Here is a 72,089-nt window from a genome sequence, read left to right on the forward strand (position 1 = left end):
TGAGAATGATGTTTGCTGTGGGTTTGTCGTATATGGCCTTTATTATGTTGAAGTAGGTTCCCTCTGTGCCCACTGTCTGGAGAGTTTTTATCATAAAGAGATGTTGAATTTTGTCAAAAGTTTTTTCTGCATCTATTGAGGTGATCATATGTCTTTTATTCTTCAATTTGTTAATATGGTGTATCACATTGATTTGCATATATTGAAGAATCCTTGCATCCCTGGGATAAATCCCACTTGATCATGGTGTATGATGCTTTTAATGTGCTGTTGGATTCTGTTCGCTAATATTTTGTGGAGGATTTTTGCATGTATATTCATCAGTGATATTGGTGTGTAATTTTCAGTTTTTGTAGTATCTTTGTCTGGTTTTGGTATCAGGGTGATGGTGGCCTCATAGAATGAGTTTGGGCGTTTTCCTTCCTCTGCAGTTTTTTGGAAGAGTTTGAGAAGGGTTGGTTTTAGCTCTTCTCTAAACGTTTGATAGAATTTGCCTGTGAAGCCATCTGGTCCTGGGCTTTTGTTTGTTGGAAGATTTTTAATCACAGTTTCAATTTCATTACTTGTGATTGATCCGTTCATATTTTCTATTTCTTCCTGGTTCAGTCTTGGAAGGTTATACCTTTCTAAGAATTTGCCGTTTCTTTCAGGTTGTCCATTTTATTGGCATAGAGTTGCTTGTAGTAGTTTCTTAGGATGCTTTGTATTTCTGTGGTGTCGTAACTTCTCCTGTTTTCTTTCTAATTTTATTGACTTGAGTCCTCTCTCTCGTTTTCTTGATCGTTCTGGCTAAGCTTTATCAATTTTGTTTATCTTCTCAGAGAACCAGCTTTTAGTTTTATTGACCTTTGCTATTGTTTTCTTTGTTTCTATTTCATTTATTTCTTCTCTGACATTGATGATTCCTTTCCTTCTGCTAACTTTGGGTTTTGTTTGTTCTTCTTTCTCTAGTTCCTTTAGCTGTAACGTTAGATTGTTTATTTGAGGTTTTCTTGTTTCTTGAGGTAGGCTTGTATAGCTGTAACCTTTCCTCTTAGAACTGCTTTTGCTGCATCCCATAGGTTTTGGATCGTCGTGTTTTCATTGTCATTTGTCTCTAGGTATTTTTTGATTTCCTCTTTGATTTCTTCAGTGATCTCTTGGTTATTTAGTAACGTATTGTTTAGCCTCCATGTATTTGTGTTTTTTACATTTTTTCCCCTGTAATTCATTTCTAATCTCATAGTGTTGTGGTCAGAAAAGATACTTGATAATGATTTCAATTTTCTTAAATTTACTGAGGTTTATTTTGTGACCCATGATATGATCTATCCTGGATAATGTTCTGTGTACACTTGAGAAGAAAGTATAATCTGCTGTTTTTGGATGGAATATCCTATAAATATCAATTAAAGCTATCTGGTCTATAGTGTCATTTAAAGCTTGTGTTTCCTTATCAATTTTCTGTTTGGATGATCTGTCCATTGGTGTAAGTGAGGTGTTAAAGTCCCCCACTATTACTGTGTTACTGTTGATTTCCTCTTTTATAGCTGTTAGCAGTTGCTTTATGTATTGAGGTGCTCCTATGTTGGGTGTGTATATATTTATAATTATTATATCTTCTTCTTAGATTGATCCCTTGACCATTATGTAGTCTCTTCCTTGTCTCTTGTAACATTCTTTATTTTAAAGTCTATTGTATCTGATATGAGTTTTGCTACTCCAGCTTTCTTCTGATTTCCATTTGCACGGAATATCTTTTTCCATCTCCTCACTTTCAGTCTTTTTGTGTGCCTAGGTATGAAGTGGGTCTCTTGTAGACAGCATACAGATGGGTCTTATTTTTGTATCCATTCAGCAAGCCTGTGTCTTTTGGTTGGAACATTTAATCCATTCACGTTTTAGGTAATTATCAATATGTATGTTCCTATGACCATTTTCTTAATTGTCTTGGGTTTGTTTTTGTAGGTCCTTTTCGTCTCTTGTGTTTCCCACTTCGAGAAGTTCCTTTAGCATTTTTTGTAGGGCTGGTTTGGTGGTGCTGAATTCAGAATTCTCTGAATTCTCTTAGCTTTTAGTTGTCCGTAAAGCTTTTGATTTCTCCATTGAATCTGAATGAGATCCTTGCCGGGTAGAGTAATCTTGGTTGTAGGTTCTTCCCTTTCATCACTTTAAGCGTATCATGCCACTCCCTTCTGGCTTGTAGAGTTTCTGCTGAGAAATCAGCTGTTAACCTTATGGGAGTTCCCTTGTATGTTATTTGTTGTTTTTCCCTTGCTGCTTTCAATAATTTTCTTTGTCTTTAATTTTTGCCATTTTGATTGCTATGTGTCTCATCGTGTTTCTCCTTGGGTTTATCCTGTATGGGACTCTCTGTGCTTCCTGGACTTGGGTGGCTATTTCCTTTCCCATCTTAGGGAATTTTTCGACTATAATCTGTTCGAATATTTTCTTGGGTCATTTATCTGTCTCTTCTCCTTCTGGGACCCCTATAACACGAATGTCGTTGCGTTTCATGTTGTCCCAGAGGTCTCTTAGGCTGTCTTCGTTTCTTTTCATTCTTTTTTCTTTATTCTGTTCCGCAGCAGTGAATTCCACCATTCTGTCTTCCAGGTCACTTATCCGTTCTTCTGCCTCAGTTATTCTGCTATTGATTCCTTCTAGTGTAGTTTTCATTTCAGTTATTGTATTGTTCATCTCTGTTTGTTCTTTAATTCTTCTAGTTCTTTGTTAAACATTTCTTGCATCTCCTTGATCTTTGCCTCTATTGTTTTCCCAAAGTCCTGGATCATCTTCACTATCATTTTTCTCAATTCTCTTTCTGGAAGATTGCCTATCTCCATTTCATTTAGTCGTTTTTCTGGGGTTTTATCTTTTTCCTTCATCTGGCACATAGCCCTCTGCCTTTTCATCTTGTCTGTCTTTCTGTGAATGTCTTTTTTGTTCCACAGGCTGCAGGATTGTAGTTCTTCTTGCTTCTGCCGTCTGCCCTCTCGCCGATATCTCTTAATTCTCTCCTCCCCTCCCTTATTTAACCAGGTATAACTATATTAGTTATCTCCACCATGTGGCTGGGGAAAACAGTTTTGTGTAAAAGATGCATTTCCTAAAGGGTGGGAATGGGCAGATTGGAGGCAAAGGCAGAGATGAATGCTGACAGATGGGGGCTGGGAAGGAGGGGGTCTGAGGTTCTCCTGGGACTTTCTCTTCCAGTTGCTGCTGCTGGGCCTGGCTGTGTTACTGCCCCTGCCATCTCTCTACCTTCTGTCCGTGCCCTCCCTAGGGGGCTTCCTAAACCTAGCACCACCGTGATGCCATCATGCAGGCATTTAACCTCAGCATACATCAGGATCTCGACCTATAAAATGTCCAGCTTATAAGCTCTTCCTGCTGGCCTCATCCAAACCTTTGATAAACGAGGAGCGTTAACTCAACTCTCTTGCGTGTTCTCGTGACATCCTGTGCATACTCTCTTATGGCACCAGAGGGTGGTCTCTGTTGATTTCCCTTTTCTGCTCTCCTAGATTATAATTTACTGAGGACAGGAAACTTATAAAATGTGTATCGAGTGGTATGTTTATTCAACAAGTATTTATTGAACCCCTGCTGTATGCTAAGGACTGAGGATAGCAATTACCTAGACAGACACAATTCTCTGCCATGAATGAATGAATGAATAAGTGGATGAATGAATGAATGAATGGAAGCAAGAGGAAATGGTGCTGCTGTTGCTTAGTGGGAACAGAGGAGAATTCAGACTGGAATGGAAGGTCTGTGAAGGCAGCAATGAAATGCATCTTTTTCTCCAATCTATCCACAAAACCTCACATTGTGCCTGGACCATTTTAGACAGTCAATAAATATTTATGGTAAGGTACATTGTTGAATGATGGGAATCATGATTGTATTTGCTTTCAGGACTAGCCATGGGACTTTGCAGATTTCTAAGCACATTGCTAGGTATGACCTTATTTTCTCTCAGTTCTACATTAGATGTGATGTAAGTAGGACAGATCGTGACACCCCACCACCACCGGCCACACACACTTTACAAAGAAAGAAAGAAAATCATAGAAGCTTTGTGATTTGTCCTCAGGTAAACTGTCCAGTTGGCACAGAGGTATCACACAAACCTACGCTTCCAACTCCAAATTTAGTGTTTCTTTCAGTAACCCAGGCTGTGTGATTATTGATGAAATCAGAAACATAGGAATATATCCATCCATCCGTCCATCCATCCGTCCATCCATCCATCCATCCATCCACCCATCCATCCATCCGTCCATCCAACCATCCACCCATCCATATATCTAGGCATACATCCATCTGTCCATCTTTGTCTATCCATTCATCTATCCATCCGTCAGTCCATCCATCCATCCATCCACCCACCCATCCACCCATCCACCCACCCATCCACCCACCCATCCACCCACCCACCCATCCACCCACCCATCCACCCATCCATCCACCCATCCACCCATCCATCCACCCATCCACCCATCCACCCATCCATCCACCCACCCATCCACCCATCCATCCACCCATCCACCCATCCATCCACCCACCCATCCACCCATCCATCCACCCATCCACCCATCCATCCACCCATCCACCCACCCATCCACCCATCCACCCACCCACCCACCCATCCACCCACCCATCCACCCATCCACCCACCCATCCACCCATCCATCCACCCATCCACCCATCCATCCACCCATCCGTATATCCAACAATACATCCATCTGTCCATTCATCTATCCATCTTTGTCTGTCCATTTGTCTATCCGTCCATCCATCCATCCATCCATCCATCCATCCTTTCCTTTTCATTTATAGCATTTGAAGAGATTCATTAGCCTCTGAAGTAGGACTTGGTCTGATTGCATGAGGGAGTCCCAAGTTGGACTTAACACTTTTTATTCTGCTGGCAGATTGTCCATAGGTATAGCATGGTAACCCCCATTTTACTTTCCTCTCTACAGAATGCTGTATCAGTCTCTCTGTGTTTCCTCTGCAATGATGAGCTTCCATATTTTCTACTGGCTTCCTCCCACTTCACTCCTCTGCTCACGTGCAACCTTCCTGCCTTCTTGTCCTTGTGCCACTCCTCCATCTGAAATATCCTTTACTATGTGGGTACCTGTTGAAATTTTGTCCATCCTTTAAGACTCCTCTCTGAATACTTTCTAGATTCAGCCAGATGTTCTCTCCTCTGCTCTAAGCTTCCTGTTTTGATTTATAGCTACTTATAGCCTTATTTTTTTCCATTCCTTGGACTGAGCTCCTGAGGATAGAGTTTCTTTATGCCAGACCTCAGAAAAGGTTGGTCGACTAAGTGAATTTTAAGGTGAGCACATATTTGCATCTGCTACAGAGGTAATATATATTCAGTGTAGAAAATGTAGAGAAAAATGAATCATAACATGATTAAAATCACCTCTGATCCCCCCAATCTTGATGTTCCAGTGTTTTTCTTCCCAGCTGTATATGCATATACTTATCTCTAAACAGAATCATAGGACCGTGTATTTTCTATATAAACTTCCTCTGCTGCTCCATAAGAATGCAACCTCCTTGAAAGTTAAAGTTCTGTCTTTCTCTTCATTTGCATTCTTCAGGGTGCTTAAACTTGAGCCAGTTGTTGAATACATTTCTGTAGAGTGGTTATATGGGCATCAAGCCGTCATTAGCTTCCTGAGTTGCCATCTCCTTTCTCTGTCGTCTGGGGATGCGCATCTGAATTCAGATATGAGGACAGCTCAGTTCAACTCACTAAAGATTTATGGAACCTTCTTCTCTGTATTCGACTACCGTGTCAGGCATGAGGGCACATGAATGGCTCTGATGTATCCCTGCACTAGAGCCCAGTGAGAGAAGTCAGCTGTATAAACAGACCATTTTAACATAGATAAATACCATGTTACAATAAGATGCTATCACCTGTGTATATGAAGTAATATGTAACAAATGGAACTGTGGAATGCTCACTGAGGATCAAGATTAATGTTAAAAGCTAATTTGTTTGTATTATCTCATTTAATTCTCACGACAGCCCTACTAAGCAGGTGCTGTTAATATTATTCTCATTTGATAGATGGGGAAACTGAAGCATGAAGAAGCCAAAAAGCTTGTCCAAAGACATACAACTTGAACACAGGGGAACTGGGGTTCAAAATCCAGCAGTTGGTCTCCAGTCTATAATGTTATGCAGCAGGCAGTATTTCCTCCTAATGGAAGCATAAAGAGGGGGTCATACGGGGGTCAAGGAAGTCTTCCAGAATGAGGGGTGGGGTTTGGTAGGAAAGGTTATACCAAGCTCTGAGAAAATGTCTTCAAAGATGTTGAAGTAAGAAACAGGATAGTGTGTATGGAAGATTATGTAAGTATTTGATCAGATTTAACATATAAGTGCAAAGAAAGGAGTGAAATAAGGTAAGGCAGGGGAGAAATGCAGGTGCCAGGTTGGCGAAATTAGGTTTTATCCTAAGGGAAATCAAGAGCCATTGAAAGGTTTTCAGCAAAGGAGTGACATGAGCATATTTATAAGTTAGACATGTAATCGTGGTAGCCCTTTAAAGGATGGCTGGAAGGAAAGAAGCCTGGGAGCAAGGATAATAGTTGGGGCTACTCGGTAGTCTCCATTTGCCCCTTGAGATCCACTCTCCATGCTTTTCCCCCCTGCTGTGTGCCTTGGAAGGCTGACCCGTATGATTTGCTTCACTGGAGCACCCTTGGATGTTTGGTTGGGGTTTGTCCACGTTAGGCACCTGCAAGAGATTAGCAGGTACAAAGAGGGTGAGGTTGAAGCATTTATTACCCTGTCACCTCCATGCTTGGCCATGCCTTGTCAGAGTTAGGTTATTCTGCTGGATTATACTGAGGTAGGAGAGAGGTGGGCCCCAGGCTGAGCAGCTGCAACCAGTCTCCTGCTGACACTTTGAGATAAGATACTAGCAGGTGCATTGGGCCCTGATTGGGTGGGTGCAAAGAGACCAATTTCCTCATTCTTGTGGTCAAGGGGATTTCCCAGCCCGACACATGTGCAGAGAGTCTGGGGGGAGCCCAAGGAGCGAGGCGACACCAGCCCTTAATATGTCCTCCCATATGTCCAACCTCCCAGAAACCTTCACGTTGGAATCCATCTTGGCTGGGAGATGTGCACACCCACCAGGAAGGACCCTGAGTCAGGCCAAATATGGGCACAAGCAAGATGATTGGCCAGAGACCACCTGGAAGACTGCCTCCCCCATAAGCGACCTTCGTTGCTCCTCTTGGGGGCAACTCCCTCTGAGTTCACCTGTGTGCTCTTCCACATGCGCACTGCTTCTCATAAATGCTTTATCTGTTTCACAGTCTTGATCTCTTTGCTAAATTCTTTCTTCAAAGAAGACAAGGACTGAGGTCCTTCTTCCAGCCGCCTCACCCCTGAATTCAATACTACCTGAAAGCCACAGCAGCTGACTAGCAGCCCTTTCCTACAGCTATGGCTCTTTCAGGGTGATAGAACCCTCCCTTCCTTTGCCCCTTCAGGCCTAGGATGGTGACAGCTCCTTGCTGTTACCGGCTTTGAGATGCTTCATCATTGGTTGGCCTTAACCCTGCCTGTGATGATTAATTTCATATGTCAACTTGACTGGGCTAAGGGATTTCCAGAGAGCTGGCAAAACATTACTTCTGAGCTCGTCTGTGAGGGTGTTTCTGGAAGAGATTAGCATCTGAATGGGTAGACTAAGTAAAGGATAAAGGCCTTTGTCAGTGCAGGTGGGCATCATCTAGTCCCTCTAGGGCCTGAATAGAACGGAAAGGTGGAGGACGGGGAGATTTGCTCTCTGCCTGAGCCAGGACACATCTGTTCTTGCCCCCTGAAATTAGTCCTCGATTCTCAGGCCTTTGGCTCAGACTGGGACTTACACCATTGGCTCCCCTGGTTCTCAGTCCTTTGGGTTTGGACTGGAACCACACCACTGGCTCTCCTGGGCCTCCAGCTTGAAGATGGCAGACGGTGGGACTTCTTAGCCTCCGTAATCATGTGGGCGAGCCCCTCATAATAAGTCTCTTTCTATATATCTATATATGTTCTATCGCTTCTGCGTCTCTGAGAACCCTAAGACACTTCCAAAGCCTTTGTAAATGGTCCCATTATTAAACACTTCTCAGTCACCTTACTGAGTGTGTCTTCTCTTTTCTGATGAGACACTGACTGGCACAGAGCCATTTGAAGCAGTCCACAAGAGAGATGATAAAGGTTTGCAGTAAGGCAACCACTTAGAGATAACAATGTAGAGATTGATATTGTAGAGATGATAAGGAAGGGTGTGTATTTGAGATGTATTTCCCAAGCCCACTCCTCATGACTTACTGTGTAGAGGCTGGAACAGCTAATGTCAGGGGTGCGTGAAGTCAATGTCACTACCTTTCCCAGCTCTCCTTCTACCTAGGCTGTGAGTTCATCTCACAGAACGTCTGCTTTCCCCCTCATGGCGAGGCAAAGACCATTTGCAAACTCATCAGAAGCGCTCTCTGGCCTTAACGTGAATAATCTGCAGGAGGGTCAGCTGGTGCTGTGGAATCTGAAGACGGGTTAGTTAGCCACTTGGGAGACGTTACCAAGATGGCTGGTGAACAGAAGAGCTGCTTATTTTCATAATGACCTTCAGGAATTAAATAAAAATACAATGAGTGCCATAGATTAGGGAGAACAAGCCAATTAAAACCACAACACGCCTTTGGGATTTTTTATTTCTTTTCCAGGAGGCTGAAAGGCATCCGTGGCTGCTGAGGCAGGGTGGAGGTCTTTCCAGAATCACTGATGAAGGCTGATCCCCTTGCTTGGCTTGAGCGGGCGGTGGAGGGGATTTGAGCCTATTGAATATTTCACGAGTTGCAGCCCATGTGGGGAGAACAGTGAAAGGTGAAGAGGCAATGCCTGGGTTTCTTTACAATTCCAATATAAAACTAAGCTCTTCGGGGTGGGAGGGAGGCAGGCATTGGAATCAGTCTACCGCCGGAAGGCATGGTGCACCAATTCTCCCACTTTAATATCTGCTGTTTCATTTTATATTCATCATGTCAGCATAATCTGCCTTTATGGGAATCATCTTTGTTGCCAACCAAATGCATTTAGTCCCCCTTTTGCTTTAAGTTTGATTGTAATATGACTTGAAGTCTTCAATGAAATGTTTATATGCAGGGGCTAGGGGAAGAGGAGAGGGAAAATGCAATTGGAAAATCAATCATCAGGGAATTTCAAGAACCTAGCCTTGGTTATGCTACTATTTCTTTGACCTGTTTTTAATGGACCCAGGACCGGCTCTCGGAGCAAATCTACCCGCTGATTCCCTACTGCATGCTGAAAAAAGTATACTCTGTTGCTGGACACCCAAAGCTCTTAACTCTGTGTCTGAACCATATTCCCGACCTGACATTCTACTGCCCTCCTTCTGGTGCGTGTGGCTTCACTGCCCTGAGATACCCAGCCACCCAGCCCATCTCTCTGCCTCCTTCTCTGCTCCGAGGGCTAACAAGATGCCCATCCTCTGCAACACTCATGTTACCACGTTTTGGGAGTGGTTCTTGGTCTCAAAGCTAGGAAAGTCCTGTCCCGCCCTCGAGTTCCCAGTGGACCTTTACTTCTTCTTTATTTCCCTAATGAAACTCAACACTGCTTTCATTATCTTATTACGGATATGTATAAACACATGTGTGCATGAGTGTATGTGTGTGTGTATTCATCATTCAGCAATTCAGTTTTTGTTTTTTTGTTTGTTTGTTTTTTAATTTATATGTGCCGAAGTACTTGAAATGTGGCAGGAATAAGACACACGGGGTTCCTGCCATCCTGGAGAGACAGGTATTAAATGCATGTTCTAGAAAATACATGAAGTAAAATTCTAAGAGTGATAAGTTCCATAGAAAGTGTTTGTAAAGGTGGTACAGTAGAGAGTGCATGTATATGGAGAGAAGTACTTTATTCTTTTTAATCTTTTTTTATTGAAGTATAGTTGATTTACAATGTCATGTTAGTGTCACGTCTACAGCACAGTGATTCAGTTTTGTATATATTTTTCAGATTCTTTTCCCTTATAGGTTATTACAAAACATTGAGTATATTTCCCTGTGCTATACAGTAAGTCCTTGTTGTGTATCTGTTTTATATATAGTAGTGTGTATATGTTAATCCTAAACTCCTAATTTATCCCTCCCCCTCTTCCCCTTTGGTAACCACAGTTTGTTTTCTATATCTATGGATCTATTTCTGTTTTGTAAGTAAGTTAATTTGTATCTTTTTTTAATTTTAGATTCCATATATAAGCAGTGCTGTAGGATATTTGTCTTTGGCTTACTTCAGTTAGTATGATAATCGCTATGTCCATCCATGTTGCTGCAAATGGTATTATTTCCTTCTTTTAATGGCTGAGTAATATTCCTTTGTGGATATGTACCACATCTTCTTTATCCATTCATCTATCAATGGGCACTTAGATTTCTTCCACGTCTTGGCTATTGTAAAGAATGCTGCTATGAACATAGGGGTGCATGGATCTTTTCGAATTATAGTTTTGGAGAGGAGTACTTTACGTAAGAGTGGCATGGCCTCTCTGAGTAGGTGTTAGTTGGACTGAGAGACAAAGGCTGAGAAGAAGCCAGCTTGCGGGCTTTGGGTGGAGAGTTCCAGAGACACTGGACAGAAAGTCTGTATGTGCTGAGACAAGAGGAAGCCTGGCCTGTGTGAGGAGTAGTTGTAATTCCTGTAGAGCTGGGGTATGCTATGAGCAGATGATGTGAGAGGTGGATCAGGATGCCGCATGGTGTCCTGGGTCACATTAAATGGAAAGTGTGCACATGTGTGGACAGTGACATGGGGCAGGGGTAGAATTTCTGCCATTAAAGGACTGTGGGCTTCCCGAAGGCAAAGCTATGTTTCATTTCACTCCAGATTCCAAGCTACTAAGCCACCTGCTATTGAGTAAGTCCTCGGTACGGTGTGTTGAGTGTCTAAACAAAGAAACACATGAATAAATGAATGAATGAGAGAACAAATGACCAAGACCTCCTGCTTCCGCTGAGGCAGTTTTCCCTCTGAGGTTTCATGCCCCATCTCCCCTCCCAGCAATAGTTTGTTTTTTTTCCCTCTTTGTAATAGAGTAAGGCCAGAGCTGTTCTTGTGATTCAATATTTACTGTGTTTCACACACTGCTATTATCATTTAGCGTTTACTGTCTGCTGACTGTGCACTCATCGCCGTAGCAAACAAAGAGCTCCATTGGTTTATGGGCTAATTTAGTCAAGGAAAAGGAGATGTTATAAGAGCAACTGGCATAGTAGAAATTATATAGACTGGAAATCCACTGGGTCCAGCTGGGTACCAGTTCACCAGTGACCTTAAGCAAGTGACTAACCCTGCGTGACCCTCTGTTTTCTAATCTGATCACGGGGATGGCGGCAAGCTCCTTTAATGGTGGGGTTGCAGGCACAGGTGGGGAGAGCTCCAGAAGTAAGGGGTGCAGATTTCAGGAAGGATTCCTCCGCTTCCTCTACCTGCTTCTGTACCAGGCTGTGTCAACCAGATGTGGCCTGCCTTGGGGCTCTCTGCCGGTGCCATTTCAGGGACTCTTAGCACAGTAAGTGCCTGCCCAGCTGACAGCACACAGATCCTCCTTCTTGAGCTGCTTAATGAGAGACAGCAATTTCCAGAGGCAAATCCCAGCGCTGGGTTCCCTGGACGTCTGGTTCTGGCTTTGATGCACAGAGAGAAAAACGAGCAAAGGCACTGAGCAAGGCCATTCACCATAATGTCTTCACGTTGCCTTGGCCCAGCTGGCTGGCTGCCGGAGAAGCTTCTGCCACGTCCTCCGATGCTGAGGCTGGGAGGCTGGGGAGAGGAGGTGCTGGGGAGAGATGTGCTTCATAGACTAGGCTCCCAGCCAGTCTCCTCCCCGGGGCCACACAGTGTGCTCTGGGGGCCCTTTGGGGCCTAAGTTCTAGGAGCCGATGTACTCCTGAGATGATCTCAGCCCTCCTCCACTCTTACTGCAGCAAGGGAAGCCCAAGCAGGTTTTCACTTGGACTCATAACTTACTATATTCCAGCCACTTTGTCTTTGCCTTGGGATGAGGTGGGAGGCTGTTGGTTTAGAGCAGAGTGGTGACGTGAGCTGACTTATGCTGTGGCAGGATTCTTCTGGCTTCTGGTTGAGCATAGACAGAAGAGGCAAGGGTGGAAGAAAAGAGTCAAGTTGAAGAGCCCTTGCAGGAAGGCAGGCAAGAGAGGAGGGTGGGTGTCTTGGCCCAGGTGGCTTGCGGTAGAGGAGCTGAGAAGGGTTGCATTGCGGATGCCTTTTGAAGGATTTCCTGATGGACTGGATGAAGAGTGGGAGAGAAAGCAGGCAATCAAGAATGTCTCAAGAGCGCCTGAAGGGTGCATTAGATCCTGTCCCTATTAATAATAGTAATAATGATCATAAATGTTAATAGCTAACTTTTTATAGCACTTATTAAGGGCCAGATGCTCTTCCCCTAAGGACTTTTTTTTTCCGAAGAACATGAGTAACTTTTTTTTTTTTTAAATTAATTATTTTTGGCTGTGTTGGGTCCTCATTTCTGTGCGAGGGCTTCCTCTAGTTGCGGTGAGCGGGGGCCACTCTTCATCGCGGTGCGCGGGCCTCTCACTGTCGCGGCCTCTCTTGTTGTGGAGCACAGGCTCCAGACGCACAGGCTCAGTAGTTGGGGCTCACGGGCCCAGTTGCTCTGCGGCGTGTGGGATCCTCCCAGACCAGGGCTCAAACCCGTGTCCCCTGCATCGGCAGGCGGATTCTCAACCACTGCGCCACCAGGGAAGCCACCCTAAGGACTTTTGATTGTGAAATTGAAGGAGTTAGAGTCTACTGGGAATGGACCATATAAGAATAATTCAGTAGAATTTGGTGAGCAAATATCATCATCTCATCTCAAGGTGACTCTTTCATTCAGTGTCACCAGGTGTGATGGGGGCTGCCGTGGGCATGGGTTGAGCTGACTAGATAAGAAGTTCTAACTCGTCTTCCTCATCAATCCTCCCCAAGCTCATGTCTGTGTGCATGTACTTGAGGTCTGTGGGGACTGTAGAAATACTGTCTCTAGGTCAGCTCTATAGCTCCGTCCAGAGGTCCAAGCGTTAGACGCTATTAAGGCCACTTGTCTATTGATGGATTGATTGCCTCTGTTTCCTATAGTAACTCTCACTTGAGGAAAGATCTGATAATTCACCAACCCCATCACCCTTCCCCTTCATTCACAGGACAGACTGATAGGCCTTGCCCTTCAAAATATTTTCAGGGACACATCCCTTTAGCAGACAGCACTAGGAAAAGGTTGTATGATCCCACTGCAAGGATGCTTTTGGTACTGTATGCTCTCACCCTTCTTAATAAGAAGCTATATTGGTACAATTACATTGACTGGAAGTACTATTAAAGTGATACTTATTATTTTTAAAGCATTTTCAGAGGGAAAAACAGCATAGAGGCAAGAGTTAGGAAGTTCAAGTCAGGTGACCTTACAATTGACTAGAAAGTCCTAACTTCCCATTGGGTATATGAGAACATTGTAGTAGGAAAGAGGGTTTTGAAGTATTTTTAAGCCATGGAAACCTTTGTGCCAGTACTTCCTGGCTTGAGAGTACAGTATATACAATATGAGGGAAAAAATGGAGTGGCTCTGACTGAAGCAGGAGAAATGGCTCAGAACAGCCCACTTACCAGGCTCCTTTCCCTTAAAGGCTGATCCTGAGGCACCTCAGCTGGGCCAGATGCTCTTTTGGGCCTTCCCGGCTCTGAGGTTCTGCGTTTCTGCCATGAGCATTTCCAACTCAGCTTCTGAAGAGTTCGCACTCTGAACTCCCACTCTTCAGAGATGTCCTTCCTTCACCTTATAGTTCCGTGGCCTCAGAAGAACGTAAGCACGTTCACCTCTTGCTTAGTTCGCCTCCACTGTTGGAGTAGAATGAATACCTTATCATGCATGCTGGTATCAAAAGGGCACCAGGCAGACCTGGGTTCAAATCCTGCCTCTGCCACTCTGTTGTTTGGGGATAACCTTGGCTACAGTTGACTCATCTGTAAATGGAAGTGATGATCTCTGGCTCAGAGATTCCATGTGGGGAGAGGCATCCTGGTACAGGTAGGTGCCTTCAGAGCTCCTGAATACATGTGGCCCCTCTCCTCCCTGGAGCGCTGAGGCCAGACCTGCCGCTCACCCAGCACCTTGGGTCTTGTCTTGCAGAGATGTCAGGCACGGCAGCGGACATCTCACTGGTGCACTGGAGACAGCAGTGGCTGGAAAACGGCACCTTGTACTTCCACGTCTCCATGAGCAGCTCCGGGCAGCTGGCCCGGGCCACTGCCCCCACCCTCCAGGAGCCCTCAGAGATTGTAGAGGAGCAGATGCACATCCTCCACATTTCTGTGATGGTGAGTGAGTGGGAATGCAGTGGGGGCTTTGGGGGGTGGGTAAAGGGAAGGGCGCGTGGAGAGACTGTGGCAGGAGTCAGGGGATGCCCAGCAGGTGGAGGGAAGGAGCTGGCCAAGTGCGAGAGGTTAGAATGATAAACAGAAGGTCGGATGGATCCCACGGTGTCACTTGGATTGATGCATACTCGTCCATCATCTGTCAGCTGTGACAAACTAATTGTGCTTCAGAGGAGAAAATAAAGGGTCTCCAACTCCTTGGCCTTTTGGCTGACATCTCTGGGAACAGCTGTTTAACATCTGTCACGTGCTTGACCTGCTTTGCCGAGGGCTGAGATTCAGCGCTCCACAACCGGCCATTCCAAGAATGACAGAACAAACAAAATTGGAACGGGGCTGCCCTTCCCCAAGTGCCCTTGATGTGCCAGGTGCTTTAACTCTCACAACACCCCCTGCAGTGTAGACCGTGCATGGTGGTCCCTGGAGCTGGACTGGGCATAGCCGGGGCTGTCACACAACAAAGCCCCCCCCATTACCCTCACTTTATAGCTGTGAATACTGAGTCAGAGGGGTAGAGAAACTTACCCAAGGTCACATAGCTAGGAAGAGATGGAGCTGCTCTTGGGTATTTGAACCCATGTGTATCTGGCTACAAAAACTGAACTATGTCCTCTACACTCTCTCTCTCTCAATGCAAGAATTTTTTGACTATCCACCATGTGTGAAGCACTGCACCAGGCACATTCATGGACATGATTTCATTGCATTCTCACCAAGAAGTCAGACATGTCACTTCCATGTTAGACATGAAGTTATGGACACATAGAGATCTGTTGCCTGTTGGCCCCAGGGTCTGGAACACTCTGAGGCTGCTGCCTCCCCAGAAAAGCACGCTAGGACAGAAATCACCTGAACGGTAAAGTGTATGTAGATTCACATCAATGATGTATTAGAAAAGCTGTAATTAATGGCTTTGCACAGTAGATAGAAAAAGTGCAATGTGAGCATGTACGGGGTCTAACTGGCTCAAGAAGAGATCAGATAATAGCTACAGCTGACATCCCTCTAGTGCTTTCACTCCTGAAGCTGTTCTTACGTTATTTCCCCCTTTTTACCTTTAGCACAGCTCTACCAGATGCAAGAGGGTAGGAAAAGTTATTCCCAACCTATGTGTGAGAAAGGTAGGGCTCAGAGAGGCAGAGTGATTGACCTAAGGCCACTCAGCAAAATAGGGCTCTAACCCAGCCCTTCATTTCTTCCTTCCATTCAATAGTCAGCAGTACTTACCAAGAGCCTACAATGGAGCAGATCTTGCCTTTTGGTCTCTGTTCTCCTGGTCCCTCTTCAACCTGCACTGTGCATTAGACATTCTCATTAGGGCTGAGTAAGTGCCTGGAAATGTTCTCTTTTTGGAAAAACACACACATACCCCAGCCAGACAGCGACGTTAAATTTGGACCTAACGCATGCTCGTCACGTGGAGGAACGAATCAAGGCCTTTGTGTTATTCATGGAATGAGTGTGATAGACTTTCCCCATTTTTATATTTAGCGAGTGATGCAGCCACACGCCAAGCCAAGTGGGTGCCTGCATGCTAAGTCTGGGCTGCAAGTTTGTAAGCACCCTCTCAGGGTACTTGCTGAGTTCCTCAGAGGGCCCGGGACACCAGCTGATGGGCATGACGGCTCTTCTTTTAGTCTGAGTGAGACTCGGTTTGAACTAATATTTATTAAGCATTTTCTGTTCGGCATGGCGTTTACTCACCTACGTCCTTCCCATAACCCAGTGACCTAGACAGTATTATCTCAATGATCAGTGAGTCCTGCATGGCCTTTCTCTGCTTCCATGCCCAGTGTTAGTGTTAGTGAAATCAGACCTCTCCCCAAAGACTGAAGGTGTTTCTTACTTTTTTCTGCTCAGTGAGTTTAGCTTGGAAAGAAGAACTCACTGAGACCCAGATGTCGCTCCAGTTCCCTGTAATTCAGGATGTGGCTGGTGGAGTAGGTGGTGTGGAGGTTGCCAGTCTCTAGACCCTCCCTGCCCGCAAGCTGGAGTGGCCCAAGGCTACCACCTTGTGGTCCCACCCATTCTTTCCCCCTTCAGTGCTCCCAAATCTTGATCTTTCCTGTCCTCACCTTACCCTCAGCAGACAGTCCTGTCCAGGAAACTTTGGTCCCCTTTGCATCCGTTGATGGCAGCCCAGCCTCTCAGAGGCGGGACATGCCTCAGAGAACCCTGCCCTCTACATAGAGGTAGGATGACATGGCTATAAGCATAGATACCTGAGCCCGAGTGCCTGGGTGTAAAGTTTCACTCTGCCACTTAGCACTCTGGGTGATGTTGGGTAAAGTATTTAACCCATGTATGCCATGTTTTGTCATCTATAAAAATGAGGATTATACTAATACTTACTGTGTATCGGAGCACTTGTATCAGAGGAGCTTGGCATACAAGGGCATTAGCTTTTATTATTAGGCACACTTTTATTATGGAGACGTGCTGATGTATTATACCCATTCATTTCACAGATGGATAAACTGAGGTCCAAATACAGACTAGGACTTGTCCAGGACCCCCAGCCAGACAGTGGGGCTTGGCCAGGAGGACAGACCTCTCCATGGCTCAGACTCTGTCCTTGCCGTTCTGGCCGCAGATAATTCAGCAAGAACAAAAAGAGTGTTTGGTTCTCCCCACTCCCGCCTTACCAATCTTTTTAATTTTTAAGACAAATCTTGAATCTTTTAGATTTTTAAATCCTAAACATTTAAAATGGCATTCATGGTGGCTGGGACCTGCCTTTCCATTTCAGAGATGAAAAATCTGAGATTCAGTGAGTTTAACTGACTTGCCTAAGGCTGCGTGGCTAACAAGAAAGCACTTCTGGGCCCAGGCTTTTCCAAGATTCCAAACTCATTTCACGGGGCTACTCAGGATACCGTGACTCTCCCTCTGTCAGACTTTGCATTGTTATCATCTTCGGTGAAGATCTGAGATGGTGTTGTGAGAAGACCAAATCATCCAGTCAAATCTCAGAGAAACCTGGAGGTCAGAGTCAATGTTTTCCATCCACTTTCCTCAGCATAAATATCCTGCCCACCCATGCAGGGCAACCAGTTCCAGCTCAGTCACTGGCACCTGCTACAATCCACGCCTACTGGAGTGGAACCAGCATGCCCTTTTGGGCTTGTTAAGCCCTGAGTTGAGCATCTACTTTATCCCAGAAGGTTACATCATCTGGCTATTAATATCCCAAGAGTCAGGCAACAAAGAGGTACTCGGTGAAACCCTGGGCAGAGGAAGAAAGTAGAGGGTCATTCATCTAGTCTGCAGCCCCGACTTCAGCTACTCAGAGCAGTCCCGTGCCTGCCTCAGCCATGCAGGGGGCACGGTGGATGCAGAGAACAGAGCAGAGGTTCGGAAGGCATGGTCTTTCTTGCTTCCTGCTTCCTGATGGTTTTACTCTTGGGAGTTCCATCACCTCTTTGAGTCTCAGTTTACCTATGAAACAACTGATCATACCAGTCTCACAGGGTTATTGAGAAGAGTGGAAGAAATATATAAATTGTACCTAGTATCTAGTCTGGCACATTGTGGGTATACAGTAAAGGTGGCTATTACTACTACCGGTGCAGCAATTTTCAAGGACTCTAATGTAGGAGTAAGGAGACATTGGATTGAGTCTTCTTTTTGCTGCTATCTTGCTATCTGATCTAGAGAAATATTCACAATACCTGACATTTACTGAGTATTCACTACATCCCAGCTAGTGTTCCAAATTTTGTTTTACATGCATTATTAAATTTAATCCTTACAACAGATTTTAAGGTGGATACTCTTGTTATGTTTACTTCACAGATGTGGAACCTGAGATGTTAATGATATCAATAGCTATTGGCGTGAGTTGGTTAAGGTTAAATGGTAAAACCAATATTTAGTTCTATAGCGGCAGACTCCAGATCCTCTGCTCTTTTTTTTTGTTTTTAACATCTTTATTGGGGTATAATTGCTTTACAATGGTGTGTTAGTTTCTGCTTTATAACAAAGTGAATCAGTTATACATATACATATGTTCCCATATGTCTTGCGTCTCCCTCCCTCCAGATCCTCTGCTCTTAATCTGTAAAGCAGACCATCATTTCTCTTCTCCCTGAATTAGTTGCTGACTTAAATTATAAAATGTTATGGACAAATTAATACAAAGACTCCCACCTTATGTGGAATCTGTGGGTGTGTTAAGGGGGGTTATGACTTGGGAGTCAACTCCAAGGTTAAACAGTATCTCTGTTGCTGGCTTTATGACCTTGGCCAAATCAACCTCATCATTCGTAAAACAGGAATAATATTTCCTAATTCTCAGATTTGTTTCTAAGTACTGAATGAGGTCACACACGCATAATAAAAACAATGGCTACCCTCACTGAGGACTTTCTGAATGCCAGGCACAGTCTAGGTGTGGTACCTGCAGCATTCCATTTAATTGTTCTGGTTCCTCTATAAGATGGATACTGTTCCTGTCCCTCATTTACAGATGAAGAACCTGGGAGCTAGTGAGATTTTATAACCTGCTGAAGTTCACATCACCAATGAGTACCAGAGCTGAGATTCCAACTCCAGTCTGCACAAATTAATAAGAATCTTTGCTCTTGGGCATGATTCTGCATGGTGCAGTGCCTGAAATTCAGTAAGTGCTCACGAAGTGGTAGCTGTCATTACCATGTTAGCTGTAGTGACAACAGTGGTGAATATTGTTGCCACAATGTTTTGAGCAAAGGGATGAAAGGAAATGTTTGATTTGATGAGTGAGAAGAGAAGACCTTGAGGACATGTTTCTTTCAAAGGGACCATTCCACAGAAAATGCCACAGATTTGTACTGGTGGGCCCCAGTGAGGAGGGCTTAGAAAGGACCAAGCTTCCAAAGTGTCTGAGCTCTCCAGAAATGGAGGGGACTGAGTCAGAGGGTAGTGAGGTCCTTGTCTTTGGGGGTATGCAAGCAAAGGCTAGAAGCCGTATTTGTCAGGACTTTGAGAGGAATAATAGTTAAATTAGATGACTACTGTATTCCTTCAAACTTGAAGATCTATGATTCTATGGCATAATATATAGAAAAACACTTTGAGGATTATAAACTGCCCCATAAATCTAAGAAATTATTATTACCATTCTCAATCAGTAGCTTTGTCTAAAGGATCTGTGTGATATGGGGATAGTACATTTTAAAGCTTTCTGTGAAAAATGGCTTTAGATCATTTCCCCAGTCATTGCATTTATTCATTCACAGCATATCATGCATTCCTTAGTTTATTGATTTAATCACTCCATCATGCAATGCTTTACTTGCCCACTAAACCCAACAATGAAAATCCTATCTGGTAGAAAAAAATAAAAAAGTAAAAGGCTCTAAAAAGTCAACCACAGGCTCAGAACAAGCCAACTCTGTGGGATTTGATCATTAAAAGCGGTCCTACGTTTTAAGTTGTATTCATGAAAAATGAGTTTTCCGAGCAACTAGTTTTAGAAGGTTCTAGGTGAGACTTGAAATATTGTGTTTACTTTTGGGGATCATATGTTAAGATAAACAATAACTGACTAGAAAATGTATGAGAAAATAGTCAAGACAGCGAAGAGTCTTAAAATAATGCTCACAAGCACTGTTATTATAATGCTTAGTTAGTGTTATAGTCATTGACAGATTGTTAACTCATTTAATCCTTACGATAATCCTAAATCAATAGATGTCATTATTACTCCTGTTCTACTTTTGAGAACATGTAGGCATAGAGAATGTAACTACCACGCAAGCCCTGTGGACCTGGTATCCCAAGGTTCGTCACTGACTTACCGGCCATGTGACTTGGGCATGGCCCTTCCCTCTGCTTCTTCCATTTCCTCATCTACAATGGAGTGAGGGTGGAAATACCTGCCAAAGAATGCTGTTGTCAGGATCACCTAAGATGATACACATAAAGCACATATGCTAGAGCCTGACACAGAGTCAGGTCGTCATAAGTGTTCAGACTCTGCTTTTTACAAGTGTATGTTTCCTAGGGCTGCCATCACAATGCACCATAAACTGAGTGACTTAAACAACAGAACTTTACTGCCTCACCGTCCTGTAGGCTAGAAATCTGAGATCAAGCTGTGGGCAGGCCAAGATGTGGATCTGTTCCAGACCCCTCCCCTAGCTTCTTACGGCACCTGGGCTTGTGGCAAGATAACCCTGTTCTTCCTGGCATTCTCCCTGTGTGGGTGTCTATCTCTGTGTCCAAATTTTCTCCTTTTTATAGAACACTGGTTACATTGGATTGAGGCCCACCGTAACGACACCATCATAACTTGATTACTACCTCTATATGTAGAGATCCAGTCTCCATGTAAGGTCACATTCTGAGGTACTGGGGATTTGGAGTCCAACATATCTTTTTTGGGGAGACACAATTCAAGAAATAACAATAAGTGCTATTGCTGTGTTATTTATAAGTGATATTAATGAAGGATGCCCAGGGCCACCAAGGTGGGAGAACCCAAAGCTTTTCAGAGTGCAGGCAGAGTAGAAGGGGAAACATCTTGACTAAGAGGAATATTTTTAAAAAGGTGGCAGCAGTGGTAGGAAAATCATGTGATACACATAGCACAAAAAACTCTGGCCTGGGACTCAGCTGTCACAGCCCTGCCCCTCATGTGCTCTATGACCTTGAGCAGGTCACACTCCCTTCTTAGCCTTAGTATCCCCATCTGTAAGTTGAGATCCTCAAGCTTATATCTGTTGCCAAGACATGATGAAGTTTGGACGTACAAACATCCCAAGTACATTTTATATGTATGCCATACCTCGTGAATCCCATTTACTTTTTTTGTTTCCCCAGAAAGTGAAATTTTTAAAATCACAAATGCATTTTTTTAGTTTTTAAAAATGTAAATCATATGTACCTTGAAGCTTGGCCATGGCTTGCCTCAACAACAAGGATTAAAATCCCACAGAGTCTCTAGCTAGGCTAATGGGAAGATTAGGAGAATAAGCCATGGCTTCTGTCCTAAAGGAAATATGGCTTATCTCCCACGACATTTAGGGATGCAGCTTAGGGAAGTATTGATGGAATGAGCCTGAGGTGGTGTCAGGAGGCCTGGTTTCACGTTAAAGACTGTACCTTGTACCAGCTGCAGAGATTTGGACAAACCTTCACCTCTCTGAGCTTCGTGATTGGTCATCTGCCAAATGGAAATAAAATTAGAATCAAAACATTGAACTGAGATAGTGCACATGAAAGCATTTGGCTAGGTTCCCCCCCAAAGCAGCAGAACTATACAGTTTGGTTGGAACGTTGGAGCTGAAAACACCTTAGACCTTGCAGAATCCAGTTCTTGAGATGTCAGCTTTTGCTTGCCTTTTCTGTGAACAAATCACTTGAACCTCAGTGACTGACCAAACAATGCTTTATTTCTCATGCACGTTACGTGTCAGCAGCTGCAGTCACGGTGGCCCAGATCTGCTTGTCTTCGCATGCTGGGACTGTGGCTGAAGGGGAGCCCCAGTCTGAGACATTTGGTTTTCATGGCAATGAGCAAGACAGCAGGCAGAAATCTAGGATGGCTCTTAAAGCAGCTGCTTAGACATGGGTTCTCTCACATTCTGTGGGCCAGAGCACATCGTGTGGCCAAGCCATTGGCAGGGGTGTACGGTCCTATATGGAGAATGGGCACGCGAATGATTGCAGATAGCAGTTAGATGAGACCACGCCTCATGTTACAGATGGAGAAAAATGAGGCCAGAAAATGGACCTTCTCCATCCCTACCTACTCCATTCTTCTGGGCCAACAATCAAGCCCAGCTGGAGAAGGCTGACAAAGGCATCCTGGATATACATCTCAGGAAGGGGGCCTGGAGGCCGTTCCTTTGAGCCTTCTGGTCAAAAAGAAATGCAAGATGGGAATGTATATAAGAAAAAAATCTGCATAAGGGGGAGGAGCAGAGAGATAGACAGGAAAAACAGACATCCACCAGTATTTATTGAGCAACTGTTGTATACTAGATGTGTAGAAACTACCAGCGGCAGAGAGAAATCAAAGAAAACCGAAAGAGGGAGCCAAGGACAATGAGAGAGATGTAGAAAAATAAAGGGAAATTGGCAGGAACAGACAGAAAAGGATTTAGCAATAGAAGCAGAGGTGGGGAAAGAGGAAACAGAATAAAAGACATGGCGGAAACCACACAGAGACAAGTAAACAGGGAAAGAGAAACAGCTGAGTGAGAGGGACCAGATAGATTGGGATCCCCAGAAAGAGCTTTGGAGGGTGGACTGACAGGGTGAAGGGTGGGGTGCTAGGAGCAAGGCAGAGGCTGAGGAGGAAGTCCGGAAGATGGGGCAACATCCAGCAGAGACGGGGAGGCTCTGAGGCGGGACTTCGGGACCAGCGGATCTGAGAAGAGGCAGGGGAGGTTGAGGTGGGTGAAGCTGCAGTGCCGAGTCCTGGAGGGTGGGGGGGATCCAGAGACTGCAGAGGGGCAACACGGGGAGGGGCCAGATGGGTTGGCAGAAAAGTCAAGGAGAATGTCCTCTCCATGGCCACGCCGCACCTGCTTTCCTCCAGCCTCTTGTCCACATTTCATCTTCCTTCAAGAACCCAGGGCTTTCGTATGGTGTTCTAGCAACAGGGAATGAATGAATGGGGTGTGTGTACAAGTGGGGTGCCATGTTCCCACTGTTTACTCCCCTTCCCGCATGTTCTGAGTCTATCCTCAGTGAAGATCAAGGTGGGCTTCCCTTGGGTTCATTATTGGGCTTCCACTTCCTGCTTCACTTAACTCCCCTTTGTCCCCTCTCCCCATCTTCAGGAGGCAGCTTGGTTTGGTGGAAGTAATGTGTGTTTGGAGACAGACAGCTGTGCATTCAAATCGTACTCTTTCCCGTATTGCTGTTTGACCTCAGATATATTCCTGAACTTCTCTGATTCTTACTTTCCCCTGAGGCTTATTTTCCAGTGAGGCTGTGAATCTCTCATTCATGGGGCTCAGGGGAGAAATAAATGATAAAAGACACATGAAGTGTCCTAGAACAGTGCTCAGAGAAGATCCCTTTCTTTTCCTTTTGCCTCCTAAAAATTCCTTTCTAATTCACTGTTGGGCTTGGCCTTGGAAAACATCCTTAGAGCTAAGCTGGGCAAGAGTTATTAAGAATATTGACTCTAAAATACTGATATAAATAATTGACTAATAAATAAATGGGATAGAAGAGAGAGCTCTTTCTTACAGTGGAATTCCAATTAATAAATGTAGAGGAAAGAGGGAACTAGAAAGTCACCATTAGACCGTCACCACTGTAATAATTACTACCAACAAGATCCACCCATGTATACTAAAATTAATGGGTGAAACTTCAAGAAGCAGCAGGACATTTGCAGTCTCAAGGAATTACACCACCACCCACCCCCTCGGATGTGTATTAATTACAAAAAGAAAATGGTGACTTTACAGTGGGACAGTCTGGCAGATACCACTTGCATTAACTTCCTAGGGCTGCTATAACCAATTACCAAACACTGAGGGGCTTCAAACAACAGAAACTGATGTTGATGCTTTTCCAGTTTTGGAGACCAGAAGTCCAAAATCAAGGGGTCGGCAGGGCTGCATGCTCTCCGGGGCTCTAGGGGAGGATCCATTCCTTTCACCTCTTCTAGTTTATGGTGGCTCCATGCTTCCTTGGCTTGTGGCTACTTGACTCCAATTTCTGCTTTCATCTGCCTCTCACCTTCTCCTCTGTGTCCTTTCTTCTATGTCTCTCGTAAGGACATGTGTCAGTGGATCGAGGATCCACCTGGATAATTCAAGATGATCTCCCCCTTGCAAGACCCCTAGCTTACTTACATCTGCAAAATAAGGTCATATTCACAGGTTCTGGGCACTGGGATATGGATATATCTTTTTGGGGGGTCCACCATTCAACCCACTGCATCACCTTAACCAAGTGACCCAAGTTAGCTTCACCAGGAATAAGACATACGGACAGCCTGAATCAGCTGATAGGATGCAGTGAGAAGAGCACAATGCCGTTTCTTTGGTTTTCTTGCCAAAAAATGGTGTAACTTGATTCTAATCATGAGAAAACATTAGAGATAAACTCAAAGTGAGGGACATGCTACAGAATAGCTGACCAGTGTTCTTCAAAGGTATTAAGATCATGAAAGACAGGGAAGACTGAGAAATTGTCACAAATAAGAGAAGACAAGGGAGACTCGAAAATTAAATGCCACGTAGGATCCTGGGTTACACCTGGCCCCCACCTTCCCCCTCCCCCCCAAAAAGAAATGTTGGTGGAAAACCTAGTGAAATCCAAATAGGTCTGTAGTTTAGCTGATGGGATCGTATTGTTAACTTCCAGGTTTTCATTATTCTACGGTTGTCTCTCAGTATCCATGGGAGGCTGGTTATAGGACCCCCACAGAGACAAAAATTCATGGATGCTCAAGTTCTTTAGATAAAATAATGTAGTGCAGTTGGTCCTCCGTATCCATGGGTTCTGCATATGTGGATTCAACTAACAGAGGGTCGGTTGAACCCATGGATACAGAACCTGCAGATAAGGAGGACCAACTGTATTTTGTTATGAGAAATGTTACCTTTAGGGGGAAGTGAATGAAGACTATGCAGGAACTCTCTGTAGTAACGTTGCAACTTCTGGTGAGTCTATAATTATTTCAGTATAAAAGAGTTAAAAACAGAAAGACTATTGCATCTGGAGCAGGACTGTTTGGGTTAGATCCTGGACTCATGGCTGACCTCCCAGTGTGACATGGTTAAGTTACTCCCTCGTGCCTCAGTTTCCTCCACTGTAAAATGTGATAATAATAGTTTCTACCTCCTGGAATTAAAATGAGGTCACACATGTAAACTCTACGCAAATGTTGTATCATCAATTTCATTAATATTGCTACTGTCATTGTTCCTCTTTCACCAATGATAAAACCAAGGCCTCGACAGTTAAAACTACTCTTTTCTAAGATCACACAGCCAGTGCCCGACCCCAGAATTAAAGTTAAGTTTCTGATTCCAAGTGATCTCTCTCCTCTATGGTATTTCTTCTCTTACAGGGGCAAGGATGGGTAAAGATCTTTTAGGGACCCATCTTCATAACCATCTAGTTAATACTTGACTCTATGTTGTTAATGCAGGTCTGCCCTTGGACTGTGGAAGGAGGTAGCATATCCTCTTTAGAAGCGATGAGAGCAGACATTTCTGACTTAGATTCCCCCCCAAAACCAAAAACAGCTACTTTGAAACTCCTCTAGTTCAACTCCTTCATTTTAGAGTAAAAACAAATACAGAAACCAAGGCTGTAGGTCTCAAAGAGTGACGTGGTCAATGTCATGTGGCAGGTCAATGACAGAGCTGGCCTTCCCATCTAGATCTCATGACTCTGTGTGTGTGGCCCCCACTGTACCACGCTTTCTAAACCTCCCCCAGCTGTGACCTGCACTCAGTAGATGGCCCCTCACTCTGTGCTGTGGGAGCCGTAAACATATAGGTTCAGCACGACGATATTTCACTTCATTGTGGTAATCGTGCTGTCTGCACATCTACCAATACAGGCAAACGATCATCCAATTCAGACTTCTGCTGCTAATGTCCCCCAGCTCAAGGGTGTCTTTAATAGCAAAATAATACTTGTTTTTTCTTCCTTCCCTCTCTGTGTTTTTCCTAATCTCTCCCCAATGAGACATAACATTAATTACAGCAGTTCACAGAAATTCTGTCTCCATTACTGCCTGCCACCTTCTCCATCTTGACTTCTGCCTCCAAAATCTCTCTCCTGAATGAAGGGAGGGGAGTTTATGCAGATGTGTGATTGTCTGTATTTACCTTTTCTCTGCCACCTCCTTGGTGCTGAATTTTAAGTCAAGCAGGATCGATATTTTCACTGGGGGGGGGGTGTGTGTGCGTGAGTGTGAATGTGTATGCATTGTTTGTGTGTGCCTGCTTTGTAATCTAGCTGTCATTTGGGGCTAATTGTGTTGTTTCCTCTTGTGTGGAAGGAAATCTTATCTGTTTTGGATTAAAATTCAATGAAGGTCATAGCGGCTGGAAAACTTACCAGACTGCTGCAATTAATGTTCATTTGGCTTTGATAAATTGGTACGTTCCCCTCAATAGGACTGGAGTGGATTTCAGAGGCAATAATTCTTCCATTAACTCAATGATTCTGCCTGTGATGGAGGACCTTGTCCTGCTTTTGTTTGTCATCTGTCACTTGGAGGAGCTGGGCATATGTCGGAGATGATTTATCATGATTGCAGCACCTGCTGCTTGTATCAAAGCATTTAAAACCACAAATTATTTTTGCCCCCTGTAAATTGCTTGATTAAACAAACGTGAGGTTGGAATTAAGGTAGAAAGAAATTTTTGTGCCTCTGTTCCCACCCCTGGGTTTCCGCAGTTATGGGGTTATTGCAAGTTCCTTTCAAGCTCAAGGTGAAAACGCGTTTGTAGAGGAATAATACTGAGCGCTAACTGTATGCCAGGGATTGTGCTGGGAGCTTTACGTGCATTATTTTACTTAATTCTTAAAATAATTCTGTAGGGTAGTTTGTCTTTATTACCTGGGAAGAGGTTGAAATCCATAGATCATAAGCGTTTCATCCAATATAAGCAACATAAGATTGGAAACCAAGTGTCTTGATTCTAAAGCCCTTGCATTACCACTCTGTGCATTAGGATCTTTAAAAATTGCCTAATATTATTAAGTTCTACTGTTTACTTCTGGTATTTCACTAGATGTGGAGCCAGATCTCTCGTCTATACATAAGAATTACCTCAGGTGTTTGTTTAAAAGGCAATTTCCTGGGCCCTGCCCCAGGTCTGCCAGAGCTGAACACCTGGTGTGGGGTTCTGGGGAATCTGCACTATGGCAGGCTCTGCCCCTAATGTTTGCCGATAGCAAAGGTGGAGAATCACTCACCTGCAGCTCATTGAGACCAGCAGTGGGAAAACCACAGCCTCAGCCCACTAAGTTTTTAAATTATTATTTAGTTCTCACGAAACCCCGCCATGCAGGCATTGGTATCACCATCTTACAGATTGAAATGTTGAAGTACATCAAGTTAAGTGGGTTTGGTCAAGGTCACACAGCTAGGGAGAGGCCAAGCTGGGGTCTAGACCCTGCATCTGCCTCACTGGCTGTAAAGCTCTTAATCAGCATCCCCATCTCACCCTCTCCTGCCCTTGACCCTCTATGTCCCCAGCCCTCCCTCCCTTCTCTCAAATTCTGCAGGGGCACCAGCAAGAGTGGCTCTCTGTGCTCTCCCCATGGACACTCTCTTCAGCTCCTGGTTTATTGAAGTCCATATGTGTCCTGATGTTCCCCTAATGAAGCGTCTAGAGGCCTGCCCTGTCTCCGCCTCCCTTAATAGGGAGTGAAATATGTTGGTGTCTGTGCCAGGGGCTTTATTGAGATGGTTCAAGAGCCCCCGGGAGGAGATGTGGGGGGAGACGAGACCCCCTTCCCCTCATTGCAGATGATCTCAGGTAAAGGAAACTCATGCAGGGCAGGTCTGTGCCATTACAGTAATTATAGAAGCATGGCTGAGAGGGGAAGCTGATCAGCTGGACCGGGGTCTGACAACCTTTTGCTGACTTTGTGGTCTTGGGCTAGCTACTTGCCCTCTCTGAACCTTGATTTCCTCAAATGGAAAATAGGTGTAACAATAGTACCTCCTCTGATAAAAACACTGCCAGATGTGGGAGTCCATGGTGAGTGCAGGCTTGGTATATGATACGTAGAAGTTTCTCAGGACTTTGTAGCTGTTCTTAAAGCTCTAACACTGGTGACCCACTAATGTTAATAGAACATGTCATTTAACATCTCCTGAAAGCTTGACAATCTATTAAGTAGGTGTCCATTTTAACACCCTTTTATAGCAGGTCAGGCCAAGCCTCAGAGAAGGGGCTTGCTCAGGGTCACACAGTTGGTCAGCACCAGAACAAGAAGTCTCTGGATCCCTGACAGAACTGGGTAGGTGGGGCTGTTGGTGGACGGTTGCCTGAAGTCCCGTAGCAGGTAATTTAAGGTCCATGGTAAAATTTGGGCTGGGTACCCTGCCTGCCCTTCATTTTTGAGATTGAGTGGCAGGTGTTATGAACTGAATCGTGTCCTCCTCCCCCCAGAAAATCCTATGCTGAAGTCCTAACCTCCAATGTGACTGTATTTGGAGATAGGGCCTTTAAGAGGCTAATTAAGGTTAAATGAAGTCATAAGAGTGAGGCCCTAATTTAATAGGACTGGTGTCCTTATAAGGAGAGGATGCTGGAACATAGTGGAAAGACCATGTGAGGACACAGTGAGAAGGTGGCCGTCTATAAGGAACCCTTACCAGAAACCACCCCTGTCAGCACCTTATCTCCGATTTCCAGCCTCAGAGCTGTAGGACAATACGCTTCTGTTGTTCAGTCCACCCCGTCTGTGGAGTTCTGCCATGGCACCTTGAGCAAACTAATACAGAAGAGAGTTGTGGTTAGTGCCTCCCTAGCCGACAACGGCTGAGGGATGACAGAAGCTGGAATACATATTTCCCTTTTCCTCGGTTCTTATTCCTGGGACAAAGGGGAAAAAGAAAGAGGGGAGGAAATGATCACAAAGCAGAAAGGGGACAGGATGGAAAGGGGAGAGAAGAGGGGAAAGAGGTTTTTAGAGTGTCTGGCATATACTAGCAGCTCAGTAAACTGTTAGATGAATGGCTTGGGAGATAGATGATTGGATCCTGTCACGTGTTACAGTTGTTAACTTTTTGCAACATTGTAATACTGGGTGCAGATTCCCAGGTTGCAGGGAGAGGGGCTGATGGTAACAGCTTCCACTTAGTTATTGCAACAGTTATTTGAGAGTGCCTTTTATATGCTTGCATGGTCTTCCTCACACACTACTTCATTAGGATTTACAAAACTGCCTGTTAGTGATTATTCACAGATGAGATGTGTAAGACTATGCCCATTTGATGGATGAGGAAACTGAGGTTGCCCAAGGTCACACGCAGCCAGAGACCTGGACTCTTAGTCTCAAGCCCATGCTCTCCCTGTTGGCACGTTGAGGCCAGTGAAACTGGAAGAACGGTTCACTCAGAGAAGAGACCCACACATTGTTAGGTTTCTCTTTACCCAGTTACTACCTGTGCGACCTAGAAAAAGTTGTCTAGCCTGACAGAGATCCTCACAGTGGTGGAGGGAGGCTTCAACGAGGGAGCCCAGTGAAGTGCACGGTGCCTTGTCGGTAGGAAGTGCTCTGTAACGGGCAGCTCTGACATTGTGCAAACCGTCCTTCTTATCTCCAATATCCTGTTTCCTGGACCTTAAATCAAGAACAGCAACTCATACCTTAAAAGACTGTGTTGAATGAAATGAGATAACCCAGGTAGAATGCCAGGATAGTGCCTCGCATGTAAAAGATGCCCAGTTCATGGTGACTCTGATTATGATTACCTGTAGTCTCCCAGACCCCATGCAGACTCGGGAGTCCTCACCTTGGGAATCTCCTAGAAAAAGCAAAGACAAAGATGATGTTTTTCTGGCCTATCCCACCCCAGGTTGCTAGTGGGAGGCCCCTGAATGGAGGAAGGCCCGCAGCCATGGGAGGTGACAGCTGGGGTCTCGGACCCACCCTGGGGACCACCTCCTGCTCCTTGGAAGGTGGAGACATGGCTGGCCTGCCCAAGTGGCGCAGAGTGACAAATGAGGTTGTGAAGTAGCAACAACATCTGTGTCATCATTTCCGCACCAGGAGGTCAACTGGCTTCATAAACCGTGTTGCTGCTGGAGCAGTCTTTGTTTAGGAATTAATTAGGAGAAGCGAAGAACTGCTGCCCATGCAGATTTTGGTCTCTGGAAGTTATAAAAAGCAGATGGATTTTAAGCAAATGCGGTTTTCACCCTTTAACATCAGGTGAAAGGGTACGTATTAGAGCAGGGGCACCCGGGAAGCAGGCATTGAAAAGAACACCTGAGCCCTCTTCCTAATCCACTTCTGTGTGCCCACGCGCACGGCGCCATTCTTTTGGCTACTGCAGTTTGTGCATTGAGACCACTTTGGTATTAATAATAGCAGAGTCTGCTGAGTCTTTTTTTTTTTTTTGCGGTACGCAGGCCTCTCATTGTTGTGGCCTCTCCCGTTGCGGAGCACAGGCTCAACGGCCATGGCTCACGGCCCAGACACTCCGCGGCACGTGGGATCTTCCCGGACCGGGGCACGAACCCGCGTCCCCTGCATCGGCAGGCGGACTCTCAACCACTGCGCCACCAGGGGGAAGCCCTGCTGAGTCTTTTTATGTGCCAGGAACACTGCTAGATGCTTTCCACACTCTTATCTAATCTCCATGAGAGTCCAGTGAGGAGGCTTTTGGTTACTGCCTTTTACATGTGAGAAACCCGAGGCTAAGAGCAGCAGATTCTTTTCTTAGAAGTGATGGAGCTCAGGCTTGAACCCAGGCTTGTAGAAGTCCAAGGTCGATGCCTTTAGCTGCTGTGCTATAGTAGAAGCTCCTTACCTTCTCCATGAAATGCTCTGAGTATCCATTTGTAACAGATATCCTAGTATCTGTTAAAAGCCGAGTGAGGGGGCTTCCCTGGTGGCACACTGGTTGGGAGTCCGCCTGCCGATGCAGGGGACACGGGTTCGTGCCCCGGTCTGGGAAGATCCCACATGCCGCGGAGTGGCTGGGCCCGTGAGCCATGGCCACTGAACCTGCACGTCCGGAGCCTGTGCTCCGCAACGGGAGAGGCCACAACAGTGAGAGGCCCGCGTACCGCAAAAAAAAAAAAAAAAGCTGAGTGAGGAATTTTGAAGAGCAGATCTTGTAAAGCACAGGGATTCTCATGTGAGGGCCAATGAGGACCATTTACACTTTCAGGCATCACCTCTATTTGGATTTGGAAGTTAATTATCCTCAAAGAACGCATTTTACCCTAGCAGTCATGACACTGTTGATGCTAACTAACATTCGTACAGTGCTTTTGGCAGTTTCAAGGCAATGTTCACAGCATCTACTATTGCCTTTTATCTTCAAAAACCATCCTTGGGTATTTAGACATTGAAGCTATTATTATTATTAGCTCTGCTTGAAGCTTAGAAGGGTTCATCCTGTCGAAAATCACACAGTGAGTCCATGGTAAAGACCAATCTCCTTTTACCAAATATCTCAGCATCCCCTGGGGATAATTGGAAGGCTAGGGTTGCCCTGTAGAGGCAAATGGGGAAGAACTCGTGTTGGAGAAGCACATACAATTATGACATATTAGAGGCACAAGGAACCTTTAAATCTCTGCTTATAAGCATTTCATTTTTAAAAGGAAGTAAACCAACGGCCAGTGAAAGAAATTCCCTTCTTCAGAGTCACACAGTAAGTTAGTGTGACATCGAGGATAAAAGATGGACACATTTGAGTTTAAACCCCAAACTTTCTTTCCCCTCTACTTATGACTTTGGGCAGGTTAATTTATTTGAGCCTTAGTTTTCTCTTCTGTAAAATAGAGAGAAAGTACTACCAAACAGGATAAGGATTCAGTGAGATGATGTATGTGAAACGGGTGGTACAATGCATGTCCACAGAGCATGCGCCCACTGAGTGAGAGTCTCTGGGATGGTCGATGAGGAAGAAAACACATGGGCTAGGGACCAGTTAAGGCTGAGTGCAGCTCTAAGATCCTCCGTCATCAGCTCTGTGACCTTGGAATCACTCCAATCCTCTAAACCTCGGTTTTCTTCTAGAAAAATTAGAATGGTGGTTATACCTACGCCATTTTGTTTGCTGTGTGGGTTAAAACTAATTTATGACAAAGATCAGCCCAGGGCTTTGCCCACAGTGGACTTGAACTCTCCTGGGTCCCAGTGTGTTCTGCTCTTCCCATCCCACGATTTTCTGTCTCAGCTCCATGCTCCTCAGGCAAACAAAGAAAGCCCATGGCTCCTTCCCTGAAGCACCACTGTTGATATTCTTCCTTTGGACACAGGAGCTGGGAAGCAGTTTTGGATTCCAGCCATTTCTATAAAAATCTTCCCAAATTTGTGGAGTGATGTGTCCCCTCCATGCACAGAGCTAGAGGAAAAAGATAGCATTACGTGTCATTAAATATGCACTCCTGCATTTGGGGAATGCACTGGGGGGATTTGTCTTTAAAGGGTCATTCTTTTTGCAAAGGCACCTGTCATGCTAATGGTGCTGCGTTAGTCTCTCAACTGGGGGCCTGGATGCTTTCTTAGCAGACCTACTGTGCATACGTTACACCCCACGCTGCACTCCATGGTCTAGCATGTTTTGCTTTTTCTCGAATGTAAGCACCTTGGATTCTTAATTTGGCCTCCATAATGAAGCGCATGGCTGGCAGGAGTGCTTAAGCGAGTCCCCCCATTGGAGAGAATGCCTGATGGGAAAAGACTAGAAGAGAAGCAAACATTTGTTGGGCAATTGCCGTGCACCAGGCGTTGTGCTCAATGTACGACCATCCTCTGCTATTTAATCTCACCACAGAGATGCCAGGTAGATATTTGTATCGTTACTTTACAGATAAAGAAACGGAAACTCAAAGAGGCTACAATTTAGCATTTATACAACTAATATTTCTTGAACAACCACCCACTGGATGTCAAGTACTGTGTCAGACCCCTGGGCTCGTGTGATCTGGTCTATAGGGTTTAGGACACGGGGAGGGGGAAGGGTAAGCTGGGACAAAGTGAGAGAGTGGCATGGACATGTATACACTACCAAATGTAAAACCGATAGCTAGTGGGAAGCAGCCGCATAGCACAGGGAGATCAGCTCGGTGCTTTGTGACCACCTAGAGGGGTGGGATAGGGAGGGTGGGAGGGAGGGAGGTGCAAGAGGGAGGAGATATGGGGATATATGTCTATGTATAGCTGATTCACTTTGTAATAAAGCAGAAACTAACACACCATTGTAAAGCAATTATACTCCAATAAAGATGTTAAAAAAATATATATATATATATGTATAGGGTTTATTAACAGCACTAACCAGAGGCTGACTTGAAATTGAGGCCCCCAAGGACATTAAGTGACTTTTCTAAGGTCACACTCTAGGAATTGGCAGAGCTGGAATTCAAACCTCGATCTCCTGGAGTCTTGTTTAGTTTCCTTTGAACCAGGAGGCCTGGAGCTTGTTCCTTCACTTCTTCAACTTCCATGGAGCATCTCATATGCACAAGGCACTGTGTTAAGCATGGCACTGGGTTCTGAGATGAAGGTTTCATATCTTTGGGTAGGGATGTTGAGTCAAGTATTCAAGGAAGACAGGGTAGTACCATGTCAGGGGCCAGAGCAAAGACAGTGGGAAAACAGAGGAGGAAGAGGTAACTTCTAGCTGGAGGGATCAAGGGAAACTTCCTGGGGAAAGGGAACATTCATCCAGGTCTTAAACTGTGGCATGGATTTGGACATCAGTCAGTAATTGACAACTTCTGCCTCTTTGTCAAGATCTCTTTGCAGTAGCTGGTGTTAGCAAGACTTTGGGGTCAGGGATGTGTTCCTCACTCATTCTCTTTTTCAGAGGTTATTAGACTCTTAGCTTCCTATTCATTACAGATTCACGTGGTATTGACTACTCTGTCCCAAGACAAGGGCAGGGGACTGATCAACCTAGGTTAACAGACATGGCTCCTCCTATGAAAAACTCCCAGACTAGAGAAGGAAGGGAGTGTTTAAGTCCTTTTTAGTTCATTCAGGAAAGTCTTGGCAGGGGAAGGTGAACGTAAGTTTAGAAAAGAACCGTATCAGTGATCGATTCCAGTACTTCTCAACATTTTGCTTCAGAAACCTTCCATCTAAATGAAATGTTATGTAGATACCTAATATGTAACAGACAAAAATGGATCTGTTTTGGCTGGAAATTTGGAAGAGTTAGTGGTAGGTGAGGGTAGACAGGACTTGTGTGGCATAGCCACACACCACTAAGGCTGTGGCATGTGAACATGACTTGAGTATGACTAAAGCGCCCTCCACTCCCCGTCGTGTAATAGACAGAGGAGCTGCCCTGAGAGGGGAACTTACTCAAGGCCGGAGTCAATGAGCAAGCCAGCACCAGGTGCAAGCTCTCTAGTATCCTACCCCAAGGCTTTCTACAACACCATTGAGAGAAGGGATGGTTTTGGTTTTGGGTTTTTGTTTTGGGGGTGGTGGTGGTGTTTTTTCACTTCTTATTTTGAAATAATTTTAGATTTACAGAAGAGGTGCAAAGAAAGCACAGATAATTCCCATATACCTTTAAGCTAGCTTCCCCTAATGTCAACATCTTTCATGACCATGGTATATTTGTCAAAACCGAGAAGTTAACATTGATGCCACATTGTTAACTAAAGACTTTATTTCCCCAGTTTTTCCACTGATGTCCTTGTTCTGCTCCAGGACCCAATCCCGGGTACCATATTACATTTAGTGGTTCTGTCTCCTGAGTCTCCTTCTCCTCAGTCTTTCTTGCTTATAACCTTGACCTTTTTGAAGAGTATTGGGTCAGGTATTTTGCAGGATGTCCCTGCATTTGGGTCTGTCTGGTGCTTTCTCATAATTAGACTGGGATTATAGACTTGGAGGAAGAATACCACAAAGACCAAGTGACCTTCTCGTCACATCATATCATCAGATGTGTGACACCAACAGGATTTATTACTGATGATGTTAACCTTGAGCACTTACGTGAGGGGGTGTCTGCCAGGTTTCTCCACTGTAAAGATTATATCTTTCTCTTTCCATACTCAATTATTTGAAGCAAGTTTACAAAGTCCAGCACACACAAGGAGAGGGGGATTAAGGGCCACCTCCTGGAGAGAGAGGTGTCAAAGAATGTGTGGGTATTTGTTAAAACCACCACCATAATTAATAAATATCGGGGATAGATACTTTGAGACTCTACAAATACCCTGTTTCTCCATGAGGTTTTTTCCCACTAATTTTAGCATTCATCAGTGGATCTTGCCTGCAGTGATTTATTACTGCAGTGGAAAAAAGGAATTTTAAAGCAAAATAAAAACAAAAATGTAAGGGGAAAAAAAGCAGACAAGAAAGGAAGAAGAAAAAGGTTCACACTTATTAACGCCAACCTCTTTCCTAGGTGGTAGACCTGGGTCAGGGCAGGTGTCATGGAGAAAGGAGCCGCGGTATCCTCACCGGCTTTGCTGACCTCCTCTCAACATGGAGTGTTCTAATTGGCATCACCATGGCACTGTCAGTAACCATCACACTCTGAGGCCGAGGGAGGCTCTTTTAACTCTGTTAGGAAAAGGTCAGCGTGGAACAATATAATAGCACCTAACTTGCGTATTTCTTTCTCCAGATTTCATTTTAAAATACACCTGGTTGAGGAAGCAGGAACCTGGCAGACACCCCCTCACATAAGTGCTCAAGGTTAGCATCATAAGTAATAAATCCTGTTGATGTCACGTACCTGCTGATATGATGTGATGAGAAGGCCACTTGGTCTTTCTGGCGTTCTTCCACCAAGTCTATAATCCCAGTCTAATTATGAGAAAGCATCAGACAGTTTCTATGCTTTTACGTGTATGTGTGTGTTGTATGTGTGTTGTATGAGTGCTTCTTTTTTTTCTCTGTACGTGTGTTTACTACTGGGTCCCCTGGGATTTAGGGAGGAAGGGAATAACAGATCCTTCCTTTGCCCGTATCTTAGCTTTGGGCAGTCACTTAGAGCAGCTTGAATCCTTGGCGAGGTTCCATAAGATCTAGATGATAAAATACAGCTGACTCGAAGCTCAAGGATGGGGAAGCACAGGAATGTATATAAACTGCCCATGCCTGGCACATCTTGGGTGTATCTGGTACAGGTCACTGAGTTAAGTATGTCAGATCATCTTGTTTAGCCCTTGGAGCAAATCTAATGGAAGAGGTGACCTTTGAGATGGTCCTTGAAGGGATGAGGGTGGCAGGAATTATTCCAAACAGAAAATAGCATGGAAGAGCTTAAGGACCTTAGGGAATTCCCTACCCATGAAAATACTGGGGGCTTCCTACTCATTTTGCCTGGAATTATCTCTGATCCTGAGGAACTAGTGTGTAGGGATGTGGCTACTTGCATCAGAAGAGTGATCAAGCACTTGAATGTTCCCTCTCTAACATCTTGCAATAGTAACACAGTATTAATGATTGTTTCTTAATTGATTAGTGGGTTGCTCGGTCTGCTGGTTGGTAGCTTTAGGTTCATTCAGAGACTCTGCCTCATTACCATTTGAACTTTGGAGCAGACGCTATTGGTGTCCAGCTCAGATCCCCTGAGCACTAACCCTTTCCGTGCATGCTGGCTTGACTTCCAGTTGCCAGCTCATGTGCCTCTGGCTAGAGGCTCTCTGGCAGCTCAGTAGCCCTCTGCCCAGGCTTGAGGCAGGCTGGAGTGCCAGGAAGTCATTGGCTCTTCAGTGGCAGCCCTTAACTGATGATTGCTGGAGGATGGTTAATACATACCCCCCTGCCCCTGTCACCCCAGCAGGATAGACCTCCTGTGGTCCACTATGGTATCTGGCTTAATAAACCATCCTTTACTGGACTCTTTCCTTTCCCCGCCTCATTTCCCCACTTCTCTATGAGCGTTTCCTGGAATCACTTTCCAAATAACCACGTGCACTCAGATCCTTTTCTGAATTTCTTCTGGAGACAGACAGACTTCAGTGGGCTTCCTCTGTGGCCTCTTTGACCAGGATGTTTGGGCCCAGAGGAGGAAAAACAAAAAGATGACCTTGACTTCCAGTGACTCTGAAACTGATTTGCTGGTTGAAATAGAGCCAAACACTGTCACTCTCTGAGGCTACATCCCTTACTTGTAAGGGGAGACATTGGCTCAGGTGTTGCCAAAGCCCTTCCTGAAGTTTTTGTTCTGAGGTTTCAACTTCCAGACACTTTCATTTCCCCCTGTGTGTGTGATTTCCAGGAATTTATTTAATTTGCTTTAAGGAAATGTGTATGCTTCCTGCCTACCAAGTCCCATTTTCAAAGCAAACTCTTTGACACTTTACCAGGGGTAGGGAAGTTTGGCTATCCCGTCTTCTAGGAGTACTTGTCTTGACTTTGGATGTAAACCCAGAATATGGGGAAGGATAGTCGTATTTCCTCTTCCCCCTCCTCCTCTTTCTCCGTCCCTCTACCTGCACTAACTTTTCCATTTGCACACATGGAAGAAAACAATCCTGAGCTTGAAAGCGCTGACTTTTATTTTATTTTATTTTTCCTGATTGAATATAATAGTAGGTACCGTTTTTTAAGAGCTTAGTATATGCCAGGCACTGTGCCAAGCACTTTCCATACATTATCTTGTTTATTTCTACAATGGCCCTGTAAGGAAGGTACTATTATTATGTTATCATTAGGAAGCTAAGATTGGGAGAGATTATGCAGTTGTTCAAGGTCATATAACTGTTAGTGGTAAAGCCAGGGTTTGAATCCAGGCTCATCTTAATTGAAATGCTGTATTTTACCTATTCCCTGCTTCTCTGCATGATGAAATGCGATAGGCATAACTCTAAAGACCTCTGTGTACTTCAGAACATTAATCATAAGAACCGGGTGAATGTAGAGGGAGGGGCAGAGAAATGACCCAGCAGCACCTTGGAAAAACACAGGTAGGTTTTATTGGACAGTAAGCTGAGGGAAGTAATAGTGTTCAACAACAAAATATTTTTTTTCAATTTAGATTTCATCAGTATAAGTTCTTACCTAGAACAGGGATATTCTGATCTGCTTAGTCATTTCTTGGAATATTGTACATAGTTGTGGTATTATCTTTAAAAAAATAAAAAGCAGAATCAGAATCGAGTGTGTCTGAGGAAGATTAACCACAGGGTAGTGAAAGCATTCAGAACCATATTACCAAAGTTCTGAAGACGGCTGGGAGGATTTAGCCTGGAGGAGAGAAGACTAGGGGATCTTGGTGGGGATTACTATTTAAAATCCTAAATATCTCTCAAGGGGAGGTGGGAGTTAAATTTGTCCTGTGTGGCCTTCAGACATAAGAAGCAGTGGGGGGAAGCCACACGGCAGCCGATTCCAGCTCTATTTTAAAAAGAAACAGTAACAAAAGTATCCAAAATTGGAATAGGATATTTCAAGAGGTGGTATTCACTCCACCATGCCTGTGTTAGGATTTTTTTTTCTTTTTTGCAAGTGATATAAATCCAACTCAAACTGACTAAAGGCTAAATAAGGTCTTTGCTTCCTCAAGGAATGAAGTATCTAAGGGTAGCTTTAGTGCAGGGATTGTTAGATCAAAATGTCCATATAGAGTCTTTAGGAATATGTCTCTGTTCCTTCACTCTGGTTTCCTTTGGGTAGGCTTCATTCTTGGGCGAACTCTCCCCAGGTCACGATAAGATTACTTTATACTTAGCACCAGCAGGAAGGAAAGAAAGTGCTTCTTATTTTTAAGTTAAGTGCCCGGACAAACTATCATTTGCTCATGTGTGTATCCCTGTGTTAGTTTTCTATTGATGCTGTAACAACTTACCACAAATTTAGTGGCTTAAGACAATACACCTTTAGAGAACACATGTATGGATACCAAGGGGGAAAGGGGTGGGGTGGGAGGAATTGGGAGACTGGGATTGACACAAATACATTATTGATACTATGTGTAAAATAGACAACTGATGGAAACATACTGTACAGCACAGGGAACTCTACCTAATGCACTGTGGTAACCTGAATGGGAGGGAAGTCCAAAAGGGAGGGGATATATGTATGTGTATGGCTGATTCATTTTGCTGGGCAGTGGAGGCTAACACAACATTGTAAAGCAACCTTACTCCAATAAAAATTAATTTAAAAAATACACCTTTATTATCTTATAGTTCTGCAGTTCATAAATTTGAAATGGTCCTCGCTGAGTTACTTTCATGCTGTTGGTGGCAGGACTGTGTTCCTTCTGAAGGCTGCAGGGGAGAATCTGTCTCCTTGCCCCTTCCAGCTTGTAGAGGCTGCACACTGTCTTTGACTTGCACCCACTTCTTCTATCTACAAAGCAAACGAAGTGGAGTCGAGTTCTTCTCGCACCACATCACTCCGACCTCCTCTGTTGCTTCCCTCTTCCATTGATAAGGACCCTTGTGATCATATTGGGCCCGTTTGTATAATCAAGGACACCCTGCCCTTCAAAAAGCCAGCTGCTTGGCAGCCTTAATTCCATCTGCAACCTTAATTCTCCCTTGCCATGTAACCTGACATATTCACAGGTTACAGGAATAAAGACGTAGGCCGATTGGGGACATTCTTCTGACTACCACAAACCCTAAATAAGTTACTGTGATGCTCTACTGGTCAACTCTGGGTCAGGTGGCCACTCCTAGACTTAGATTCCAGTAAGCCAGGGCCAGACCATGTCGATGGAGAGTTTTGAAGGGGTATCATGTAGTCTCTCAAGGAAAAACTAGGTCCTTGTTACAAAAGAAGAGGAAAGAGATACTAAGGGGGTTACAAAAATCAACCACAGTGTGGGGTGGGATATTCGGTATTAGGTAGGGGATGAAATTAGTGATTTCAAAGATTTTTTTTTCATATTCTGATGTTTGAATACCATATCTGATGGCTGTGCTTAACCACAAAGAAAGGGAAATAGCTTATTTCTTTCAATGGATAAGAATTCTATTCTCTATTCCTAGATAAGGCCCTCGGGATTCCTAAGCCCAGACTTACTCTCTTGTTTATATGATTTCCTGGTTCCTAGATGAGAGAATCAACTAGTGAGAGTCATGGGAGACATTTTAGGAGAAATGGAGTTGTATTAATTAATTTTTTTCATACTTTAGAGTCCCAAATGGTCAAGCAGGATTCTTGACCACTGGAATAATGCTAATCAAAAACGTTTTGGTATCATACGTATTTTTTTTTAAGAAATGAAGAACACTGTCTTCCTCACCCGAGAAGGATATTTTTAAGGACATATTCTAAAAGATGCCATGCAAGTCTTCAGCAAAATAATTCCAAAGGGACAACAACAACAACCTTTCTTTCCAAACTTTGCCTTAAGAAAAGCAAAAAGTATAGGTCTGCCCATAACTGAACATTTTCCCCTCCTTGCCTGATGCTAGCTGAAATAGGATGGGACCATGAAATCCTAACCAGTTTCACTCCACTGCAGGTGCCCTGAGTGATACATTTCCAGTCATATGCACACTTTAGGGCTACAGATGGTGGAAAATATAGAAAGCAGAGGTAAGAATGAGAAGAGAGTCATCAGAGGTGTTTTAGGAGAAATGATGTGCTATTAAATTTTTTTCTGACTTTTGAGTCCGCAGTGTTTAAGCAGGAAGCTTAGCTGGGGCACTTATTGGGGAAACCTTTAGTGATATAGGCAATTTAGGCATAGCTATGGAAGTGGAATCAGGTCCTGCATACAAAACACATGCACTTTGAGGATCTGTAAAGGTCTTTTAAGCCAAAGTCAGATTGAACAGATCAGCTGCCCCAGCAGTGCCCAAGGCATAGCTACTAGATAGGGTGCTGTCCTGGGTGCTGAATAAGCACATGTCCAAACTGCTGCTTGGTCTGATTTCTGCTGAACACAGCCTCAACTTGTCCTGACTTCTGTTTGTGACCAAAACCCCACCTCTAATTATACCTCCATAACTGGGTGAAAAAGCCCAGGGCTCCTTCTTTTCCCCCTCAGATGTGACATTTTCATCCATAGAATGTAACCTTTCTGAAAGCAGAGAATTGATTATATTCACTGTTCTGTCTGCAGGGTCTCAAATCTCATTCATACAAAACACTTGGTAAGTTTGGGTCAGAGGGATTTACTAATCATATTGTCCTCACTTTCCACTCACTCACTGGAATAATGCATACCTACATATGTACATGCAGACACACACACACAATCAAAAGAGCTACAGTCTTCCTGTAGCACACCTTATAATGTACGGAATTCATCATGTATGGAATACTTCCAAATTCAGTCTTCCTAATCAATTTAAGCTACATGTTATTTGCCTCTGTATCTGTGTCTAGCTCCATGTCTGGAAGGCACATGGTAGGTATGCAGCATTTTTGTTGAACTGAACTAGGTTAATTTTACAGACTAAAAAACTAAAGTTCAGAGAGAAATGAATGGCCCAAGGTCATACAGTAAATGGAGAACAGTGACATTTCCCTTACCTCCTCTTACACAGTGTCAGTCTCCAGACCTTTCAGTTCCCCCACTTTGGTGACTAAATTTAAAGACCACATGAAGGAATCACGATTCCTGACCTTTTAATTCTCTCAAAAATATTCATGTTTTCCTAACACCAGGTATGGTGTGGATCCCTGTCATTTATACACACACACACACACACTTTTATGCATATATATGTGCATATATATGTATACACACACACACACACACACATATATATATACAGCAGGTTTGGGGGGGGATTTATGTGTAAAAGTTATGAAGTGTGTTACCGAGATGTAAGTTTTAGAACTGAAATCACATTGCTTCAGATCTTCCCTCAATCTTGGCACCTGTTTACTAGGAAGTGGACTGGAATGATAAGGTTTGCATCTAAAGATGGGTCCTCAGTAGAGTAGCAGGAATTCTCAATTCCTTTAATTAATAATAACCCTCTCACCCTGTGTTCACGTGGTAGCTTGCTCAGTGGAGCTCAAAGCGCAGTGCAGGGGCAGAACACTGCCATCTCACTGCTCTGCATTCACATGTCCCGCTGAAGGGGTAGAGAGCTTTGAAGTTGTATCACGGTCCTCAGGGATAACGCTGGGCTGTGCCTAACCCCTTCACCCAAGGCCACGAGAATTCCAAAATCATACTTCGGGGAAAAAGGAAGGTGTGAGGGGCTAGTAAGAGAAGAAATGAAGGAAGGCAGGAAGAGAGGGAAGGATGAAAGTAGAAGAGGATATGAGACAATGAGCTAGAAAGCTTTTATTGAGCTTCCACTCTGTACCTCATCCTACGAAAGTCACTTTAGCATTCATCATTTCAATGATTTGCATCTGACGTACATACTGAAAGCAGGGGTGAATGAATGAATGTGTTTAATCTCCCCAGCCCTCTAGAATTTAGTGCATACACTTCACATATGAAGAAACTGAGCTGCAGAGAAGTGAAGCACAGGGGCAGCTAAGAGGAGGGTTTTGGAGAACAAGAACCTACGTTGATACTTTCACCCAAGGGGAGCTCTGAAAGGCACTGGGAAGGTGGGAGGGCTGAAAAGGAAAGCATCCTTTATGAGCAGTCACACTAATATCTGCGAAGGATGTCGTTTTATTTATATCTGAGAAAACAAGAGGATTGGAAACTTGAAATGTCTTGTCCAAAGCTACTCTCTCATTCATTCATAGATTCTACTTTTTTTGAGCCATCTACTCTGGACAAAGGGTGAAACAGACAGTCCCTGCCCCTCAAGGCTCTGTTAGTTCGGTGTGTGGCTTTTTCTGTGGCCAGGGTCCTCTGGATTAAAGGAAGGTAGATGGAGGTGAGGTGGAGAACGGAGAGGAGCAAATAAAAGCGTGTTCCATGCAGAGGGCATAGCACGTGCAGACACACAGAGGCTTCAAGGTGTGAGAACACGGCACTTTTTCAGGAGCGGAAGTGATTTGTTGTGACTGAGGTACAGGTTGCTTGGGGAAGCGTGATGGGTGGTAAGGCTAGAGCAGTCTGATGGTAGAGACTTGAGTTTTATCCTGCAGCTGTGGAGAGACAGCAAGTCTTCATAAGCGAGCACAGCATAGCCTTGAGAAATGAGAGTACAGAGCGGTGGAGCGGGGGTGTCGGCTTGGGGCTTGGCATGGCCCTGTGTGAATTCTTGCCACTGCAGTCTAGCCACCTCCCCTGCTGCAAGCCGTAGGGCAGACCATGACCAGGCAGGTGCTTCCAAAGGAGCAGGGAAAGGGAACAAATGAGTAACCCAGTTTGAGTCTGAGTTGAGCTGTTGAGAGCCTGAGCTGCGTGGTAACAATTTGCAACATTAAATTGAAATTGGGTCTGATTGGCTGGAAAGCACTTGGCCTACATTACTGCCTGGGGAGACTTTCTGGGTCTGATTAAGCTGCATCTCCTGGTGATCCATCATTATTCATGTCAGCACCAGGCCTGTCAGCCTCCCTCCACCACCGAAATTAATGAATTGAACTCCATGACCCACCCGTTTGATGGGATGAGACTCTCCAAGTCAGCACAAGGCCATGGGGATGGACCACAATTGTTCGTTACTTCTTTCCTCCAAAGGAGAGGCTAAGCTACACCCTACTCTTCCCTTCACCTTCTTTAGCTGCTGAGCCGGCCTCGTGAGTGGTGACAGGGAACCCAGGAATAAGGCAACAGGAATACCTAGAACCTGAGACCAGAAATAGTCCTTGGAGATATAGTTCAACTGTATATCCCCACTGCTTAGCTGTGAAGAGTGAGGCTGTGTCCCACAATGAGAAAAGAACAGAAGAGGGAGTAAAACAAATCTCTCCTGTTCTTTGATTTCCTGTCATCTTTTATACCTTCACCTGCCCCCTAGACTGCTGCTTTTTTCCTCATTCCCCCTATTTTCTGAGAATGGAGAGAGGTGTGTTAACATTTCCCATTTTGCCAGTGGAACGAAAATTCAGCATCTCTGTTTCTCCTCTGTGTCCTCTCTGACATCAAAGCCAAATTTTCTGTGATGGCTGCTGCCATAGGGAGAAAAATGAGAAAAGCAGACATTAAATTGTATCTCTAGCCTAGAAAGAAACTTGGGGGTCACCTTCAGTTCTGTCTACAGCATCCCTGCCAAGTGATCTTCAAGCTTCCGCTTGTATGGCTCTAGTGCCAGGGAGCTCACTACTTCCCAAGGTGATCTTTCTTTTCTGGACAGTGTTACCTATTTAGAAAGACATCTTTATGTTGACCTAAAATTTGTGTTCATTTTCCACTCTTTGGTCATAGTTCTGCCATCTCTAGCAGTGAAGCGTGAATCTATTTTTTCTTCCATGTGGGAGTCCTTCGGATCCTTTGAGCTGGTTCATGCTTTCGTGCTCTGAAAGTCCATGGTTCATTCTCAGACTCCTGTGTTGGACTCATTAGTAAGCTATTCAATCCATTTAATGAGTCAGGACCATCACTGTCTGCAACAAAATAGAATGGAATAGAATAGAATGCAATGGAGAGTATCAGGATTGATTGTAGAAAGTAAGGACCAGTCTTGTTCCTGAAATTTTGTTGTTTGCATGTGTGTGTGTGTATGTGTGAATATGTTGAGTGGGTCCCCTTGAAGAATGTTTTCTTCCATGTCTTGGCTATTGTGAATAATGCTGCAATGAATATGGGAGTGCAGATACTTCTTCAGCTTAGTGATTTCATTTCCTTCAGATGTATAGTTAGAAGGGGGATTGATGGATCCTATGGTAGTTATGTTTGTAATTTTTTTGAGAAATTTCCATACTGCTTTCCATAATGGCTGTACCAATTTTCATTCCCACCAACAGGGTATAAGGGCTCTTAAATTTATACAATATTGCTTCTCAATTATATCTCAGTAAAGCTGGAGAAAAAAAAATTTCTTACCATGAGTAGTGCTATAAAAACGTTGCAAGGAATATTGCTCGGTCTTCCCTTTTTTAGGCTAAACTTTTTTTGAATTGGGTATCATTCCAGCTTTGTAACTGACTATCTTTCAGCAATTATTTAACCTTTCTGGACCCCAGTCTCACCATCTTTCAGATGCAGAGAAAGTGGCGTGCATCTTTCGTCTCATCATTTTTGTGAGGATCAAGTATGGAGTTGAATGTGAAACTAACGTAGAAAGTGAGAGGGTCTGAGTTACAATAGTAGTGGTGGAATGGTAGTACTCATGGGAGGAAGAGTAGTGATAATTTCTCTGATTCCTTCTTTTTTTCCCCCTCCTCCTCTTCCTTTCATGCTTTCTCCTATTTAATGCTAGTTTAGCACAGTCTGGATTTCCCATTATTGTTTCTTTAATCAAGAGACATCATGATATGGTGAGATGAACCTGGGCTTTCTGAACACACAGACCCAAGCTGCAACCCAGCCTTTTGCACGGTTGTATGGTCTTGACAAGTCTTCTAACCTCTCTAAGCCTCAGTTGCTTTACCTTTAAGGTGGGAATCCCAGCCTGTAAAAACGATACGGTTTCATGATTGAACAAGTTATCCAATGTGCGTGACACATCATAGAACCTGATAAATAATAGGTTGCTTTCTCCTGTCCCACCCACTCCCAAATCCCCATCCTCAGAAAGACTCATATTCTCATAGGTTGAAGTCAGTCTTCTCACCCAGGATTGGGGTGAGCCCAGATCCACTAACAGGGAAGGCAGATGTGTATGAATCTCTCCAAGAGGTTTCTTGGCGATGAAGTTGCTCTCTAATAACCTTCTGGAAATAGTGGCATTTCTGAGGCTTGTGCCAGAAGCAGATGTCTCAGGATTCCAGGAATCAGTGTTGGTGCTGCCTCACTTTGGCAGCAGCCTCTGCACAAGGAAAGGAGATTGGGTTCCCTGGAAAGCATGGGAAGAGGAAGCATAGAGCTATAACAGGAGTCCTAGGTGAGGCTACGCCAAGCCCTGAGTCTTGACACCTGAGTCTCCATTTCCCCATCACCGCGCAGAGAAAACGACCATCTCTGCCTACCGACCTCACAGGCTGGGTGGCAGCATCAAATGAAATTGAAAATGAGGCAGTGGTTTTTAGTGATCCAAATGGGAGAATTTTATTTTTGTCTACGTAATTTTAATTCAGATCAAGTCTGTCTTTTTCCCGTGGAGAGATGGCCAGTTCTGGACACGTGCTTCTAAAGAATTAATTTGTTCCTGCCGTGAGCTGTGCCCTTCCCACATCAGGGCTGGAGCTTAACCTCTGCCAGAGGCTGTCAACCCTGCCCTTCAGCCTGGGACTTGGCCTGGAGGGCCCCCACCAGACAGCCCAGCCTCCTTGCCTTTCCCCTCCTCACCCCCCGCTCTGTGTAGCTTCCAAGCACCACTGAAATCCTCTCTCTCTCTCATGCAGTCTGTACCCCAGCCAAATTTGGCTTCTCCATGTTCTCCCAAAATGCTTTGTAGCTCCAGCCTTCTTCCTGTATTTTGCTCACACTATTCTTTTCTTTTTTTTTTTTTGAGAGGCAGAGGAAAGGCTTTCCTTTGCCTCTAAAGATAGAGTCATCTCAGAAAGCACCTCCTCTGAGAACCTTTCTTAGATTGCTCTAGCTAGAACTAAAGAATCTGAGATTTAAACAACCTGGGTTTAAATCCCAGCTCTAATATGTAGCACTGTATGACCATGGGCTACTTCTGAGCCTGTTTCTTCATCTGTAAAATGGGTCCAACGCCAATAGTCTCTCAAGGGAACAGTGGGGGTTTAATGTGAGGCTGTGTGTAAAGTACTTTAGTACTTGGTGGGCATTTGATAAATCCTCATAAGGGTAAGAATCATCTTATTCAAGCCCAGCTCTAGCACTTGGCATGGCACACATAAGCGTCTGATAAGTATATACACATGAACTGAGTTAACCAACAATTTAAATCATCTCCCTCCCATCCTTTCTCTGAAAGCCTAAGAGGGGGCTCTTTATCATCAATATCAGCCCTAAGTCATCCTCACCAATTGTCAGGGGTCTAGAAAGGTGCAAGTGGCCAGTTAATTCTGGGCCCTCACCCTTTCAGCCAGAGTAACTCCAATTATTTGTTTAATAATTATTAAGATATTAGTATTAGCTAGGATTTAATTTCAAGAGAGTATCTCAGATATAGATAACTGGAACAAACAGCTTCTTCATAGTAGTGATTTTTGAAAGATAGGTCAGAACCATGTAATGGGTCATACAATTTTGAGTGGCTTGCAACAAACATTTTTAAGAGATATCAAAGAGAATATAAAAGCGTAGAATGGAACGAAATAGATAATAATAGAACAGAATGCAATGGAAAGGAATTACACAGATCAGAATAGAATGAAATAGAATAGAAAAGGATAGAAGATGACAGACCAGAATATAAAAGGATAGAGTGGAATGGAAGAGAACAGAATGGAATAGAATAGAGTAGAATGGAATAGAATAGAACAGAGCAGACATTTTGGCATTCATCCATTATACTAAAGGCGAGTAGTTTTTAGTGTGTGAAACTTTTTTTAGGTCAGTTACATACATACATACACATATGTAAAACTATGTATGTCTTATTGCAAGCTTTAATGGAAAAGAAGTTAAATTCACTACTTTATGGTTTGGTAGTCGGCTATGCCCTTGTTTTACCGCTTAAGTTAATGATAAGCTCCCTGACCAGGAACTGTAACTAATCCCCATCTGGGTCTCCCCATCCTCTAAACCTGGGCCTGGCCATTTAGAGAAGCTCAAGATCTATTGGTCAAATTAAATGGCCAAGAAAACATTGAGCTTTGTGGGAGTCATCCCTATAAAAACATGGAAGCTGAAGCGTATAGTGGATTTAAGGAAATATATCAGTAATAACAATACGTTCTACTTAGGGATATCAGTCTCTGCTCACATGTTTAGAACAGGGTCTGGCACACAGTAAATGCTCAGTGAATGAGCATTATCTTCAGTATCACCCCGCCTCCTCAACTACCACCATTTATCTAACGCTTACTAGGCGCTTCAATGCCTCTTGTCCTGTATTCCTCACACCATCCTTTGGAGGTAGCTATTAATGTCCCCATTTGACAGACGAAAAAATTTGAGGCTCGAAGAGACAGAGCGATTTGCCAAAGGAGGTAAATCCCAATAGAAGCAGAGCTGGCGTGAGAACCCCTACCCCACCCTCTCTGTCAGGTTCAAGAGTTCCGTGCTCTCTAAGCACGTTAGAGGCCGCTCGAGGTAGGTGAAGTAGACCGGCCACAAGAGTTCAGACCTGGCAAGGCTTCCTGAGGCCGGCCACCCATGCAGATAAAAAACCTCTGGGTATGTGGCTGGCGAGACTGCCAAACAGAAGGCACAGGGAGGGATCAGGTAACTGGGTTTTCCAGGCCAGGTGTCCCCGAGGTGAGTTCAGCCTTATTCTAGGACAGGAGGCTGGCAGGGGGAGTCGGGATCATTCCAGACCCACTCGCTCCCCCATTGTGCCCTGAATCCCCCTTCATGGCTCTGAGTCTGCTACTGGTAACCACCCAATGGGCCAGGCAGCAAAGGGGACACAGTGTACACCACCTCTTTAAATGTTTGTAATCCTCATTAAACTCTGCGATGCATTAGTGTTCCCATTTCACAGAGGAGGACGCTGTGACTCAGAGCTGAAGTAACTTGCCTATTAGTAATAATAACATCGACATCAGATACCCTCATATAGCACTCACCGAGAGGCAGGTGCTGTTCTGAGCACCTCCAGGGCTGTCTGACTTCACAGCCCGACTTCTGCAAAGGCATGAGGCTGCCCAGGACCGTAGAAGGGCTTTGGCCAAAAACCTGACATGGGTTTAAATCTGTGCTCCCACATCCCAGGCTGCCTGCTCTCTGGCACATTCCTAAACCTCTCTGAGCTTCTGCTTCCTTGTTTGACAGATGAGAGTGATGCTAATGGACTTACAGAGTTGCTGATTAAAGGGTACAAGACATGTCTAGTCCCTGACAAATATAAAACACTCTAATGAGGTAGCGATGATTTGATTTTTGTAATGGCCTTGTGCAAAGAATGTAGTCAGGAAACACTGGGCTATTCAAACCAAGTGGACACAGACTAGGCTCTGTCCTGCTGCTTGTTTTGTTCTCCATGGCAGTGCTGTGTCTTTGAGGGTATCAGAAGCGTTAGTTGATGATTGACTAAATGAATGAATGAGCAAGTAAATGAGTGCAGTTAACTTAGATATGTACAGCATCTTCTTGATTTCTTTCCAGGTTTTGTTGGAATGAAAACCACCACCTTTTAGTTCTGCCTCTCCATTCTTGGCCGCCGATGGCCAGGTGTATGCAGAGAGTAGGGAGGCTAGAAGTGCTGTCCAGGGCGTCAGCCTGCTACCCTTCAGGTATCAGGCTCTGCCTTAGGTATCTACCTCACTGACTGTTAGGTGAGCCTGGCCTCGACTTCCACACGATTTAGACATTCATCCCCATCATTATTAGGCAGAACAATTTTTTTTTTTCCTTTTCCAAAGACACCTCTCCTCCAACCCATAGACAGTGTAATTTTATCAGAGGCTGTTCTGGAAATATTTAATCTGAGAGACTGTTCTTGCCACTTTTATGTTTAATCTCCAGAAATGGGAAGAGCTCTGCCTTCCTGGAGATGTGACCTTCCTTCTCTGGCCTCTTTTATTAGTGGGCGGCAAGTCTTGGGCTGACGGTCTGCCTGAGGCTTCAGGTCCTTTGGGGGGGGACGTCTTTCCTCTTCATCCCTCTTACTACTCCCTGGTCTAGACCATCATCTTCCCTGGCAAACAATAGTGCACTGCCTCTTCTCTGTTCTCCTGGCCCCCAAGAGTGTCTTTGTCGAATTCATCCTCTACATTGCTACCAGCATGGACTTTCTAAAGCCACATCCTGTCGTATTCTTTTCCTGGCAATAGTAACTAAAAGGTCACAGGCTCCCTGTCAGTCATGGGAGTGTAATACAGCATTGAGTATCAGAGCAAGGATTTTAAATTGAATGAATGAATGAGTGAATTTCATTCATTTAACATTTATTGCATTCCTTCTGTGTGCCGGGTACTGTTATGACTACCAGGTATATAGTATGAATAGAAACAAGTCCTTATCCTCATGGAGCTTACATTTTTGTGAGAAGAAGGTAATGCACAAACACATACATTTATATTATATTATCAGACTGTAATAAGTGTCATGAGGAAAGATGAAGCGGGGTCATGGGCTGGACAATGACAGGTGGTTCTGTTTTACATAAGGTGACCAGGAGACAGTTCTCTGAGAAGATTTCATTGGCTTGGTTCTGTGAATGAGGCAAGAGGGTAAACAAGCCGCTCAGGCATCTGGGGGAGTAGAGTTTCAGGCAGAGGGACAGACCTGGGTTGACAGTCTACCTCCAGTTGCTTCCCATTTGCGACCTTGGACAGATCATTTCATCTCTGTTGTTCTCACTTTCTTCTCTAAGATAATTTATCTGGGATAGTTCTGACCTCTTAGTTTTACTTACAGCACCATTCAGGCTTTGACCTGTGCTTATTCCTGACCCAGCCTCATCCCTTATGCCTCCCTGCCTGGTGCAGCCACACTGAACCCCTAGAGCCCCCTTCCACCTGCTCTTCTCTCCATCTGGGTGGTCCTCTGCTTCCCTCTCTCATCTTCATCCCACTCCCTTTTCCTGGATTACTGCAAGTCCACCTTCAGATATCAGCTTAGGCATTACTTCTTCCTGGATGCCTTTGGTGACTCTCCCACCCCAAGGCTGGGGTATGTGCCCCTAAGTGCTTCCATCACTCTGTTTCCTCCATTCCACCACTGCCCACAGGATCACCAGTGTCTGTGCCCCTCGTGAGACTGTGAGCTTTGTAAGGCCGACAGAGCCAGTGTTTGCTACATAGTAGGTGCTCCTGAGTGTTTGTTGAATGAATGAATTAATTAATTAATAAACTATTTGGGTAGAAGTCTGGATCAAATAATGACTAGAAAGGTCTTTTTAAAAAAGAGTCCATTCAAAGGATTAATCTCCAAAATTTACAAGCAGCTCATGCAACTCAATAACAAAAAAACAAACAACCCAATCCAAAAATGGGCAGAAGACCTAAATAGACATTTCTCCAAAGAAGATATCCAGATTGCCAACAAACACATGAAAGAATGCTCAACATCATTAATCATTAGAGAAATGCAAATCAAAACTACAATGAGATATCATCTCACATCGGTCAGAATGGCCATCATCAAAAAATCCAGAAACAATAAACGCTGGAGAGGGTGTGAAGAAAAGGGAACACTCTTGCACTGCTGGTGGGAATGTAAATTGATACAGCCACTATGGAGAACAGTATGGAGGTTCCTTAAAAAACTACAAATAGAACTACCATACGACCCAGCAATCCCACTACTGGGCATATACCCTGAGAAAACCATAATTCAAAAAGAGTCATGTACCAAAATGTTCATTGCAGCTCTATTTACAATAGCCAGGACATGGAAGCAACCTAAGTGTCCATCGTAGGATGAATGGATAAAGAAGATGTGGTACATATATACAATGGAATATTACTCAACCATAAAAAGAAACGAAATTGACTTATTTGTAGTGAGGTGGTTGGACCTAGAGTCTGTCATACAGAGTGAAGTAAGTCAGAAAGGGAAAAACAAATACCGTATGCTAACACATATATATGGAATCTAAGAAAAAAAAAAGGTCATGAAGAACCTAGGGGTAAGACAGGAATAAAGACACAGACCTACTAGAGAATGGACTTGAGGATATGGGGAGGGGGAAGGGTAAGCTGTGACAAAGTGAGAGAGTGGCATGGACATTTATACACTACCAAACGTAAAATAGATAGCTAGTGGGAAGCAGCCGCATAGCACAGGGAGGTCAGCTCGGTGCTTTGTGACCACCTAGAGGGGTGGGATAGGGAGGGTTGGAGGGAGGGAGACGCAAGAGGGAAGAGATATAGGAACATATGTATATGTGCAACTGATTCACTTTGTTATAAAGCAGAAACTAACACACATTGTAAAGCAATTATACTCCAATAAAGATGTTAAAAAAAGAGTCCATTAATAAATTAATGAACAAATGGAAATACTTGTAAAATATTAACTGAAATTGATGAAAATGTCCTAAGGAAAATGATGGAAAATATACCAAATAAAATTATTCCTTGCATGTGTGAAGTACTTTACAGCTTATCAATCCTTCCACCTTCATTATCTCACTTGATTGTCAAACAAACTAGTGAGGTAGTGAGGGAAGTGTGAAGACCTCAAGGGGCAAAGAAGCTTGTGTCAGACAAGATCAGCCAGGTTGAAAAGCACGGGACCAGATCTCAAACTCAGTCTTCTGATTCTTTGCCCACTGCAAGCTTTGCCAACTCCTAGGACTGCAGCATTAAAGCCTCTGTGGGAGTGTGCAGGCGTGTGAGGGTGCAGGCGTGTGTGTGGTGTTTCCTACGAAGCCTCCTGCTCCCACCCGGACTCAGAAGTCCCAGCATGGGCAGCAAGCACAGGAAAAGCCCGAGGCTCTGAGAATATGTCTGCCAGGTCAGGGGAGGCTGATACAGCTGCTTCCAAAAAGCAGAGCTGGCACTGAGTGTGGGCGGTTAGTGAGTTGACTCTCTAAGGAAAGGGAAAAAGGAGGCGAGGAGGCAGTGGCATTCTGGAGAGAAGATCCCTTTGAGGGCCCCTGTGGCTGTTGTCTCAACTGGCTGGGGCAAAGAAGGCAAGTAGGACAGCGGCATACATGTGGGTGTGGAGCCCCAGAGACCGGGGTTCTGGTTCCAGCTCTGTTACTGCATAGTGTCGCAGCTCGAGCAAGTGCCGCCTTTAGTCTGGGTCTCAGTCTCTTTATTTAAAAAAATAATAGTAAAGATTAGGGCAGTGGTTTTTAAATCGTGCTTCTTGGGACTTCAGGGGTTCGTGGCTGTGCTTCTGGGCCAAGAAGGAAAGTGGTGGAGAGTAGGGAAAGGTACAACATGCCCCCTCATTCTTACGGAAACATTCCTCTTATAGGTTTTGTATGTGGGATTTTGAGTATAAAGTTTCATTTGAACAAAATGTTCTGCTACAAAATGAAGTTTGAAAACCTCTGGCCAAAATGATCTGAAGTGGTTTTCCAGTTCGGGCAATCTGTGAAAGGTGAATCAGAGGGAAAATAAAGCCTTCGATTTCAAGTACTCCTTCAAGGAAAGAAAGCGGGCAGGCTGCAGGGAGGCAGCTATGGGATTAAATGGGGACGAAAAGAAGCTACCATCATTGTCTGTGACTTTGTGATTTAAGACTGGAGAGAGTGGCTTCCCATGAACCTTTGCTTTCCCTCACGATTTTGTTACCCTTTTCCCTTCTCTTTCTGTCCAAATAGCTACTTGAAGAACTTGATAGGACTTCAGCAGTTGTGTGTTATCAAGCCACAACTTGATCAGATCATCTTTGTTCTCTTACAAGCGTGACTTGCAGAAGTTGGCCATGAGAACGGATGTTGTCAACACTCATTGAAAAGTTTGTTGTCTCTAATTCAAAAGCATATATGCACCCAGATGTTCACTGCAGTACTATTTACAATAGCCAAGACATGGAAGCAACATAAGTGTCCATTGACAGATGATGTGGTATATACATAAAATGAAATATTACTCACCCATAAAAAGGACTGAAATAAAGTTAAGCAAAATGAGAAGACAGAGAAATATGCAGCAGATGAAGGAGCAAGGTAAAACCCCAACAGACAAAACAAATGAAGAGGAAATAGGCAGTTTACCTGAAAAAGAATTCAGAGTAATGATAGTAAAGATGATCCAAAATCTTGGAAATAGAATGGACAAATACAAGAAACTTTTAACAAGGACCTAGGAGAACTAGAGAGCAAACAATGATGAACAAAACAATAAATGAAATTAAAAATTCTCTAGAGGGAATCAATAGCAGAATAACTGAGGCAGAAGAACGGATAAGTGACCTGAAAGATAAAATAGTGGAAATAACTACCACAGAGCAGAATAAAGAAAAAATAATGAAAAGAATACAGGACAGTCTCAGAGACTTCTGGGACAACATTAAATGCACCAACATTCGAATTATAGGGGTCCCAGAAGAAGAAGAGAAAAAGAAAGGGACTGAGAAAATACTTGAAGAGATTATAGTAGAAAACTTCCCTACTATGGGAAAGGAAATAGTCAGTGGAGGCCAGGAAGTGCAGAGTCCAATACAGGATAAATCCAAGGAGAGTAACGCCAAGACACATATTAATCAAACTATCAAAAATTAAATACAAAGAAAAAATATTAAAATCAGCAAAGGAAAAACAACAAATAACATACAATAACAACAAATAACATACAAGGGAATCTCCATAAGGTTAACAGCTGATCTTTCAGCAAAAACTCTGCAAGCCAGAAGGGAGTGGCAGGACATATTTAAAGTGATGAAAGGGAAAGACCTACAACCAAGATTACTCTACCCAGCAAGGATCTCACTCAGATTCAACAGAGAAATTAGAACATTTACAGACAAGCAAAAGCTAAGAGAATTCAGCACCACCAAACCAGCTTTACAACAAATACTAAAGGAAATTCTTTAAGCTAGAAACACAAGAGAAGGAAAAGACCTACAGTAACAAACCCAAAACAATTAAGAAAATGGTAATAGGAACATGCACATGGATAATTACCTTAAATGTAAATGGATTAAATGTTCCAACCCAAAGACATAGATTTGCTGAGTGGATACAAAAACAAGAACTGTATATACGCTGGGTACAAGAGACCCACTTCAGACTTAGGGACACATCCAGATTGAAAGTGAGGGGATGGAAAAGATATTCCATACAAATGGAAATCAAAAGAAAGCTGGAGGAGCAATTCTCATGTCAGACAAAATAGACTTTAAAATAAAGACTATTACAAGAGACAAAAAAGGACACTACATAATGATCAAGGGATCAACCCAAGAAGAAGATATAACAATTGTAAATATTTATGCACCCAACATCGAAGCACCTCAATACATAGGAAAATGCTAACAGCCATAAAAGGGGAAACTGACAGTAACACAATCATAGTAGGGGACTTTAACACCCCACTTTCACCAATGGACAGATCATCCAAAATGAAAATAAATAAGGAAACACAAGCTTTAAATGATACATTAAACAAGATGGACTTAATTGATACTTATAGGACATTCAATCCAAAAACAACAGAATACACTTTCTTCTCGAGTGCTCATGGAACATTCTCCAGGGTAGATCATATCTTGGGTCACAAATCAAGCCATGGTAAATTTAAGAAAATTGAAATCATATTAAGTGTCTTTTCTGACCACAATGCTGTGAGACTAGATATCAATTACAGGAAAAAATCTGTAAAAAATACAAACACATGGAGGCTAAAGAATACACTACTAAATAACCAAGAGATCACTGAAGAAATCAAAGAGGAAATCAGAAAATACCTAGAAACAAATGACAATGAAAACACGACGATCCAAAACCTATGGGATGCAGCAAAAGCAGTTCTAAGAGGGAAGTTTATAGCCATACAATCCTACCTCAGGAAACAAGAAACATTTCAAGTAAACAACCCAACCTTGCACCTAAAGCAATTAGAGACAGAAGAACAAAAAAAACCCCGAAGTTAGCCGAAGGAAAGAAATCATAAAGATCAGATCAGAAATAAATGAATAAGAAGTGAAGGAAATGATAGCAAAGATCAATAAAACTAAAAGCTGGTGCTTTGAGAAGATAAAAAAAATTGATAAACCATTAGCCAGACTTATCAAGAAAAAAGGGAGAAGACTTAACAGAATTAGAAATGAAAAAGGAGAGGTAACAACTGACACTGCAGAAATACAAAATATCATGAGAGATTACTACAAGCAACTATATGCCCATAAAATGGACACCAGGAAGAAATGGACAAAATCTTAGAAAAGCACAACCTTCCAAGACTGAACCAGGAAGAAATAGAAAATATAAACAGGTCAATCACAAGTAATGAAGTTGAGACTGGGATTAAAAAGCTTCCAACAGACAAAAGCCCAGGACAAGATGGCTTCACAGGTAAATTCTATCAAACATTTAGAGAAGAGCTAACACCTATCCTTCTCAAATTCTTCCAAAATATAACAGAGGGAGGAAAACTCCCAAACTCATTCTACACAGCCACCATCACCCTGATACCAAAACCAGAAAAAGATGTGACAAAAAAAGAAAACTACAGGCCACTATCACTGATGAATATGGATACAACAATCCTCAACAAAATAGTAGCAAACAGAATCCAGCAGCACATGAAAAGGATCATACACCATGATCAAGTGGTGTTTATCCCAGGAATGCAAGGATTCTTCAATATACGCAAATCAATCAATGTGAGACACCATATTAACAAAATGAATTACTAAAAACCATATGACAATCTCAATAGATGCAGAAAAAGCTTTTGACAAAATTCAACACCGATTTGTGATAAAAACTCTCTAGAAAGTAGGCATAGAGGGAACTTACCTCAACATAACAAAGGCCATATATGACAAACCCCCAGCCAACATCATTCTCAATGGTGAAAAACTGAAAGCATTTCCACTAAGATCAGGAACAAGACAAGGTTGCCCACTCTCACCGCTGTTATTCAACATAGTTCTGGAAGTTTTAGCCACAGCAGTCAGAGATGAAAAATAAATAAATAAATTAAAGGAATCCAAATCAGAAAAGAAGAAATAAAACTGTCATTGTTTGCAGGTGACATGATACTATACATAAAGAATCCTAAAGATGCTACCAGAAAATTACTACAGCTAATCAATGAATTTGGTTAAATATCAGGATACAAAATTAATGCACAAAAATCTCTTGCATTCCTATACACTAATAATGAAAAATCTGAAAGATAAATTAAGGAAACACTCCCATTGACCATTGCAATGAAAGGAATAAAATACCTAGGAATAAACCTAAGTAAGGAGACAAAAGACCTCTATGCAGAAAACTGTAAGACACTGATGGAAGAAATTAAAGATGATACAAGCAGATGGAGAGATATACCATGTTCTTGGATTGGAAGATCAACATTGTGAAAATGACTATACTACCCAAAGCAATCTATAGATTCAGTGCAATTCCTATCAAACTACCGATGGCATTTTCCACAGAACTGAAACAAAAAATTTCACAAGTTGTATGGAAACACAAAAGATCCCGGGTAGCCAAAGCAATCTTGAGAAAGAAAAACAGAACTCGAGGAATCAGGCTCGAGTACAAAAACAGAAATATAGATCAGTGGAACAGGATAGAAAGCCCAGAGAGAAACCTACGCATATATGATCACTTTATCTTTGTTAAAGGAGGCAAGAATATACAATGGAGAAAAGACAGTCTCTTCAATAAGTGGTGCTGGGAAAACTGGACAGCTACATGTGAAAGAATGAAATTAGAACACTTCCTAACACCATACACAAAAATAAACTCGGAATGGATTAAAGACCTAAATGTAAGGCCACAGACTATAAAACTCTTAGAGGAAAACATAGGCAGAACACTCTATGACATAATCACAGCAAGATCCTTCTTGACCCACTTCCTAGAGAAATGGAAATAAAACCAAAAATAAACAAATGGGGCCTAATGAAACTTAAAAGCTTTTGCACAGCAAAGGAAACCATAAACAAGATGAAAAGACAACCCTCAGAATGGGAGAAAATATTTGCAAACGAAACAACTGACAAAGGATTAATCTCCAAAATATACAAGCGGCTCATGCAGCTCAATAACAAAAAAAGAAACAACCCAATCCAAAAATGGGCAGAAGACCTAAATAGACATTTCTCCAAAGAAGATATACAGATGGCCAACAAACACATGAAAGGATGCTCAACATCACTAATCATTAGGGAAATGCAAATCAAAACCACAATGAGGTATCACCTCACACCAGTCAGAATGGTCATCATCAAAAATCTACAAAAAATAAATGCTGAACAGAGTGTGGAGAAAAGGGAACCCTCTTGCACTTTTGGTGGGAATGTAAATTGATACAGCCACTATGGAGAACAGTATGGAGATTCCCTAAAAAACTAAAAATAGAACTCCCGTATGACCCAGGAATCCCACTACTGGGCATATACCCTGAGAAAACCATAATTCAAAAAGAGTCATGTACCACAGTGTTCATTGCAGCTCTATTTACAATAGCCAGGGCACGGAAGCAACCTAAGTGTCCACTGACAGATGAATGGTTAAAGAAGGTGTGGCACATATATACAATGGAATATTACTTAACCATAAAAAGAAACGAAATTGAGGTATTTTTAGTGAGGTGGATTTACCTAGAGTCTGTCATACAAAGTGAAGTAAGTCAGAAAGAGAAAAACAAATACTGTATGCTAACACATATATGGAATCTTAAAGAAAAAATGTTTTGAAGAACCTAGGGGCTCGACAGGAATAAAGATGCAGATCTAAGAGAATGGACTTGAGAACATGGAGAGGGGGAAGGGTAAGCTGAGATGAAGTGAGAGAGTGTCATGGACATATATACACTACCAAGTGTAAAATAGATAGCTAGTGGGAAGCAGCCGCATAGCACAGGGAGGTCAGCTCGGTGCTTTGAGTCCACCTAGTGGGGTGGGATAGGGAGGGTGGAGGGAGACACAAGAGGGAGGGGATATGGGGATATGTGTATGTGTATAGCTGATTCACTTTGTTATACAGCAGCAACTAACACAGCAAGGTAAAGCAACTATACTCCAATAAAGATGTTAAAAAAAATACATATATGGTGCTTACAAAAAACAAAAAAAGGACTGAAGTAATGCCATTTGCAGCAACATGGATGGGCATAGATTATCATGCTAAGTGAAGTAAGCCAGACAGAGAAAGGCAAATACCATATGATATCAGTTATGTGTGGAATCTAAAGTATGATACAAATGAACTAATTTACAAACCAGAAACAGACTCACAGATATAGAAAAGAAACTTATGGTAATGAAAGGAGAAAGGGGCTAGGGAAGGAATAAATTATGAGTTTGGGAATTAGCAAAAACAAACTACTCTGTATAAAATAAACAAGGTCCTACTGTATCGCACAGGGAAATATATTCAATATCCTGTAATAAACCATAATGGGAAAAGAATATGTAAAAATATATATGTATGTATACATATATATATATATGAATCACTTTGCTATACATCAGAAGCTAACACAACATTGTAAATCAACTATATTTCAATTAAAAAAATAAAGAATATTTTCTCAGAAAGTAAAACTCATTACATACCTGGGGTAGACGCAACCATAGTGAGCTTCTGGTTCCGTTGCTCATTGCACAGATGGGAAATGGAGACCTGAGGAGGGAAGAACCTTGCCCAAAGTCACAGCATCAGCAGTGAGGCAGCCGATAGTCTAGCTATAAGGGGTGCAGTCACTGATGGAGGGACACAACGCACAGAATTGTTCAAAGGCACTGTGGGAGTTGCTGAGCTTGAATTTATTTATTTATTTATTTATTTAAATTTTACTTTTTTTGGCTTCGTTGGGTCTTCTTTGCTGCGCATGGGCTTTCTCCAGTTGCGGTGAGCGGGGGCTACTCTTCGTTGTGGTGCACAGGCTTTTCCTTGTGGTGTCTTCTCTTGTTGCGGAGCTAGGGCTCTAGGGCCTGCGGACCTCAGTAGTTGTGGCGCGTGGGCCCAGTAGCTGTGGCTCGCGGGCTATAGAGCACAGGCTCAGTAGTTGTGGCGCACAGGCTTAGCTGTTCCGCGACATGTGGGATCTTCCTGAATCAGGGATCGAACCCTTGTCCCCTGCATTGGCAGGCGGATTCTTAACCATTGTGCCACCAGGGAGGTCCCTGACCTTGAAATTAAATGCAGATTGTTGACATTATACCTTTGGGGTCGGTTTGGGGTCTGTACTACATGCTACCTTTCTGCTTTTTCATCAAATACACAATTGTGTAATAATGCAGGAGCTACACGTACTCTGCTCCCATCTCTAGAAAGGTACAGTCAACATAGATCTTATTTTGTTTATGTTCAAGATCGTGGGACAAGAGCCGAGGGCCCAACCCTGTCACTGGACACACATCTTCCCCCCTGCTTGCAATGTTCCATTGCTCTCATTCCCTTCAGGATTAAGTCCTAGCTCCCTGGCCTTGTATCTAGGGCAACTAGGGCATCCCCTGCCACTCCCAACCTCACATTTATGTCTGGACTGGATATTGTGAAGTTCTTATAGCATCTAAAACGCTCCATGATGTTTTAACCAGAAGGCCTTTGCTCCTACGATTCCCTCCACCTGGAACACTGACTCCTCTTTTTATTTCATTCTACTTAAGTCAGAGTCAATGTTCCTCGTTTATAAGTCAGTTCAAGTGTCAGCTTCTCCACGAGACCAGCCTGGCTTTCATCCTCACTGTCTGAATTGTAAAACTGTCCTAAGTGTGGGCAAGTCATCTTAAGCTCACTTCGACCATAACACTTTATTGAATATGGTCAAGATCCCCTCCTCCTTTCTGAAGTCCTGCAGGACAGGGGACAGTGTGAGATCAGAGCCTCCGTCCAATTCTCCGGTTAAGTGTTAAGTAAATAGATCTGCATGTGTCTGTTTACCTGAATACACCTGAGCCCCTTTGAATTTCACTTTCTTTGTCTGAGTGATTCAGAGACTAAGGCTATTGGACAGCGGTCTGTGAGAGGAAAAATGAGACTTTATTTACTTACTTACTTACTTACTTATTTATTTAAAGGGCTTCGTAAGCCATGCCTCATATGGATAAGCAAGTTGTAGCTTTAACAGTCACACACCTGGATCGTGTCTCAGGATCTCCTGCTGCACCCAGAGCCTTGTGCCGGGCCGCTGAGAGATCCAGGAAAAGAGAATGACACAGCCTTCTACCTCTCCTCGTCCTTCAGAAATGAGGCTTTATTTCTAGAAGGGCAGCTCAGCTAGGTCTTGAGGCCAGTCCTTTAGAGGTGTGGGCAGCTGCTGGCCTGTAACTGCAGCCCTGCCTCTGCTGTGGCGATGGAGCTTCTGCCCTGGGTACGCGCACTGACTTCCTTCCTCTGCACACATCAGAAACCCAGCCTAGCTCCAGGACCGTGACAGGACAAACTGTTCCATACCTGAGACCCTCACCCATTGCTTTTCATGCCTTGAAACTTGTCTATATACCTTTTCATCCAAACAGGCTTTAAAAAAAGGAAAGCATTGTAAGTCAACTATACTTCAATGAAAAATAAAATTAAATTAAAAAAGGAAATAAGAATTCAGGGAGTTTAAGGGAGAAGAAGCTAGCTCACCATTTCACCTACACTCAAAACTCCCCAAGGAAGGAGAACATGCACTACAGAGAGGGAAGGTTATTTCATTAGCGACATCCTCTCACTCTTTGGCCAGTGAAAACAAAACAAAACAAAACAAAAACCTGAGGGACAGAGTATAAGGGTTTTTCCCGAAAGCATGCATGAATGTAGGATCAGAGGAAGGACCAGTGCCTGGGACCCTCCAGCCCAGGGTGCATTTCCCTGAGCCACAGGGGTTTTACTGCTTGGCCACTTATTCACTGTTACCCTCGGACCAGTGCCCCTTCCCATCCCTTTACCTCGTTTGCCCTTTCTATAGAGTCTATTTACCTTCTCTATGAGATTTTTTCCAGCCGGGAGGTGTGTGTCTGTATATAGTCGTCACTTGGTATCCACAGGGGACTGGTTACAGGACCACTGTGAATACCAAAATCCCCAGATGCTTGAGTTCTTTATATAAAATCGTATAATATAATTGGTCCTCTGTATCTGTAGATGTGGAACCTGCAGTTATGGAGGGATGACTCCACACACATATACTGTATACACTTCATTTCATGATATAATAGAGTTTTGAAGTTAAAATATGTCCCTTTTCATCCATCCATCCATCCATCCATTAATCTATCCATACTTAATTCAGTTCATTCATTCATATCTTATTGATTATCTACTATTAGGCACCTTATTCAAGTTGGAGTCTCTGCTGTCATGAGGCTTAAGCTCTGGCAGACTCCAGCAGGCATTTTAGATCCAAAGAAAATTAAGATGCTCTTAAAAACCTTGACAGTCAAGAGAACAATATTTATTTTATTTTAATTGAAGTATAGTTGATTTACAATGTTGTATTAATTTTTGCTGTACAGCAAAGTGACTCAGTTATACACATATATGCATTCTTTTTTATATTCTTTTCCATTACTGTTTATCCCAGGATATTGGATATACTTCCCTGTGCTATATAGTAGGACCTTGTTGCTTATTCATTCTGTATGTAATAGTTTGCATCTACTGACCCTGAGCTCCCGGTGCATTCCCTCCCTCACCCCCCTCTCCCCCTTCGCAACCACAAGTCTGTTTAAGAGAACAAAATTTTTTTGTGTTTCTGGTTAAAAGTAGTCTTGCCAAAAGTATCATGTTTATACATGATGCTTTCACATATATTCTCATATATGATTTTAATAGTGGCCCCTTGTGAATTCAGCAGGATTAGGGAGGATTTTCCCACTTTGCAGATGAGGAAACCAAGGTCTAAAAGGATGAAGTCATTTTCCTTAGGTTCCCACAGACGGTTCTTTGCAGAAGAGGCATAAACATAAATTGCCGGGGTTTTTGTCCAGGTGTCGATGACAGGGCAAGAGAGAGGAACTTTGTAGTGGGCCACCAGGCTTTGGAAACAGGACTACACAGTAGGGCTCTGCTTACATCTGCTTGCACTGGGAAGAGGCTCTTCTGAGACATAGGGTCCACCTCCGATCACTGTGCGCAGACCTAGCTGTAACTGGGGTAAAAGAGGTTGGGGTTAGTTCAAAGATCCAAGCTCTGGGCAGAGATGGCCTCTTCCCTTCATTTGGCTTCAGGTCCTACGTCTGCACAATAAGGATGATGCTTACCTAGCTACTTCACAGCAATTCTGAGTGCCCAGTGAGACATGGTACATTCCTTGAGCAGACCCCAGGCAAGGCATCGTCTTCCTCCACGCCTGGTACACAGTGGGTGCTCAGTGTTGTTTGGTGATCTTGGGTCTGGAGTGAGGCAAAGGTTGGATGAAGGGGAAGGACATGAATGCACTCCTTTGTTCTAGGAACTATATTAGGTGTCTTTCATGTATCCTTTCCTTTGACGCTCTCATCACTCTGTGATGTAGGTGCTGCAGATGAAGGGACTGCAGATCAGAGAGGTTAAGTAACTTCCCTACCTCACTCAATGCAGGTGGGCCAGAACTGGGATCAGAATCCGTGCCTCTGTTTTCCCTCTGTTTCTTGCATCTCCTTCAGTGATAGAGAGTCCGTTTGGGTAGGTTTCTGTCCTGTAGCCAGGAGTGCAGCCTGAGTGATGAACAGCATAGGCAGTGGATGGCCTCGGAAATCCTTAAGATAAGGAGGCAAGCCATTAATCCTTGCTTTTTCTGTCTTTGTCTTTACAAGTTTCTTATTAGACATTCTCTCCTCACATTTTCAATTAACATTTCTTTCTGATTCTCTCTTATTTTTCCCTCCCGTTCTGCTACAGTTTTTCTTTCTCCATTTTTCTCTCCGAAGTTCTGAGAAGACTCCTGTCATGGTTTCCTTTATTGGTGCTTTTGCCTCTTTGCCTGTTTCCAGAATGTTCTTTCGACTGCTAAGTCTGACCTGGTCATTTTCATGTTCAAAATCCCTCACAAGATAGAATCCAGACACCTTCACCTATTCCAGAAGTTCCTTCAGGATCAGGTCCGAACAGTTGTGTCAGTGTCAATGCCTACCATCCCTCTGTTCCTGCAGCTCACAGCTCTGCAGAGACACCTGTCATATAGTAACCATTTCTTCACCCACCTGCGCCCCTCACCCCCACGCACCAGGGTGGAAGGTCCTTGAGGGAAGGGCATGCTTTGCTCACCTCTTATACCCCAGTTTCTAGAATAGCACTTTGCTCAGCACATAGTAGTTGCTCAGTACATCTACTTAGTAAACTTAGTAAAGAAGTGCATCAGACACCCCACACTCTCCTTTACCTCTGTCCTCTTCCCCAGGATTTAGAGATCGGAAATCCAAATTCCAATATCCACTGTCTGTTTGCTAGAGACACCAGCAGGAAGCTATTAAAGTGACACTTCCATAGCATTTTGCAGACTACAAGCCATTTTATACAGATTAACTGTTTGATTTTCACGACAACCCATGAGTTCGAGGGTGGAGATTTTCATTCCGTCACACAGGAGAGGACAGCAAGACCCAGAGCAGCTGCAGGACTTGTCCAGGGCCACGCAGTCGTTGTGCCACGTGCCAGGATTTACATCCTGCATGATCGCTTGCTGCCGTGGACCTTGGTTTCTCCACTAACAAAGACACTCTGTCTTAATTACAACGAATGAGGGAAGGAAAAGCCAGGGTAATTATTGGTGACACATTGAGCAAGTGTGAAGCTCTTAAAGAATTGAAATGCTTTCTTTCTGTACCTTCAAGGACTTTTTCATTACTCCTAATTCCTTAACATTTGTATATCAATTTGGAGGTTTGCAAAGTGGTTTTTTTTTTTTTCCCCCTCAATCCTACATTCCATTTGCTTGCCTCTTACTCTGTTTAGTGACATGGGCAGAACACAGCTTTAACACACACATTTTTGTCTTATCTCTGTGCCATGCACTATGCCAGGCACCAGGGACATAATTGTGGGCCATCAGACGTTGCCTCTGCCCTCAGGGAGCTAGTAAACACACAGTTGTGAGGATGCCAGGAACACAGGATGCTGTGTAATATAGAGAGCCCTAGGTAAGTGGTGGCTGGAGAAGGTTTTCCAGAAGGAAGCAGTGATCTAAAGGATAGGAAGAAATTAACTAGGCAGACAGTGGTGGGAAAGGATGTACCAGGCAGGGAGAGTATGTGCAAATTCCAGGAGGCAAAGTAAGTCTGGTTCAAGATTATTGCAGCCCTGTTCATAATCGTGATCGCCAAGATGCAAAAACAACCTAAATTTCCATTGACAGATGAATGGATAAAGCAAATGTGATATATAGATATAGAATGGAATATACGTGTGTGTGTGTGTAATGGAATATTATTCAGCCTTGAAAAAGAAGGACATCCTACCATAGGCAACAACATGGATGAACCTTGAGAACCTTATGCTATAAGTGAAATATGCCAGACACAGAAGGACAAATATTGCCTGATTCCACTTATATGCAGTCTCTAAAATTGTCAAACACATAGATGCAGAGAGTAGAATGGTGGTTGCCAGTGGCTGGCAGGGAGGGGAAATGAGGCATTACTGTTCAACAGGTATATATGTTTAGTCGTGCAAGACGAATAAGTTCTGGAAATCAGCTGCACGGATCTCATTAACAGTACTGCATTGTACACTTAAAAGTTTGTTAAGAGGGTAGATGTCAGGTTAAGTGTTATTACCTTGATTTAAAAAAATGATTGTGAGTCAGTCCGATGAGTAAATTGAAAGCCATGGAGAGGAAGGGACTTGCTTGAGTGGCCCAGTGGACTCAGGGAGGATTGGAAGCCGTGGCAGAGACCGCCCGCCTCCCGGCCTGTGTCCAGACTCCTTGGACGCCTTTGCCGGCCTCTGCTTTTCAGGAGGCAGAAGGGCAGTTAGGGGGAGAGCCTGGGCCACGTGGGTTCAAACACAGATGCCGAGGACTAGCCGGAGCCGGCGCCAGCTGCCGAGACCGTGGTGCCCTGAGCCCCGGCCCTCTGCTGCCCTGCAGACTGGGCCTTCCGCCACTCAAAGATTAGTCACAGACGCTGCAAACACATCTACAATATTATGTCAGAAAAAGGCGTGAGGCAGCATTCATATAGCAGGCTCATTAGCCTGTGAGTATCCATTCACCCAAATATTCCCACTAATCAGCCTTCAGATGGGCAGGATTAATTGGTTACAATCCTAGCACTGGGCAGAAATGAATGCGTTTGCCTTTCAGAATAGACAGCTTATCCATTGCCCTTACACAGAGCACGCCCTAGCCCATGGGTTTTGCTATCAGGGCCATGACAGCAGAGCCCACGGGAGATGAATGGAACCGTTTTCTCACCTTTGTTTGGGGCTGGAGCCCCCTTCTTGTATCTTGGTGATCAGTTTGCTGCATATCCATCTTCCCTACAGGACTGGGAGCTGCTTGAGGGCAGATCCGTATCAGTTAGCATCGGGTCTGACCACATATAACAAGAAAGCCATAATAATAGTGCCTTAACTAGGTGAAATGTATTCCTTCCCTCTTTCCTTCCTTATTTTCCCATCATCCTAAGGTGTAGCTACAGCCTCATGGTCCAAGATGGCTGCAGGAAAGTCAGCCATCATATCTGAGCCTCAAGCAGCAGGAAGGGGAAAAAAGAAAGGGAAAATGAGGCACACCTCCTAGCTGAAGCAGCTCCCTTTAAGTAGCTTTTGGAAATCCCTCACAACACTTATATTTAATATCTCACTGACCAGAACTTATTCACCTGACAGATGCAGTTGTTAACTGGAAGTGTACCCATTTAAATAAATCCAGGGCCTGTCACTAAGGAAGAAAGGGAGAACACATATTGGACAGGCACCTTGAAGTCTTTGACAAAGTGTCTGGGTCTGATTCAGCTTTGATATCCCTCACAAGGCCTTCCTTGTACATCATGGGTGTGGTTAAGAATTCAGGTCAGAAAAACCTTGGTATCAGTGCTGGCTCTGCTCTTTGCTAGCTGTGTAGCGTAGGCAAGCATCGTTTACTTTTCTGAGCCCAGTTTCTTTGTTATGGTAATAGTCACACTGACTCTATGGGGTGGTTATGAGGATTAAATGAGTCTATTCTATTCAAGTGCTTAGTAGGACTTCTGGCACACAGTGCAGCATCAGTAATTGATAGCTTCCAGGGTTACGAATGATTGTCATTACCGCCATACGGGTGGGTATTATGTCCTGTTTTAAAGAATTCTGGGCTCGGAGGGAGAAGACGTATGTTTCAGACCCACACAATGGCTGTGTGGCTCTGGCAAGTCATTTAAACTGTCTGAGACTCATTCTTATTTCTGGAAAATGAATATAATTCGATCCACTCCCAGTTATGAGAATCAAAGTATTTCTTTCCAACACACTATAAAATGTTATACTATTAACAAAGGTAGTGTATTGCAATGAGAAAACCACAATTTTAGCGGGGTGGTGGGGTCAGACAACTTAGTTGCACACCCCAGCTCTGTCACTTCATAGATATGTGACTTTGGCATATCACATGACCTGGCTGGCCCTTGGTTTCCTTACTAGTAAAATGGAATAGCAATACTTTCCTTGCAGATTTCTTATAGAATTGAAGAGAATTATCTATGCAGATGCAAAGTGCCTGAAAAATAGAAGACTCTAAATAGATGACATTGATGTTTCTGGTGATCATGGTGACAGTGATGGTGATGAATCACTCAATATTTATAGAATGAATGAATAAGTGAAAGAATGAATGAGTCAGCAGGCAAACTAGAAGCTTGGAGTTGGTGTCCTCCATCTGCAGGGCCACATAGAGGGGACACACAAAAATCCCTGTGGCATTCGGGCACCAGGTTTTGCTCTGGGCAGCCTCCGCCTTGCATGGCGGGTTCCACACGCCAACAGGGCCCACATGACATGTGTCGAGGAACCCCCCTACGGACGTCTTCTTACCATGTTCCAGGGAGAGAAGGTTTCCCAGCCAAACATCACCTCCAGTCATCCTTGGGCCCACCTGCCTCCTACTGAGAATCAACTCCTGGCAGCGGCCGCGTCCTCATCCGTGTCTCCAGGCCACCTGTATATATGTAGCTGGGCAGGGTAGCATAAAGCCTTGATTTTGCAGAGAGTGAAGTGATTACATTACTTATGCTTTTCTCTTCTAACGAGGCGATAAAACCTTTATGATACCTCCAGCCCACATATCCCTGTTACACTTCCACGTTATTCTTGCTTTTTCAGACTCGTCCTGACTTTCCTCCATTAAGTACATCGAGTACTAAGAACGCGGGGCTCATCTGGTACAGAGAGAAACTCAATTATATCCACCAGCAGAGTGTCAAAGAAATGGAGGTTTGAGATCTATTTATAGGTTACAGCCTCTAGGTGGAAACTTGCCCGTTTTCAGTCCAGCAGTCTATAGGAATGCTCAGGAGGACGTCAGCTGAGTCCAGGGGAGCCAGTCCACATAGGAAGCACTCTCTAAGAGGATCTATAGTAATGCGAATGTCAAAGTTAGCCCCAAGTTCAGTGAAACTAATTGGACCCTGTAGAACAGTTTGTAAACTGGGAGCCCAAGAGCATCTCTAAGCCACAGATGAGTCTCATTTTGTCCACAGTTAAAAAAAAAAAAAAATCGGTTGTCCAAAATTTGAAAATCAGATTTCAAACGAAATTATAGAATATGTGTGTGTGCGTGTGCAAAACTGCATGCTCTACGTACAGTGGATCCCCATTCTTGATGGTAACGATTGGCTGGATTTCAGTAGCAGATACCCCTTTGGAAAGATCACATGTGCTGTAGTTTGCCATCGTCCCCACCACTCCCTGTTGTCTCTTTTATTGTATCGTCTTCCCTTCCCTATGTACGTTCTCTGTAGGTATTTGTGTTTAGGCCCCTTCTTCACAAGACACTCACTGCTTGAAGTGATACACAAGTCAAAATGACCTCTAGTGTGAATGAAACCAGATGGATCCTTTAGAAGGTGCTCCTGGCTTGTAGGAGTGCAGCTGTCAAAGTTTCTTCTAGCTGAAAATGTACCCAAACGAATCCATTAGAGAACTCGTGAGTCATGCAGGCTCTGAGGAGCTGCAGTGTCAACTCCGAAAAGCATCATAAGGACAAATTTAACCAGGACTCAGGTAGTCGGGGAGTGAATGTGAGCCTTGTGCTACAGCCTCATGATATGCAGAAAATGAGGCTGAGAGTATGGTGTCGAGGGCTGGAGAGTGTCTACCAGGGAAGCAGAAAGCCAGGGTTCCATCCTGAGTTACATCCCTGATGTGCTAAGTGAGTCTGTACAAAACCCTTCCATCTCTGGACTTTGGGCCCCCATTTGCAAAACTGAGATTGGACTAGGTAAGTTCTAGAAACCCTTTCAAAGATTGTTATCCTGGAGAAAGACCTGACAAACGTTACAGAAGGGCGAGTCTGTGAGAAGGACCATCTGAGGGCATCTCGAGCGTCTGCTCTGAATTTACGACGACTGCCCTGGATGATTGTCACTGCCTGGTCTCTTGGTCCTCTTGCTCTCTGTCTTCATGGTATGTCCCCACCTCATCTCCTCTCCCCCTCCTCGCTCTGCTCCAGCTGTAGCAACCTCATGTTCTGGGAGCATGCCAAGCACAAGACATTGCTTCAGCCTGTGACGCCCTTTTCTTTATTCTCGCAGAATCCTACTTTTCAAGACTCAGTCCCTCCTCCTTGAAGCCTTCCCAGTCCCCTTCCACTATCACACACACAGTCACACCCAAAGTCGACTGGCTTTGGGATTCAAAGTCCGGCTCTGCCTCTTGCCAAGAGTGTCACACGGTTTGCAAGGATGGCAGGGCCGGGAACCCAGTGTCCCCAGTCCTTCCCACCAAGTCCCTGGACCTTCTAGTCGTCACTGTGACCACAGGTAGGTCACTTGACCTCTCTGCGTCTCAACGTCTGCATCCAAAAAGGAAGGATAAAAATAACATTTATCTCCTAACGTTGAGAGAATTAACGAGTGAGCATACTACCCACGTGATCCTGTGCCGGCCACCTAGTACGCGCTCACTTTCTTTAAATATAGAGAGGGGGCTGCATTCACTTTTGTGCTCACTTGCAGCCCATGCCTGAGCCGAGCGCAGAGAAGGAGTACTGTTCCGGGAGTCACGGGGCTTTGTGTTCGGGCCCTAGCTGCCTTATTAGCTCTGTGATTTGGGGCAGGAAGCTTAGCTTCTGTGAGCCTCGGTTTTGCCTTCTAAGCAGTGGAAATGGCCCTGCCTGGCTTTGAGACAGCTGCTGTCTGCAGCACTCACTGGGGCTGATGAACGGGAGTGAGAAGGATTGGAGAGGTCTCTTGAAACCGGAGGGAACACTCCGCAAACGTGAGCTCTTGATTATCATTCCTCACACCAGCGGCGTCTTTTCTCCAGTGGGAGCTGCCTGACAACGGCGGCCCAGATGTTGTCAACATCTGTCTGCTCCGCTGGGCCTTTTACAGAGAGAGGAGGAAAAAAGGAGTGAGGGAGGATTATATTCCGGAAACTGTGTGGACAGGTTTCCCTAACTCCTCTGCCGTCCCTCCCCCACTTGTAGCCCCCCTGGGAGGAGGGGCCACTTCTCATTCCTCTCTGGACTCCAAGTGTCCTGCCCAGTGTCTGGCTTAGGAAACACTGGCTGACTTGATTGTGGGGACTCAGTGCTGTCTTTTGTCTCTGGGGGGATGCTGTTAGCCAAGGATGACAGGGCCTCTTGGTTACCCCAGTAGAGTATATGATGACTTTGGGATTCAGGAATCCTGAGTCTGCTGCTGCCTTGCTGTGTGACCTTGGGCAGGGCAGATGCACCCTCTGGGCCTCAGTTTTCACACTGATAAAGTGACGTACCTCAGGTTCTAGGAAGAAACATTCCCTGCCTGATGGATCCTTGAGTATTGTGGAATATCTTCCAGCAGGGAAAGGCTGGAAGTTTAGTATCTGCATGTGAGTAGACCATTTTTTCCCCTTTTTGTTTGTTTCTACTTGGGAGAGTGGCAGCTTGGCAACTTGGAGAATAATAGCCAATGCTACTGGGTACCAGGAACTTCGCTCACGTTAGCTCATTTAATCCTTACAGCAATCCTTCCAGGTGGGCACCAGCATCCTTGTTTCTCTACTGATTAAACTGAGACTCAGAGAAGAGAATTCATTCTCTTATGTGACACAGTTCATCAGAGAGTCATTCAAAATTTCTTCCAGGGTGCTATGCTTTCCAAGAAGTAATGAGTCTCGGGCTTCCCTGGTGGCGCAGTGGTTGAGAGTCCGCCTGCCGATGCAGGGGACACGGGTTCGTGCCCCGGTCCGGGAAGATCCCACATGCCGCGGAGCGGCTGGGCCTGTGAGCCATGGCTGCTGAGCCTGCGCGTCCGGAGCCTGTGCTCCGCAACGGGAGAGGCCACAACAGTGAGAGGCTCGCGTACCACACACACACAAAAAAGAAGTAATGAGTCTCTCATCACTGAAGGGTGTTGTGGAAGAGATTCAGTTACGGGCTGGGCCAGAGCCAGAGACGCTGGTTGTGACCTTATCGATGCATACACTCATAAGATGTTCTGCGCTGGGAGGACCCTTGCAGACCACCTGGTACAATCTCCTTTCATAAATGAGGCTCTGAGAGGAGCAAGGACTTGACCAGCATCGCTCACCAGCCTCCCAGAGTCAGGCCGGTCTGGGTTGGAACTCTGTCACCTACATCCCTGACATCCCACTGTCCCTCAGTGAGAGCGTACAAAGGGAGCCCAGCCTCTGTTCCCCTGCCATGGATACACAGGGCTGGGCCAAGGGACCTGAGGGAATACCTGCAAACCAGTGGGTCCTCTTGCCCAGAGCCTCCGGGAATACACCTCTGCCCTTCCTTCCTGCACTGGATGGGGGTGGGAGTGTCTTTATTAAACACCTCTTTCCTCCCTCCAGGGAGTGGGGTGGTAATTGCAGCTCTGTAAGGTGGTGGGGTTTCACTTTGCCACCTTCCCAAAACCATGGCCAGTGGCAGCCCTCACCCTGGGCTCCTTGGGAAACACGACTGCATGTTTCCAGGGACACTGGCTAGCCTGTATCCACCAAGTATTGGAGGCAGGAGGCCTCGCACCAGTATCTCCTGTCTGACTCCCTGCTTGCAGATGGGTGCACAGAGAGGAAGAGTGAGGTGTGCCAGAGCGTGGCACAGCGGCCATTGGAACTTAACCTTCAGAGCTACTTGGCCTCATTGACCAGCCCTTCTAACAACCTTGAACAAATTACCTCCTCTCTCTCAGGCTCAATCTGGGAAAAGGGGATAATAATAGAGCCTACTTCACAAACTTGTAAGGATTAAGTAGAATAATGTTGGTAAAGTGGGGAGGGCCGGGACTGGTGGGTAGAAGGTGCCAGACAGTGGTTGTCTCCCTCCCTCCATGGTTCAGGCCTTG

This window comes from Aethalodelphis obliquidens, unplaced genomic scaffold (genome assembly GCF_003676395.1).
Source record: "Aethalodelphis obliquidens isolate GAN/ISIS:26980383/991018 unplaced genomic scaffold, ASM367639v1 scaffold7, whole genome shotgun sequence".
Classification (NCBI taxonomy): Eukaryota; Metazoa; Chordata; class Mammalia; order Artiodactyla; family Delphinidae; genus Aethalodelphis; species Aethalodelphis obliquidens.